Source organism: Oncorhynchus keta, chromosome 30 (assembly GCF_023373465.1).
Source record: "Oncorhynchus keta strain PuntledgeMale-10-30-2019 chromosome 30, Oket_V2, whole genome shotgun sequence".
Classification (NCBI taxonomy): domain Eukaryota; kingdom Metazoa; phylum Chordata; class Actinopteri; order Salmoniformes; family Salmonidae; genus Oncorhynchus; species Oncorhynchus keta.
In genome coordinates, this window is record NC_068450.1 from 6,384,959 (window position 1) to 6,450,145 (window position 65,187).

The 65,187-nt window shown below is 41.2% G+C and overlaps 1 protein-coding gene and 1 long non-coding RNA gene across 23 annotated transcripts; both read left to right on the forward strand.

The window, feature by feature from the left end:
• Positions 1–22,907: 22,907 nt before the first annotated feature.
• LOC118375802 (melanin-concentrating hormone receptor 2-like) lies at positions 22,908–37,167 on the forward strand. Its single transcript, XM_035762407.2, has 2 exons — positions 22,908–23,820; positions 36,134–37,167. Exons 1-2 carry the CDS (start codon positions 23,408–23,410, stop codon positions 36,774–36,776), a joined length of 1,056 nt encoding a protein of 351 aa, XP_035618300.1. The 5' UTR covers positions 22,908–23,407; the 3' UTR covers positions 36,777–37,167.
• A 119-nt stretch (positions 37,168–37,286) lies between these two features.
• Positions 37,287–41,007, forward strand: LOC127913845 (uncharacterized). Of its 22 annotated transcripts, none has more exons than XR_008086961.1 (7): positions 37,287–39,268; positions 39,299–39,328; positions 39,409–39,528; positions 39,559–39,598; positions 39,659–39,858; positions 39,939–40,128; positions 40,207–41,007. It is a non-coding gene; the product is annotated as an uncharacterized LOC127913845 (long non-coding RNA). The 22 variants fall into 22 exon arrangements; XR_008086950.1 differs by having other exon boundaries at positions 39,939–39,978; positions 40,129–41,007; XR_008086944.1 differs by having other exon boundaries at positions 39,659–39,778; positions 39,819–39,978; positions 40,129–41,007.
• Positions 41,008–65,187: the final 24,180 nt, after the last annotated feature.

Genomic DNA, 65,187 nt, shown 5'->3' on the forward strand with positions numbered 1-65,187 from the left:
CACAGTCTCCTCTGAACAGTTGATGTTGAGATGTGGCTGTTACTCATTTCTGATACTGGTAACTCTAATGACTTATCCTCTGCAGCAGAGGTACAGTTGAAGTCAGAAGTTTACATACACCTTAGCCATATACATTTAAACTCAGTTTTTCACAATTCCTGACATTTAATACTTCTAAAAATTCCCTGTCTTAGGTCAGTTAGGATCACCACTTTATTTTAAGAATGTGAAATGTAAGAATAATAGTAGAGAGAATTATTTATTTCAGCTATTATTTATTTCATCACATTTCCAGTGGGTCAGACGTTTACCGACACTCAATTAGTATTTGTTAGCATTGCCTTTAAAATTGTTTAACTTGGTCAAATGTTTTGGATAGCCTTACACATGCTTCCCACAATAAGATTTTTGGTCCATTCCTCCTGACAGAGCTGGTGTAACTGAGTCAGGTTTGTAGACCTCCTTGCTCACACACTCTGTTTCAGTTCTGCCCACAAATGTTATATAGGATTGAGGTCAGGGCTTTGAAATGGCCACTCCAATACCTTGACTTTGCTGTCCTTAAGCCATTTTGCCACATCTTTGGAAGAATGCTTGGGGTCATTGTCCATTTGGAAGACCCATTTGTGACCAAGCTTTATCTTCTTGACTGATGTCTTGAGATTTTGCATCAATATATCCACATCATTTTCCTACCTAATGATGCCATCTATTTTGTGAAGTGCACCAGTCCCTCCTGCAGCAAAGCAACCCCACATCATGATGTTGCCACCCCCGTGCTTCACGTTTGGGATGGTGGTCTTCAGCTTGCAAGCCTCCCCCTTTTTACTTCAAACATAACGATGGTCATTATGGCCAAACAGTTGTATTTTTGTTTCATCAGACCAGAGGTCATGTCTCCAAAAAAGTACGATCTTTGTCCCCATGTGCAGTTGCAAACCGTAGTCGGGCTTTTTTTATGGCAGTTTTGGAGCAGTGACTTCTTCCTTGCCGAGTGGCCTTTCAGGTTATGTCGATATAGAACCCGTTTTAGTGTGGATATAGATACTTTTGTACGTGCTTCCTCCAGCATCTCCAGCACCACTAGAGGGATATCTTCAACCACCATCTTACCATCCTGAGACAAGGCCGAGTAAAGCCCACAAAGATCTCCGCCACGGCACAACCCAAGGTGGGGCGCCAACCCAGACAGGAAGATCACGTCAGTGACTCAACCCACTCAAATGACGCACCCCTCCTAGGGACGGTATGAAAGAGCACCAGTAAGCCAATGACTCAGCCCCTGTAATAGGGTTAGAGGCAGAGAATCCCAGTGGAGCGAGGGGAACGGGCCAGGCAGAGACAGTAAGGGTGGTTCGTCACTCCAGAGCCTTTCCGTTCACCTTCACAGTCCTGGGCCAGACTACACTCAAGGTTGAGACCGAGTCTGCGTCTCTCACATGGGTAGGCAGACCATTCCATAAAAATGGAGTTCTATAGGAGAAAGCCCTGCCTCCATCTGTTTGCTTAGAAATTCTAGGGACAATTAGGATGCCTGCGTCTTGTGACAGTGTAGACATTGTTAATGTTGTAAATGACTATTGTAGCTGGAAACAACAGATTTTTTATGGAATATCTACATAGGTGTATAGCTGTCCATTGTCAGAAACCATCACTCCTGCGTTCCAATGGCATGTTCTGTTAGCTAATCCAAGTTGATCATAGTGTTTGTCTTTGTGTTTTAGTGTTTGTCTTTGTGTTTGTCTTTGTGTTTTAGTGTTTGTCTTTGTGTTTTAGTGTTTGTCTTTGTGTTTTAGTGTTTGTCTTTGTGTTTTAGTGTTTGTCTTTGTGTTTTAGCGTTTGTCTTTGTGTTTTAGTGTTTGTCTTTGTGTTTTAGTGTTTGTCTTTGTGTTTTAGTGTTTGTCTTTGTGTTTTAGTGTTTGTCTTTGTGTTTTAGTGTTTGTCTTTGTGTTTTAGTGTTTGTCTTTGTGTTTTAGTGTTTGTCTTTGTGTTTTAGTGTTTTGTCTTTGTGTTTTAGTGTTTTGTCTTTGTGTTTTAGTGTTTTCTTTGTGTTTTGTTTGTCTTTGTGTTTTAGTGTTTTTCTTTGTGTTTTAGTGTTTTGTCTTTGTGTTTTAGTGTTTTGTCTTTGTGTTTTGTCTTTGTGTTTTAGTGTTTGTCTTTGTGTTTTAGTGTTTTGTCTTTGTGTTTTAGTGTTTTTCTTTGTGTTTTAGTGTTTGTCTTTGTGTTTTAGCGTTTGTCTTTGTGTTTTAGTCTTTGTGTTTTAGCGTTTGTCTTTGTGTTTTAGTGTTTGTCTTTATGTTTGTCTTTGTGTTTTAGTGTTTTGTCTTTGTGTTTTAGTGTTTGTCTTTGTGTTTTAGCGTTTGTCTTTGTGTTTTAGTGTTTTGTCTTTGTGTTTGTCTTTGTGTTTTAGTGTTTGTCTTTGTGTTTTAGCGTTTGTCTTTGTGTTTGTCTTTGTGTTTGTCTTTATGTTTGTCTTTGTGTTTTAGTGTTTTGTCTTTGTGTTTTAGTGTTTGTCTTTGTGTTTTCTTTGTGTTTGTCTTTGTGTTTTAGTGTTTGTCTTTGTGTTTTAGTGTTTGTCTTTGTGTTTTAGTGTTTTGTCTTTATGTTTGTCTTTGTGTTTTAGTGTTTTGTCTTTGTGTTTGTCTTTATGTTTGTCTTTATGTTTTAGTGTTTGTCTTTGTTTGTTTTGTGTTTTAGTGTTTGTCTTTGTGTTTTAGTGTTTGTCTTTGTGTTTTAGTGTTTGTCTTTGTGTTTGTCTTTGTGTTTTAGTGTTTGTCTTTGTGTTTTAGCGTTTGTCTTTGTGTTTGTCTTTGTGTTTGTCTTTATGTATGTCTTTGTGTTTTAGTGTTTTGTCTTTATGTTTGTCTTTGTGTTTTAGTGTTTGTCTATGTGTTTGTCTTTGTGTTTTAGTGTTTGTCTTTGTGTTTTAGTGTTTGTCTTTGTGTTTGTCTTTGTGTTTTAGTGTTTGTCTTTATGTTTTAGTGTTTGTCTTTGTGTTTTAGTGTTTGTCTTTATGTTTTAGTGTTTGTCTTTGTGTTTTAGCGTTTGTCTTTGTGTTTTAGCTTTGTCTTTGTTTTTAGTGTTTGTCTTTGTGTTTTAGTGTTTGTCTTTGTGTTTTAGCGTTTGTCTTTGTGTTTTAGTGTTTGTCTTTGTGTTTTAGTGTTTGTCTTTGTGTTTTAGTTTGTCTTTGTGTTTTAGTGTTTGTCTTTGTGTTTTAGTGTTTGTCTTTGTGTTTTAGTGTTTGTCTTTATGTTTTAGTGTTTGTCTTTGTGTTTTAGCGTTTGTCTTTGTGTTTTAGTGTTTGTCTTTGTGTTTTAGTGTTTGTCTTTGTGTTTTAGTGTTTTGTCTTTGTGTTTTAGTGTTTTGTTTTAGTGTTTTGTCTTTGTGTTTTAGTGTTTGTCTTTGTGTTTTAGTGTTTGTCTTTGTGTTTTAGTGTTTGTCTTTGTGTTTTAGTGTTTGTCTTTGTGTTTTAGTGTTTGTCTTTGTGTTTTAGTGTTTGTCTTTGTGTTTTAGTGTTTTGTCTTTGTGTTTTAGTGTTTGTCTTTGTGTTTTAGTGTTTGTCTTTGTGTTTTAGTGTTTTGTCTTTGTGTTTTAGTGTTTTTCTTTGTGTTTTAGTGTTTTGTCTTTGTTTTAGTGTTTTGTCTTTGTGTTTTAGTGTTTGTCTTTATGTTTTAGTGTTTGTCTTTGTGTTTTAGCGTTTGTCTTTGTGTTTTAGTGTTTGTCTTTGTGTTTTAGCATTTGTCTTTGTGTTTTAGCGTTTGTCTTTGTGTTTTAGTGTTTGTCTTTGTGTTTTAGTGTTTTTCTTTTAGTGTTTTAGTGTTTGTCTTTGTGTTTTAGTGTTTGACTTTGTGTTTTAGCGTTTTAGTCTTTGTGTTTTAGCGTTTGTCTTTGTGTTTTAGTGTTTGTCTTTATGTTTGTCTTTGTGTTTTAGTGTTTTGTCTTTGTGTTTTAGTGTTTGTCTTTGTGTTTTAGCGTTTGTCTTTGTGTTTTAGTGTTTTGTCTTTGTCTTCGTCTTTGTGTTTTAGTGTTTGTCTTTGTGTTTTAGCGTTTGTCTTTGTGTTTGTCTTTGTGTTTGTCTTTATGTTTGTCTTTGTGTTTTAGTGTTTTGTCTTTGTGTTTTAGTGTTTGTCTTTGTGTTTGTCTTTGTGTTTTAGTTTGTCTTTGTGTTTTAGTGTTTGTCTTTGTGTTTTAGTGTTTGTCTTTGTGTTTTAGTGTTTTGTCTTTGTTTGTTTTATGTTTTAGTGTTTTGTCTTTGTGTTTGTCTTTATGTTTGTCTTTATGTTTTAGTGTTTGTCTTTATGTTTGTCTTTGTGTTTTAGTGTTTGTCTTTGTGTTTTAGTGTTTGTCTTTGTGTTTGTCTTTGTGTTTTAGTGTTTGTCTTTGTGTTTTAGCGTTTGTCTTTGTGTTTGTCTTTGTGTTTGTCTTTATGTATGTCTTTGTGTTTTAGTGTTTTGTCTTTGTTTGTTTTGTGTTTTAGTGTTTGTCTTTGTGTTTGTCTTTGTGTTTTAGTGTTTGTCTTTGTGTTTTAGTGTTTGTCTTTGTGTTTGTCTTTGTGTTTTAGTGTTTGTCTTTGTGTTTGTCTTTGTGTTTTAGTGTTTTAGTGTTTGTCTTTGTGTTTGTCTTTGTGTTTTAGTGTTTGTCTTTATGTTTTAGTGTTTGTCTTTATGTTTGTCTTTGTGTTTTAGTGTTTGTCTTTGTGTTTTAGTGTTTGTCTTTATGTTTGTCTTTGTGTTTTAGCGTTTGTCTTTGTGTTTTAGTGTTTGTCTTTGTGTTTTAGTGTTTGTCTTTGTGTTTTAGTGTTTGTCTTTGTGTTTTAGCGTTTGTCTTTGTGTTTTAGTGTTTGTCTTTGTGTTTGTCTTTGTGTTTTAGCGTTTGTCTTTGTGTTTTAGCGTTTGTCTTTATGTTTTAGCGTTTGTCTTTGTGTTTTAGCGTTTGTCAGACAAACACTGCTAAAAAAAAAGAACAGGACAAACTCAACAACCTTCATCTGATTTTCAAACGTTATGCCTGACCCAATTGAACTATCCTCCTCTAAATTAGGCCATCTTCATGTATACCACTGATTAATTGCATTGCAATATAAATACGCAGCACATGGGCATAATTTATGAAATATAATGTTGTTAAAAGTCACATAACGGGTCATTCCGAAAACCCTATTGACTGTATAGTACACTACTATGAAGTAGTGGTTTAAATAGGTAAAAAAAAATATGACATTTAGTACACAGATAAAGACTTTGATTAACGTGTAAACATCCACATAATTGATCTCCGCCATAAACCTCTATAGCATTATATCAGAGCTAACTTTGTCCAGTGAGCAAGCTGTGTTTTCTACTTGGACAACCCATAAATCACATTTTACCGTACAGTATATTTAGTATGTCATATGATATCATTTACATCTGATTGAGTTGTCTGGATGGACTTCAGTCTAATACAGACAAGATTGATGTGATTTAGCGTGCCTTTAGTTGTTTTCCAGACTGCTGACTTTAAACCGCCTAGAGTCTGTTGATGGCGCTTCAGTACTATATACAGTAAGTAACACAATAAATAAATCCCCATCCGTCAGTTTCAGCTAGACATATCTGTGTTTTTGCATGGGCTGTGTCTCAATCCAGTCCACTGCTGTGTCCAGAATCTACATTGCACCAGGGCTGGAATAATACATTGTGGCCGTTCTCTTGCATTTAAAAGATGATGGTACAAAACAAATACAAGCGAACGTTTGGTTCTCTCTTTATATTATATTTTACCATATCTATTGTGTTATATTCTCCTTAAATTCCTTTCACATTCCTTTCACATAAGAGGACTGGCCACCCCTCATAGCCTGGTTCCTCTCTAGGTTTCTTCCTAGGTTTTGGCCTTTCTCTGGAGTTTTTCCTAGCCAACGTGCTTCAACGCCTGCATTGCTTGCTGTTTTGGGTTTTAGGCTGGGTTTCTGTACAGCACTTTGAGATATCAGCTGATTTACGAAGGGCTATATAAATAAATTTGATTTGATCTCATTAACAGTCTGATGACCTTGAGATAGAAGCTGTTTTTCAGTCTCTCGGTCCCAGCTTTGATGCACCTGTACTGACCTCACCTTCTGGATGGTAGCGGGGTGAACAGGTAGTTGCTCGGATGGTTGTTGCCCTTGATGATCTTTTTGGCCTTTCTGTGATATTGTTTGCTGTTGGTGTCCTGGAGGGCAGGTAGTTTGCCCCCGGTAATGTGTTGGGTAGACCACACCACCCTCTGGAGAGCCTTGTGGTTGCGGGCGGTGCAATTGCCGTAGCAGCCCGACAGGATGCTTTCAATTGTGCATCTGTAAACGTTTGTGAGGGTTTTAGGTGACAAGCGAAATTTCTTTAGCCTCCTGAGGTTGAAGAGGATCTGTTGCACCTTCTTCACCACACTGTCTGTGTGGTCCATTTCAGTTTGTCAGTGATGGAGCGTTCCACCAATAGATCCTAAATAAACTCCAGGAAGAGTAGAGTAGCTGCTGCCTTTCCTTAATTGTACCTTTATTTAACTAGGCAAGTCAGTTAAGAACAAATTCTTATTTTCAATGACGGCCTAGGAATAGTGGGTTAACTGCCTTGTTCACAGGTAGAATGACAGATTTTTACCTTTTCAGCTCTGGGATTCGATCTTGCAACCTTTCGGTTACAAGTCAAACGCTCTAACCACTAGGCTACCTGCCATCCCAGTGAGGATCCTTACTAAACCCCAGGAAGAGTAGCTGCCGTCTTGCCTTAATGAGGATCCTTAATAAACCCCAGGAAGAGTAGCTGCCGTCTTGCCTTAATGAGGATCCTTAATAAACCCCAGGAAGAGTAGCTGCTGCCTTGCCTTAATGAGGATCCTTACTAAACCCCAGGAAGAGTAGCTGCCGTCTTGCCTTAATGAGGATCCTTAATAAACCCCAGGAAGAGTAGCTGCCGCCTTGCCTTAATGAGGATCCTTACTAAACCCCAGGAAGAGTAGCTGCTGCCTTGCCTTAATGAGGATCCTTAATAAACCCCAGGAAGAGTAGCTGCCGTCTTGCCTTAATGAGGATCCTTAATAAACCCCAGGAAGAGTAGCTGCCGTCTTGCCTTAATGAGGATCCTTACTAAACCCCAGGAAGAGTAGCTGCCGTCTTGCCTTAATGAGGATCCTTACTAAACCCCAGGAAGAGTAGCTGCCGTCTTGCCTTAATGAGGATCCTTAATAAACCCCAGGAAGAGTAGCTGCTGCCTTGCCTTAATGAGGATCCTTACTAAACCCCAGGAAGAGTAGCTGCTGCCTTGCCTTAATGAGGATCCTTAATAAACCCCAGGAAGAGTAGCTGCCATCTTGCCTTAATGAGGATCCTTAATAAACCCCAGGAAGAGTAGCTGCCGTCTTGCCTTAATGAGGATCCTTACTAAACCCCAGGAAGAGTAGCTGCTGCCTTGCCTTAATGAGGATCCTTAATAAACCCCAGGAAGAGTAGCTGCCGTCTTGCCTTAATGAGGATCCTTAATAAACCCCAGGAAGAGTAGCTGCCGTCTTGCCTTAATGAGGATCCTTACTAAACCCCAGGAAGAGTAGCTGCTGCCTTGCCTTAATGAGGATCCTTACTAAACCCCAGGAAGAGTAGCTGCCGTCTTGCCTTAATGAGGATCCTTAATAAACCCCAGGAAGAGTAGCTGCTGCCTTGCCTTAATGAGGATCCTTACTAAACCCCAGGAAGAGTAGCTGCCGTCTTGCCTTAATGAGGATCCTTACTAAACCCCAGGAAGAGTAGCTGCTGCCTTGCCTTAATGAGGATCCTTAATAAACCCCAGGAAGAGTAGCTGCCGTCTTGCCTTAATGAGGATCCTTACTAAACCCCAGGAAGAGTAGCTGCTGCCTTGCCTTAATGAGGATCCTTACTAAACCCCAGGAAGAGTAGCTGCCGTCTTGCCTTAATGAGGATCCTTAATAAACCCCAGGAAGAGTAGCTGCCGTCTTGCCTTAATGAGGATCCTTACTAAACCCCAGGAAGAGTAGCTGCTGCCTTGCCTTAATGAGGATCCTTAATAAACCCCAGGAAGAGTAGCTGCCATCTTGCCTTAATGAGGATCCTTAATAAACCCCAGGAAGAGTAGCTGCCGTCTTGCCTTAATGAGGATCCTTACTAAACCCCAGGAAGAGTAGCTGCCGTCTTGCCTTAATGAGGATCCTTAATAAACCCCAGGAAGAGTAGCTGCCGCCTTGCCTTAATGAGGATCCTTAATAAACCCCAGGAAGAGTAGCTGCCGTCTTGCCTTAATGAGGATCCTTAATAAACCCCAGGAAGAGTAGCTGCTGCCTTGCCTTAATGAGGATCCTTACTAAACCCCAGGAAGAGTAGCTGCCATCTTGCCTTAATGAGGATCCTTACTAAACCCCAGGAAGAGTAGCTGCCGTCTTGCCTTAATGAGGATCCTTAATAAACCCCAGGAAGAGTAGCTGCCATCTTGCCTTAATGAGGATCCTTAATAAACCCCAGGAAGAGTAGCTGCTGTCTTGCCTTAATGAGGATCCTTACTAAACCCCAGAAAGAGTAGCTGCCGTCTTGCCTTAATGAGGATCCTTACTAAACCCCAGGAAGAGTAGCTGCCGTCTTACCTTAATGAGGATCCTTACTAAACCCCAGGAAGAGTAGCTGCCGTCTTGCCTTAATGAGGATCCTTAATAAACCCCAGGAAGAGTAGCTGCTGCCTTGCCTTAATGAGGATCCTTAATAAACCCCAGGAAGAGTAGCTGCCGTCTTGCCTTAATGAGGATCCTTACTAAACCCCAGGAAGAGTAGCTGCTGCCTTGCCTTAATGAGGATCCTTAATAAACCCCAGGAAGAGTAGCTGCTGCCTTGCCTTAATGAGGATCCTTAATAAACCCCAGGAAGAGTAGCTGCCGTCTTGCCTTAATGAGGATCCTTACTAAACCCCAGGAAGAGTAGCTGCCGTCTTGCCTTAATGAGGATCCTTACTAAACCACTACTCTTAACATAACAAATTAATCTGGCTTCTGTGAACCTCTGTTTAGCAATTGTTCCCTGTTGCTTTTAACCTCCGTAACCTGCTCTCTCTCTCCACCTTCGCTCTGCTCTCTCTTTCTCTCTTTCTGTCTCTCTCTCTCGCTCTCTCTCCAATTTCAATTTACGGTCTTTAATTGGCATGGGAAACTCTCTCAATTCAATTTCAATTTAAGGGCTTTTATTGGCATGGGAAACTGTCTCTCAAGACTTTTGATCTCTCTCTCTCTTCTCTCTCACTTCTAAGAATCTCCTCTCTCTCCCTAACATTCTGATTCCTCTCCCTCTCCCATCTCCAAAGGAACCCTGAGTTCTCTCTCCCTCTCCCTCTCCCTCTCTCTCTCTCTCTCTATTTAAATGTAATGGCGTTATTGACATGGGAAACATATGTTTACATTGCCAAAGCAACTGAAATAGATAATAATCAAAGGTGAAATAAAAAAATAACACATTAAGACATTAACAGTGAACATTACACTCCCAAAAGATCCAAAAGAATAAAGACACTTAAACAACACAATGTAACTCCAAGTCAATCACACTTCTGTGAAATCAAAAACTGTCCACTTAGGAAGCAACACTGATTGACAATAAATTTCACATGCTGTTGTGCAAATGGAATAGACAACAGGTGGAAATTATAGGCAATTAGCAAGACACCCTCAATAAAGGAGTGGTTCTGCAGGTGGGGACCACAGACCACTTCTCAGTTCCTATGCTTCCTGGCTGATGTTTTGGTCACTTTTGAATGCTGGCGGTGCTTTCACTCTAGTGGTAGCATGAGACGGAATCTACAACCCACACAAGTGGCTCAGATAGTGCAGCTCATCCAGGATGGAACATCAATGCGAGCTGTGGCAAGAAGGTTTGCTGTGTCTGTCAGCGTAGTGTCCAGAGCATGGAGACGCTACCAGGAGACAGGCCAGTACATCAGGAGATGTGGAGGAGGCCGTAGGAGGGCAACAACCCAGCAGCAGGACCGCTACCTCCGCCTTTGTGCAAGGAGGAGCAGGAGGAGCACTGCCAGAGCCCTGCAAAATGACCTCCAGCAGGCCACAAATGTGCATGTGTCTGCTCAAACGGTCAGAAACAGACTCCATGAGGGTGGTATGAGGGCCCGACGTCCACAGGTGGGGGCTTAGCTTACAGCCCAACACAGTGCAGGATGTTTGGCATTTGCCAGAGAACACCAAGATTGGCAAATTCGCCACTGGCGCCCTGTGCTCTTCACAGATGCAAGCAGGTTCACACTGAGCACGTGACAGACGTGACAGAGTCTGGAGACGCCATGGACAACGTTCTGCTGCCTGCAACATCCTCCAGCATGACCGGTTTGGCGGTGGGTCAGTCATGGTGTGGGGTGGCATTTATTTGGGGGGCTGCACAGCCCTCCATGTGCTCGCCAGAGGTAGCCTGACTGCCATTAGGTACCGAGATGAGATCCTCAGACCCCTTGTGAGACCATATGCTGGTGCGGTTGGCCATGGGTTCCTCCTAATGCAAGACAATGCTAGACCTCATGTGGCTGGAATGTGTCAGCAGTTCCTGCAAGGGGGAGGCATTGATGCTATGGACTGACCCGCCCGTTCCCCAGACCTGAATCCAATTGAGCACATCTGGCACATCATGTCTCGCTCCATCCACCAACGCCACGTTGCACCACAGACTGTCCTGGAGTTGGCGGATGCTTTAGTCCAGGTCTGAGAGGAGATCCCTCAGGAGACCATCCGCCACCTCATCAGGAGCATGCCCAGGCGTTGTAAGGAGGTCATACGGGCACGTGGAGGCCACACACACTACTGAGCCTAATTTTTACTTGTTTTAAGGACATTACATCAAAGTTGGATCAGCCTGTAGTGTGGTTTTCCACTTTAATTTTGAGTGGAATTCCAAATCCAGACCTCCATGGGTTGATAAATTTGATTTCCAATGATCATTTTTGTGTGATTTTGTTGTCAGCACATTAAACTATGTAAAGAAAAAAAGTATTTAATAAGAATATTTCATTCATTCAGATCTAGGATGTGTTATTTTAGTGTTCCCTATATTTTTTTGAGCAGTGTATTTCCGACATCACACACCCTGACCAGACAGGTTTTATCCCGGGCCGACATATATGCTACAATTTGAGACGCCCTTTCAACATAATGTATCACGATCATAAGGTTGAGGCAGTGATAATAGGTCTTGATGCAGAGAAGGTTGAGGCAGTGGTAATAGGTCTTGATGCAGAGAAGGCGTTTGATCAGATTGAGTGGAAGTATATGATGTCGGTCCTGGAGCACTTCGGGTTTGGAAAGGAATTCATTAATTGGATAAGAATTATTTATGCACACCCAATGGCGTCCGTGGTAACCAATCAGGAAATGTTGCAGTCATTCCGCTTGTTCAAGGGGTGCCGACAGGGGTGCGCCATTTCGCCTGCTCTCTTCACTATAGCCATGGAACCCCTTGCTACTCGCATTCGGGCATGTGCCGATATAGCTTCTGTTAAAATAAAGGACACACAGCACAAAATGTCCCTATATGCAGACAATGTTGTTTTGTTTTTGTCCAAGCCTAAAACTTATATTCCACCCTTAACTTGATAAACACATTTGGCTCCTTCTCTAGCTACAAGACAAACTGGCAAAAAAGTGAGTTGATGCCAATATCACGGCCTGTGGATATGCAATTTCTGCAATCTACCCCGTTTAGAACAGTGATGGACAAGTTCACAAGCCTTGGCATTGTAGTGACAAGAGACCTTGATCAGCCATTGAAAGCGAATTGGGACATGAAAATATATCAGCTTAAACAAAATAAAGATTTTTGGATAACTCTGCCTATCTCCTTGGTCGGTCGTAAAAACGCTATTAAAATGGTTGTCCTACCCAGGCTTCTTAACCTCTTCCAATGTCTACCCAATTTCATACCACAAAGCTATTTTAAGAAACTGGATTCAATAGTAACTCCATTTTTATGGGATAACAAGGCAGACAGAATGTCAAAGAAGCACTTCTGCAAGTACAAGATAGAGGGGGGCTTTGGCCTTCCTCACTTTAAACTGTATGATTGGGCTGCTAATCTGAACATTGTGTCTTCCTGGAGGGAAGGTTTACCTGCGATGAGACAGAAGGATATGCCTGCATGGCTTTTGACTGAGCAGGCCTCCTGTCAACGTTCCTCACTCCCTGCACTTGTTAATAGCCCATCATATGTGAAAAAAATCCACTTACAACTCTAACCCAGTCATTAGTCATACGCTTAGGATCTGGAAACAGATGAGGTATTTTCTTAACATACCCACTGTATACATAGACAGCCCAATTTGCCTGAATCATGCTTTCCACCCCGCATTGGATGATGTGGTGTTTTCACAGTGGAGGGAGAAGGGGCTCACAACAATCGGTAATCTATACATAGATGGTCAGTTAGCTTCATTTCAACAATTACAGGGAAAGTTCAACATGCCAACAACACATTATTTCAGATACCTCCAAATCAGGAATTTCATAAGGACACATATCCCACAGTATGGCATGAAGCCAAATAGTCCTACATTAGATAGCTTGATCCTTGTCAAACCCCATTCAAAAGGGTCGGTCTCTAGACGGAATGATGTGCTACAGGCCCACATAGAGGTATCCACAGACACCATTAGAAGGGCTTGGGAACAAGAACTTGGTTCAGAAATCTCAGATGAGTACTGGGTAGAAGCTCTCAGGAATATAAATCACAGTTCAATGATTGCCAGACACAACCTTGTACAGTTTAAGGTGATACACAGGTTACATTACTCAAAAGTAAAACTGCATAAAATATTCCCGGACACCTCATCACTGTGTGAGAGGTTCAAGCACGATGAGGGGACGTTGACCCACTTATTCTGGACATGTCCTTAGTTACATGCTTACTGGGCTCTCATTTTTGATGACTTATCTAAAGCCTTTGATAGAGTTCTAGCCCCAGACCCATTGATCACTCTGTTTGGTACAGTTGATGGGAATAACCAGGAAGGGAAAGCTGTCTCTCTTTGTACTATATTAGCCAAAAGGCTCATATTGTAATTTGAAATGTGGTTACGGGATTTAGGGAATGTAATATATATGCAAAATATTCGATACAATACCTCCAATAGAAGTCCAATGTTTTACAAAATATGGCAGCCGATAATGGATAAATGGTCTAGTCCCGCTTCATAACTGGGTTGACGATCTGCTGCTACTCTGTGCTGTACTCCACTCAATATTTATTTTTGGCTTAACTACACTGCTTGTAATGACTACATGCTGTCTTCTTATACATGTACCACCTAATAGGATTTTTTAAATTTTGTGTATGTGTGAGTTTAGTTTAGTTTTGTCCTCTAAATTGGCCGTCCCATTCAACAGTACAATGAATGTCATTGTTTGTCATTGTTTGTATTGCTGTGTTTTTATTGTAATTTTTTATTGGAAAATAATAAACATATTATAAAAAATGTAAAAATTAATAAAGATGAATTGATTACTCTCCCGCATGCGGGATGGGGAGTCACTTTAACATGAAACAAACACAACAGGAGGGTTAAGATAGAGATGTTTTTTTTGCATGGGCTGGGTCTCATCCACCCAATCCACTGATGTCGGCCTTTTGGATCTGTGGTGGAAGGTGAGATCCCGAGCCGTAAAGGAACATTATGTTAGGAGACTCACGAGTAGCCAAGGCTGTGTGTGTGTGCGTGCACATTTGTGTATGTGCTCAAGTGCTGTGTTTCTTATTTTTAAGAGCTTTGCATCATCTGGCTTAATTATTTTAGATAGTTGTTAGTACATAATCCCGTCCATTGCTCTTACATTTACATTTAAGTCATTTAGCAGACGCTCTTATCCAGAGCGACTTACAAATTGCTCTTCCTGGTATTGCACAGTCAAGCCAGTTATTGAGCTAGTGTTTTGCAGAAGCAGCCCATGTGTATCTATGGGAGAGGATGACCCTAGAAAGGTGATTCAACAGAGTGTTTACATCTACAAATATATAATTTTAATTTGATCACCACGTTGTTGCAGAAATGTCAAACTTGTACTCTATTCAATGTTTAAAACAAATGCTTTGAAAGTTATTAATTTCCACTTAAAATTCCAGACTTGATTTGACCTAAACATTGTCCATGAATTATAATCAACACAGCCTAGTAACACCCTAGTTACATCCTAGTCAGACCCTAGTGACACCCTAGTGACACGCTAGTGACACTCTGACAACCTAGTGATCCTAGTGACACCCTAGTGACATCCTAGTGACACCCTAGTGACATCCTAGTGACACCCTAGTGACCCCCTAGTGACCCTAGTTACATCCTAGTCAGACCCTAGTGACACCCTAGTGACCCTAGTGACATCCTAGTGACACCCTAGTGACCCTAGTGACATCCTAGTGACACCCTAGTGACCCCCTAGTGACACCCTAGTGACCCTAGTTACATCCTAGTCAGACCCTAGTGACACCCTAGTGACCCTAGTGACATCCTAGTGACACCCTAGTGACAACCTAGTGACACACTATTGACACCCTAGTGACAACCTAGTGACACACTTGACAGCCTAGTGACGCCCTAGTGACACGCTATTGACAGCCTAGTGACATCCTAGTCACACGCTATTGACAGCCTATTGTTAAACAAGTGACATCCTAGTGACATGCTAGAGACACGCTAGTGACATCCTAGTGATCCTAGTGACACCCTAGTGACACCCTAGTGACACCCTAGTGTTGTATCTTTGGCTGAACTGACATCATATTCATTAAGTACCACCGCATATGTTCAATTGGTCGGATTACCAGAATATAGTTCATTTCCCTCCACCTACTGATGTTCCCAGAATCTCTACGTTAACCAAGGGGTTTTGCAAATGTAACCTCAGTAGGGTAGAGAGAGGAAAAGGGGGGGGGAGAGGTATTTATGACTGTCATAAACCTATCCCCCAGGCCAACGTCATGACACTAGTGACAACCTAGTGAAAAATGGCGCCTGATAAGGCAGACGTTTTAAGTGTCCCCAACCAATTGTGTTTGTTTATTTGCGTTGTTTGTAACTTATTTTTTCAAACGTATTTTGTACATAACGTTGCCGCTACCGTCTCTTATGACTGAAAAATAACTTCTGGACGTCAGAACTGAACTCACCACGGACCCGCAGATTTATTATTTTTTTCCTTTAACGAGTCTGACGAGTCCAGCTTTCTCAGGAACAGGCCCAGATCCCTGTGAGTTGCATGAATAGGAGGCAGAGAAATAATAATAATAATAATATATGCCATTTAGCTGACGCTTTTATCCAAAGCGACTTACAGTCATGTGCATACATTCTACGTATGGGTGGTCCCGGGATCGAACCCACTACCCTGGCGTTACAAGCGCCATGCTCTACCAACTGAGCTACAGAAGGACCACTACCACAGAAGGACCAGAAAAAGAGTCCAGAGGGCAGGCAGACTTCTGAGTATTTGTAGGTAATCGAATAATCCCCCACTTCCTTCCATTCTGCAAGTAAACATGCAATATTCGGAGAATAAAATCGATGACCTATGAGCAAGATTAAACCACCAACGGGACATTCAAAACTGTAATATCTTATGCTTCACGGAGTCGTGGCTGAATGACGACACTAACAACATACAGCCGGTTGTATAGAACAGCGGCGTCTGCTAAGACAAGGGCTATGCATTTTTGTAAATAACAGTTGGGGAGTGATATCAAAGGAAGTCTCAAGTTATTGCTCGCCTGAGGTAGAGTATCTCATGATAGGCTGTAGACCACGCTATCTACATAGAGAGTTTTCATCTGTATTTTTCGTAGTTGTTTACATACCACCTCAGTCAGAGTTTGGCACTAAGACAGCATTGAATGAACTGTATTCCGCCATAAGCAAACAAGAAAACGCTCACCCAGAGGCGGCACTCCTAGTAGCCGGGGACTTTAATGCAGGGAAACTTAAATCCGTTTCACCAAATTTCTATCAGCATGTTAAAAGTGCAACCAGAGGGGAAAAAACTCTAGACTACCTTAACTCCACACACAGGGACACACATAAAACTCTCCCTCCATTTGGCAAATCTGTCCATAATACTATCCTCCTGATTCCTGCTTACAAGCAAAAATTAAAGCAGGAAGTCATATATAGAAATTATAATAAATTACATGTAACAATTTCAATTTAAGGGCTTCATTGGCTTGGGCAACATATGTTAACATTGACAGAGCAAGGGAAGCAGATAATAAACAAAAGTGAAATAAACAATAAAAATGTATATTAAACATTACAGTCAAGGATGTTCCAAAACAATAATGACATTTCAAGTGCCGTATTATGTATATATGCAGTGTTATAACAATGTGCAAATAGTGGGGCAAAAATGTAGTCAGCCACCAATTGTGCAAGTTCTCCCACTTAAAAAGATGAGAGGCCTATATATTTCATCATACATTTCATCACTTCAACTATGACAGACAAATTAGATTTATTTTTCTCCAGAAAATCACATTGTAGGATTTTTAATTAATTTATTTGCAAATTATGGTGGAAAATAAGTATTTGGTCTGTCCTCCACTCGTCTGTTTTCCACTCGTTACCTGTATTAATGGCACTTGTTTGAACTTGTTATCAGTATAAAAGACACCTGTCCACAACCTCAAACAGTCACACTCCAGACTGATGGATCCTCCACCTCCAAATCGATCCCGCTCCAGAGTACAGGCCTCGGTGTAACGATCATTCCTTCAATGATGGGTCCTGTCTGACACTAATTACCATAACGCAACGGACATATTTATCCCTAGAAAATATTCCTATTCATGAAAATCACAAATTAAATATATTGAGACACAGATTAGCCTTTTGTTAATCACCCTGTTATCTCAGATTTTCAAAATATGCTTTACAGCCAAAGCTAGACAAGCATTTGTGTAAGTTTATCGATAGCTTAGCATAGCATTTTGTCCAGCTAGCAGCAGGTAACTTGGTCATGGAAATCAGAAAAGCAATCAACTTAAATCGTTTACCTTTGATGAGCTTCGGATGTTTTCACTCACGAGACTCCCAGTTAGATAGCAAATGTTCCTTTTTTCCAAAAATATTATTGTTGGAGGCGAAATAGCTCCGCTTGTTCTTCATGTTTGGCTGAGAAATCGCCCGGAAATTGCAGTCACGAAAACGGCAAAAAATATTCCAAATTAGCTCCATAATATCGACAGAAAACGTTGTTTAGAATCAATGCTCAAGGTGTTTTTCAAATATCTATTCGATAATATATCCATCGGGACAATTAGTTTTTCAGTAGGACCGTTTGGAGTAATGGCTACATCTGTATTTTACATCTGGGAGCATCAGGTGACCACTTGCGCAATGTAGCCGCTTACGGGTATTCTTCAACATAAATGCGTAAAACTACGTCACAATGCTGTATGACACCTTGGGGAATACGGAGACAAAGTAATCTGGTTGATAGCCCATTCACTGCTCAATAGGGACTCATTGGAACGCAGCGCTTTCAAAACATGGGGCACTTCCAGATTGGATTTTTCTCAGGCTTTCGCCTGCAACATCAGTTCTGTTATACTCACAGACAATATTTTTTACAGTTTTGGAAAATTTAGAGTGTTTTCTATCCCGAGCTGTCAATTATATGCATATTCTAGCATCTTGTCCTGACAAGATATGCCGGGAACGTTTTTTTTCCAAAAATGAAAATACTGCCCCCTAGTCACAATTAAATAATTAGGTTTTCCTAGGTCCAAAATGGCCGCCCCCATTATAGCGGATTATAAATCCATAATAATACATATATTATCACCTAATGTTTTTTATCAACTTACATTCTGGTGAATATTACAAGCTTTGAACTTCTATTTGCTATTTATGGCCTGTAGGCCTCATTGACCTGAGCTCATACAACTCGTTTTTGAGTTTTAAAAAAGCATAATGTATGAATTATTTTGACTATAACAAATACTCAGATGAAACATATTGGCTATTTATCACAGACTACTTTGTCAAAGTTTAACAAGGACTCTCTCCTCCTCACCAGTATCATGATCAAAGATATTATCAGGGGCCTCACATACAGTATATCGCTTGGTCATTGTGCTGCCACAGAATGAATAGTGAGCAAGTCCTCAAAAAAGCTTTATATACCAGAGCTGAAAGAAAACTTCTATATATTATTGAAACAATGTTGCGATTGTTTGTGAGAATGCCAACAGCTGTGGGGAAATATTCTATTGGGGAAAGGTTCCCTTGGGGTGAGGTGTGTGTTTAATTTAGTTGATTAAATTGAGCATTTTAAAAAACAAGCACACATTAAACTTACAAGCCATACATGGACGTGAGTAAAATCATCGAGGATGACACGGCAGATTTCCTCCTCTGAAGAGGTGAAACAAGGATCGGACCAATATGCGACGTGGTAAGTGTCCATGGTATTTAATAAGAAAACTCCACATAAATACAAAACAACAAAGTGAACTGGCCAACGAAACAGTCCCGTGTGGCACAAACACTGACACGGGAAACAATCACCCACAAAACACCCAAAGAACATGGCTGCCTAAATATGGTTCCCAATCAGAGACAATGATAAGCACCTGCCTCTAATTGAGAACCAATCTAGGCAATCATAAACTTACATAAACACCTAGAAAGGATACAGTCCCATAAACATACAAAACCCTTAGACAAGACAAACACATACATCACCCATGTCACACCCTGACCTAACCAAAATAACAGGGAAAACAAAGAGCACTAAGGTCAGGGTGTGACAGAGGATAACACACAATAAAGTCTGGGACTTGATGATTACTAGACGAGTTCCAACACAGTTAAACACAGTATGGCAGTGAAATAATAAAACAAAAACATGGAAGAAGAACATGTATGTCATCAAAAACATGGAAGAATAACATGTATGTCATCAAAAACATGGAAGAATAACATGTATGTCATCAAAAACATGGAAGAATAACATGTATGTCATCAAAAACAGAGAAGAAGAACATGATCTGGTGCTGTGATTGTGTGCATCCCTAACACGAGGAAAGTAATCACTAATCACTAGTCTAATCTGGGACAACCTAGCCTCAACAGGCAGCCAGTTTAGTTCCTGAAAGCAGCTCCTGCCTATGTGAGTATGTGGACTCACCTTCAATACTACCCTGATCAGCTTATTCTGGGCTATCTGGAGCTTCCCCTTCATACGTTTAGATAAGCCCCCAAACCAGGAAGTACTAGTGTAATTAAAATGACATTGAATGAGGGCAGTAGCTAGCACTTTCATGGAGTCCTTATCAACCAGCTTGGACATTCTAGCCAGAATTTTAGTCCTGGCACTAACCTTCCCTAGCACCATATTGGCCATGCTCACACCTCCCAAGCTTCCATCGAGGATACATCCCAGGTAACTAACAGAGGTTTTAGTAGTCACGGCCTCATCATATTAGTACTACTCCACTCTGATTTCAGAGGTCCTACACAATTTAGATCTGGATCCAAAAATAATTGCTTCAGTTTTCCCTAAGGGCAGAGATAGCTTATTATCTCCAAGCCATTTGCTAATGTTAGTAAGCTCTGTGCTAAGTATGCTCTCCAACATAGTTTTACTTTGGTGAGACACCAGAAGTGTAGAGTCATCCGCATAAAAGGAAAAGACGGCAAGAACAAGCATCTTTCATGTTGTTAATATACAATAAAACAGTAGAGGCCCAAGCACTCTCCCCTGCGGAACGCCACAACTCATTGGTTTTGCCTGAGACAGTGAACCATTAACATCTACTACTTGCTCCCTAACCCAGCCTAGAGGGATACCGCTTAACCCCAGTGCCTCCAGTTTGGAGATTAGGAGACAGTGGTTGACTGTATCAAAGACCTTCTGTAGGTCAAGCAGTACCATTCCCCACAGATTTCCCTCATCAATCTCTTTCCTGATGAAGTCAGTCAAGTAAAGTAGACATGAATCAGTGGAGCATACCTATATCTCCCAGGGCCAGACTTTATCCCCTTCTTATACAGAGGATACATACAGGCCTATAACTCCCAGTAATGCGAGGGCCAATTTGCTCAGTAGAATCTTTAAGAAACCTTTCAGGAATATTATCCAGGCCTGTGGCTTTGGAGCATTTAAACTCTGCCAGCATACTGACTATTTTGGCTGTTGCTTCCTTTGCAAAAGATAAAGAGTTTGACTGAACCCCTAACTCTACATAATACTTCTTGACTTGGTTGCTTCCATACAAACCAGAACTGGTGGGCAGCTTGCTAACCAGCTTGCTGGCAACAGAAGTAAAAAAAATAAAAAATAAATGTTTAATGTTCAATTATTTTCGCAAAACCTCTGTTTTTACATATACCATCTCCCCCTGATGTTCAGACCAATACTGTTTAGTTTGTTTTGGTAGTACTACTACAGCCTAGTTCCTTAAATTCTGGATCGGTGTCCCTTCCACAGGACGGATGAGCTAACATAGGCCAATGTGATTAGCATGTGGTTGTAAGTAACAAGAACATTTCCCAGGACATAGACATATCTGATATGGGCAGAAAGCTTAAATTCTTGTTAATCTTACTGCAATGTCCAATTTACAATAGCTATTATAGTGAAAGAATAACATGCTATTGTTTGAGGAGAGTGTATTAGTTATTAGTAAACAAATTAAGCACATTTGGGCAGTCTTGATACAACATTTTGAACAGAAATACAATGCTTCTTTGGATCAGTCTAAAACTTTGCACATACACTGCTGCCATCTAGTAGCCAAAACTCTAAATTGCACCAGGGCTGTAAAAATACTTTATGGCCTTTCTCTTGCATTTCAAAGCTTGGATAGATTCTAGAATCTCATGATTAAACCAAGGGCTAGATCTCTGCTTTACCCTGACCGGTCTAATGGGAGCCATCACATTCACCCAGGCACTATCTACCCCTACACTATCTAGCGCAGGTGACCAGTCTAATGGGAGCCATCACATTCACCACATCAAGGAATCTACATTTAAAGACTTCCCAGGCACTGTCTACCCCTACACTATCTAACACAGGTGACCAGTCTAATGGGAGCCATCACATTCACCACATCAAGGAATCTACATTTAAAGACTTCCCAGGCACTGTCTACCCCTACGCTATCTAACACAGGTGACCAGTCTAATGGGAGCCATCACATTCACCACATCAAGGAATCTATATTTAAAGACTTCCCAGGCACCGTCTACCCCTACGCTATCTAACACAGGTGACCAGTCTAATGGGAGCCATCACATTCACCACATCAAGGAATCTACATTTAAAGACTTCCCAGGCACTGTCTACCCCTACACTATCTAGCACAGGTGACCAGTCTAATGGGAGCCATCACATTCACCACATCAAGGAATCTACATTTAAAGACTTCCCAGGCACCGTCTACCCCTACGCTATCTAACACAGGTGACCAGTCTAATGGGAGCCATCACATTCACCACATCAAGGAATCTACATTTAAAGACTTCCCAGGCACTGTCTACCCCTACACTATCTAGCACAGGTGACCAGTCTAATGGGAGCCATCACATTCACCACATCAAGGAATCTACATTTAAAGACTTCCCAGGCACTGTCTACCCCTACACTATCTAGCACAGGTGACCAGTCTAATGGGAGCCATCACATTCACCACATCAAGGAATCTACATTTAAAGACTTCCCAGGCACTATCTAGCACAGGTGACCAGTCTAATGGGAATTTATAACATACTAAAGAATATGTTTCATTTATAACATACTAAAGAATATGTTTCATTTATAACATACTAAAGAATGTGTTTCATTTATAACATACTTAAGAATATGTTTCATTTATAACATACTAAAGAATGTTTCATTTATAACATACTTAAGAATATGTTTCATTTATAACATACTAAAGAATATGTTTCATTTACAACATACTAAAGAATATGTTTCATTTATAACATACTAAAGAATATGTTTCATTTATAACATACTAAAGAATATGTTTCATTTATAACATACTAAAGAATATGTTTCATTTATAACATACTTAAGAATATGTTTAATTTATAACACAGTAAAGTTTTTTTTAATGTAACATACTAAAGAATATGTTTCATTTACAACATACTAAAGAATATGTTTCATTTATAACATACTTAAGAATATGTTTAATTTATAACACAGTAAAGTTTTTTTTTAATGTAACATACTAAAGAATATGTTTCATTTATAACATACTAAAGAATATGTTTCATGTATAACATACTAAAGAATATGTTTCATTTACAACATACTAAAGAATATGTTTCATTTATAACATACTTAAGAATATGTTTAACTTATAACACAGTAAAGTTTTTTTTTATGTAACATGCTAAAGGATATGTTTCATTTATAACATACTTAAGAATATGTTTAATTTAACACAGTAACGTTTTTTTTTAGCTGTTGACTAAAATAATGTCTAATTGTTTAATGATTCTTCGTTGAATCATTGACTGTATACGAACCAATCTGTAATTCTGTGATTGACGCATAAAAGGCCTAAATAATATTAGGCAACAACAGCGTGTCATTGATACTGTCGTTTTGAAAAAAGCAACTTGTAATCAAAACATCGTGACACAAGTCAATTTACTCATGACGTGCGCAACGGGATGCATGGACGAGTTGTTTTTCAGAGCAAGAAACAGATCAACATTTTTATTTTTTTTTGTGGGAGGATTTACTCACTGACCTTCCAATCCGTTTTCTCTCAAATGTATTTACGTTTTATCAAGTGTTAAATAAATCGGGATATTTTGAAGGGAGGAGACTACTATCGGATTGTTTTATCCTTCACCGAGTCAGTGACAATCTGGTGCGCTATTGGGTAGGGAGAGAGCGCAGCGGAGACGCACAGGGTAGGGAGAGAGCGCAGCGGAGACGCACAGGGAGGTCCAGTCCAGTGACAATCTGGTGCGCTATTGGGTAGGGAGAGAGCGCAGCGGAGACGCACAGGGTAGGGAGAGAGCGCAGCGGAGACGCACAGGGAGGTCCAGTCCAGGAAGGTAGCGGCTTCCTGTGTGAATAATTTGTTGTTCTAGAGGCATCAGCTTGTTCCCAGGTTTGGTGCGAATGATCCATCAGCAGAATCTCATTGAAACACATTCTTTACTTGTACTGTAGTTTCTTACAAGATCATCTAAAGAATTGCGTCAACCAAAGGATACGCGCGCTGCAGTTTATCCAGAAACGTTGTCCAAGTTGAGCCTCTAGAAATTTGGATAGAAGCTGGTACAGTATGACTTGTCGGCTTGGCAGTGTTAGTGCTTGTCTATAGCCTAATACTGACCCGCGCGTTATCAATTACGACCAAGGTCGGCAAATATCTGAAGGTCTAAATATGATTATAAATAGCTCGGACATATTTTGTAACTATGAAGAAATAGGTAACTTCACCAACAACTCGTCATGTGTGAACACGACTCAGTCCTCACCCAGCTTCATCGACCTGGCGACGTTTATGCACATATTCCCGTCCATATACGGCATCCTGTGTACTATAGGAGTGATCGCCAACGGTTTGGTGATTTACGCAGTGGCGACATGCAAGAAAAAGATTGTATCGGACATCTACGTGCTGAACCTGGCCGTTGCAGATATGCTCTTCTTGCTGGTGATGCCTTTCAACATTCACCAGCTGGTCCGGGACAGACAGTGGGTGTTCGGGAACTTCATGTGCAAGGCTGTCGTGGTGGTGGATGTTAGCAACCAGTTCACTACGGTGGGGATTGTAACGGTGCTGTGTATTGACAGGTAAGTCCCCACCTCTCCAAATTCAACAGGTGTCAGTTTGATCATGACAAAGAGAGGTGTCTTTGTGATTTTTTTTTTCTTGAGAGGAATGGTCGGTAGCCGGAACATAATTAGACATTAATGTGTAGACTCCAAATTGACCACAAGAATACCCAAACAGATATCACATTTGACTAAAACATAATCATTCCAAATCCTTGCAGCGTTTGTATAAGATCACGTGTCTCTCGGTTATGCGCGGCAGTACTTGGGAACACATTTCTGAAATTAAAATCAGATGGAGCTGCTTTCCTGGTGTTTTTACATAATGTTTTTCCAACAATGAAAATAATAATAATACAATGCTGCTCAGAAAACTTGGGGGGGGTCAAAAAACAACAACAACTCAGGCCTCCAGTTGGGGACCATGGTCAGAGGGTTCAGTGATAAAACACAGCCAAAGCAGATCAGTATCTGAGGATTTAGGCCTACACAGTAACAGAAAACTGAAAATTATACTTCAATCCTGGCTTTTATGAACAGTAAAATACTCTAAAACATTTTACTGTAGCATAGTGTAAAATATGGTGCATTGTGGGAAAATGTTGTGGTCTGGGGCAAATAATTGCTATATTTCGAATGGTATCGTAATTCAACTTTACTGTATCTCTGGAGTGCCAAAAACCTTTTGACCACTACTGGGTGCAAGGTATTGTTGTTTCTGTCTCATTAACATAAACTCGGCAAAAAAATATACGTTATTTTTTCAGGACCCGGTCTTCAAAGATAATTAGTAAAAACCCAAATAACTTCACAGATATTCAATGATTTAAACACTGTTTCCCATGCTTGTTCAATGAACCATGAACAATTAATGAACATGCACCTGTGGAACGGTCATTAAGACACTAACAGCTTACAGACGGTAGGCAATTAAGGTCACAGTTATGAAAACTAAGGACACTATAAAGAGGCCTTTCTACTGACTCTGAAAAACACCAAAAGAAAGATGCCCAGGGTCACTGCTCATCTGCGTGAATGTGCCTTAGGCATGCTGCAATGAGACATGAGGACTGCAGATGTGGCCAGGGCAATAAATTGCATTGTCCGTACTGTGAGACGCCCAACACAGCACTACAGGGAGACAGGACGGACAGCTGATCGTCCTCGCAGTGGCAGACTACGTGTAACAACACCTGCACAGGATTGGTACATCCAAGCATCACACCTGCTGGACAGGTACAGGATGGCAACAACAACTGCCCGAGTTACACCAGGAACGCACAATCCCTCCATCAGTGTTCAGACTGTCCGCAATAGGCTGAGAGAGGCTGGACTGATGGCTTGTAGGCCTGTTGTAAAGCAGGTCTTCACCAGACATCAATGGCAACAACGTTGCCTATGGGCACAAACCCACCGTCGCTGGAACAGACAGGACTGGCAAAAGAGCTCTTCACTGATGAGTCACGTTTTTTTCTCACCAGGGGTGATGGTCTGATTCACGTTTATCGTCAAAGGAGTGACCGTTACACCGAGGCCTGTACTCTGGAGCGGGAACGATTTGGAGGTGGAGGGTCAGTCACTGTCTGGGGCGGTCACAGCATCATCATTTCCTGCAAGACAGGAGTGTCAGTGTTCTGCCATGACCAGCGAAGAGTCCGGATCTCAATCCCATTTAGCACGTCTGGGACCTGTTGGATCGGAGGATGAGGGTTAGGGTCATTCCCCCCAGAAATGCCTGGGAACTTGCAGGTGCCTTGGTGGAAGAGTAGGGTAACATCTCACAGCAAGAACTGGCAAATCTGGTGCAGTCCATGAGGAGGAGATGCACTGCAGTACTTAATGCAGCTGGTGGCCACAACAGATACTGACTGTTACTTTTGATTTTGACCCCCCCACACCTTTGTTCAGGGATACATTATGTCATGTGTCTGTGGAACTTGTTCACTTTATGTCTCAGTTGTTGAATCTTGTTATGTTCATACAAATATTTACACATGTTAAGTTTGCTGAAAATAAACGCAGTTGACAGTGAGAAGACGTTTCTTTTTTTTGCTGAGTTTATGTTGATGGATGCCTTGTAAGAGGCTATATTTGTTGCACCCCTGATTGAGAATGCTGTAACCAATGTAACTCCTTTGTGGTTATAGTGCCACGTCAATTTGTATAAGAGACAGATTGGAGTTTAATGCAGTCTATTTTACTGCATTTATATCTTACTGCATTGTATCTTACTGCATTGTATCTTACTGCATTGTATCTCACTGCATTGTATCTCACTGCATTGTATCTTACTGCATTGTATCTTACTGCATTGTATCTCACTGCATTGTATCTCACTGCATTGTATCTTACTGCATTGTGTCTTACTGCATTGTATCTTACTGCATTGTGTCTTACTGCATTGTGTCTTACTGCATTGTGTCTTACTGCATTGTATCTCACTGCATTGTATCTCACTGCATTGTATCTTACTGCATTGTATCTCACTGCATTGTATCTTACTGCATTGTATCTTACTGCATTGTTTCTTACTGCATTGTATCTCACTGCATTGTATCTCACTGCATTGTATCTTACTGCATTGTATCTTACTGCATTGTTTCTTACTGCATTGTATCTCACTGCATTGTATCTCACTGCATTGTATCTTACTGCATTGTGTCTTACTGCATTGTATCTTACTGCATTGTATCTCACTGCATTGTATCTCACTGCATTGTGTCTCACAGCATTGTATCTTACTGCATTGTGTCTTACTGCATTGTGTCTTACTGCATTGTGTCTTACTGCATTGTGTCTTACTGCATTGTATCTTACTGCATTGTATCTCACTGCATTATATCTCACTGCATTGTATCTCACTGCATTGTATCTCACTGCATTGTGTCTTACTGCATTGTATCTCACTGCATTGTACTGAGTGTCATTACACAGTACTTGCTTTGATATCATAATTATATTACAGTAGGTGTACTGTAATATGAAATACCAGATTTTGACTTGCCACAAGCTGCCTGTAAAACTACTGTCAAATTCACAGTAACCCCTTTACAGTTTACTTTACATGCTGGAGGAGTCTGTCATACAATAAATGCATGTTATTGCTTTCGGTGTGTTTATTAGAACAACATTTAAAAAAATGTGATTTTCTGATCTAATATGGATCCGCCAGCATACAGCCTATCAATTAGTATAATAGCCTGCAAATATCATGTACACCCTGCCATGTCAATAACCCAGAGGGTAGACGTTGATGAGTTAATAATGAAATGGATGGTCACAGATTGAATGCTCATAGCCGTACATAAAACATATATTCAAGGTTAACTGGTTTATCGTCTTCATTCGGGACCGAAGTAATACATCCATTTCAGACACGGCCAACGTGTTGTATGGAGCGACGATCCATATTCTGTCTCACACAATTCACCCGCCAGTTAACATTACTCGCAGTTGAATATTTCTTCTTCAAGAGCGCAAATGGATAAATGTAACCACTATCAAATTAATAGACAGAGCTAATGGATGAGAGGACTGACCCGTATCTACAAGATCAATATTCTAGTTTTATCCATGGGTTGTATTCAATCCGTATCGTGAAAGTTCAAGGTTAATGCGTGATTGAAATGTATGCTCTTGCGTTAACGGTGAAGACTGCATTCGCAGTAAATGCTGCGTATTTCGGCTCAATAGGAAATTACTTTTCAATTTCTATCGAGGAATCTTTAACGCTTCAGCGACACAGATTGAAGAGAACCCAATGTTTTGAGACTTTACGGTGGGTTTTTTTTCCATTGTTTTACAAACATTGGAGAAAAATAATCTTATATTTTGTGCTCTGATGGAGTATGAGATTTGAACTAAGCTCCTGAGGCATTTTGGAAGTTGTATTTTTCAAGAATCAATTGGTACATTGATAGTCCAAAATGTATGTAGCAACAGCAGATTTTGGGTCAACAACAACCTGGCCTGGAGTGGACTGTGGGATACTTCTATCTGTGTTTATAGAGGAAAGAGATATAGAGAGGAGCCTACCTAGCAGACATGCTCTTGGTAGCCTAGTGGTTAGAGCGTTGGACTAGGACCCGGAAGGTTGCAAGTTCAAACCCCCCAGCTGAGAAGGTACAAATCTGTCTTTCTGCCACCAAACAGGCAGTTAACCCACTGTTCCTAGGCCGTTATGTCTCTGTCTTGCTCTTTCACACACACACATTCTGTTTCTCTCTTTCTGTCTGTATCTCTTTCACACACACACACTAAAGTCTCTCTTTCTGTCTGTATCTCTCTTTCACGCACGCACACACACCTCGACATCTCATTAGCCTTAGAGACTCACGGCTCCAACAGATGGAGGGGACTAGTTTAACACACAGATTAGTTAAACCACCCTCCAGCAGGACTAGTTTAACACACAGATTAGTTAAACCACCCTCCAGCAGGACTAGTTTAACACACAGATGAGTTAAACCACCCTCCAGCAGGACTAGTTTAACACACAGATGAGTTAAACCACCCTCCAACAGGACTAGTTTAACACACAGATTAGTTAAACCACCCTCCAACAGGACTAGTTTAACACACAGATGAGTTAAACCACCCTCCAGCAGGACTAGTTTAACACACAGATTAGTTAAACCACCCTCCAACAGGATTAGTTTAACACACAGATGAGTTAAACCACCCTCCAGCAGGACTAGTTTAACACACAGATTAGTTAAACCAACCTCCAACAGGACTAGTTTAACACACAGATTAGTTCAACCACCCTCCAGCAGGATTAGTTTAACACACAGATTAGTTAAACCACCCTCCAGCAGGACTAGTTTAACACACAGATGAGTTAAACCACCCTCCAGCAGGACTAGTTTAACACACAGATGAGTTAAACCACCCTCCAGCAGGACTAGTTTAACACACAGATTAGTTAAACCACCCTCCAGCAGGATTAGTTTAACACACAGATGAGTTAAACCACCCTCCAGCAGGATTAGTTTAACACACAGATGAGTTAAACCACCCTCCAGCAGGATTAGTAACACACAGATGAGTTCAACCACCCTCCAGCAGGACTAGTTTAACACACAGATGAGTTAAACCAACCTCCAGCAGGATTAGTTTAAACACACAGATGAGTTAAACCACCCTCCAACAGGACTAGTTTAACACACAAATGAGTTAAACCACCCTCCAGCAGGACTAGTTTAACACACAGATTAGTTAAACCACCCTCCAGCAGGATTAGTTTAACACACAGATTAGTTAAACCAACCTCCAGCAGGATTAGTAACACACAGATGAGTTAAACCACCCTCCAGCAGGATTAGTAACACACAGATGAGTTCAACCACCCTCCAACAGGACTAGTTTAACACACAGATGAGTTAAACCAACCTCCAGCAGGACTAGTTTAAACACAGATGAGTTAAACCAACCTCCAGCAGGATTAGTTTAAACACCATTCAAGAGGACTCCCAGATAGTCTCCAAACACAGTTTGACATACTAGCACGTTTCCAAAGAATGTGCAAATCTAAATGTATTCAGCTGCACCATATATGTACCTTACGTATGTACAGTATGTCGGCCTTTTGAAGTACAATATGTGTTTGTATTGAAAATATGATCCAAAGGCCATGACAGGGTCTTACCGGAACATGGATATGGCAGTCAGATTCCCCTAGTCAGATTCCCCTAGTCAGATTCCCATAATCAGATTCCCCTAGTCAGATTCCCCTAGTCAGATTCCCATAATCAGATTCCCCTAGTCAGATTCCCCTAGTCAGATTCCCCTGGTCAGATTCCCCTAGTCAGATTCCCCTAGTCAGATTCCCCTAGTCAGATTCCCCTAGTCAGATTCCCCTAGTCAGATTCCCCTAGTCAGATTCCCCTGGTCAGATTCCCCTAGTCAGATTCCCCTAGTCAGATTCCCCTAGTCAGATTCCCCTAGTCAGATTCCCCTAGTCAGATTCCCCTAGTCAGATTCCCCTGGTCAGATTCCCCTAGTCAGATTCCCCTAGTCAGATTCCCCTAGTCAGATTCCCCTAGTCAGATTCCCCTAGTCAGATTCCCCTGGTCAGATTCCCCTAGTCAGATTCCCCTAGTCAGATTCCCCTGGTCAGATTCCCCTAGTCAGATTCCCATAATCAGATTCCCCTAGTCAGATTCCCCTAGTCAGATTCCCCTAGTCAGATTCCCATAATCAGATTCCCCTAGTCAGATTCCCCTAGTCAGATTCCCCTAGTCAGATTCCCCTAGTCAGATTCCCCTAGTCAGATTCCCATAATCAGATTCCCCTAGTCAGATTCCCCTAGTCAGATTCCCCTAGTCAGATTCCCCTAGTCAGATTCCCCTAGTCAGATTCCCCTAGTCAGATTCCCCTAGTCAGATTCCCCTAGTCAGATTCCCCTAGTCAGAATCACCTAGTCAGATTCCTTAGTCAGATTCCCCTAGTCAGATTCCTCAGTCATATTCACCTAGTCAGATTCCCCTAGTCAGATTCCCCTGTTCAGAATTTCTAGTCAGATTCCCCTAGTCAGATTCCCCTGGTCAGATTCCTTAGTCAGATTTCCCTAGTCAGATTCACCTAGTCAGACTCCCCTAGTCAGATTCCCCTAGTCAGATTCCCCTGGTCAGATTCACCTAGTCAGATTCCCCTAGTCAGATTCCCCTGTTCAGAATTTCTAGTCAGATTCCCCTACTCAGATTCCCCTGGTCAGATTCCCTAGTCATTGGGAAACACAGACATTTCAATTCACCGGCTTTAACATCTGCTAATCTGTGTATGTAACAATCTTTGATTGAGTTGATAGGAGTTGATAGGAAGGTCATACATGTCCGTCAATACATCTATACAATACATGACCATGCCAGGTTCATGTGGCTTTTTTAATTAAAAGTCAGTTATGAACAAATTTGTATTTACAATGATGGCCTACCCCGGCGACGCTGGGCCTGTTGTGCGCAGCCCTATGGGACTCCCAATCACTGCCGGATATGAAACAGCCTGGATGCGAACCAGGTACTTACTGTAGTGACTCCTCTTGCACTGAGATGCAGTGCCTTAGACCACTACGCCACTCGGAAGCCTGTACAGAAGACATTGCTACAGTAATATCTCCATGGTAATGAAGACATCTCTAATGTAATATCTCCTTGGTAATGAAGACATCTCTACAGTAATATCTCTATGGTAATGAAGACATCTCTACAGTAATATATCTATTGTCATATGTAGACATCTCTACAGTAATATCTCTGTGGTAATGAAGTCATCTCTACAGTAATATATCTATTGTCATGTGTAGACATCTCTACAGTAATATCTCCATGGTAATGAAGATATCTCTACAGTAATATCTCTATGGTAATGAAGTCATCTCTACAGTAATATATCTATTGTCATATGTAGACATCTCTACAGTAATATCTCCATGGTAATGAAGGTATCTCTACAGTAATATCTCTGTGGTAATGAAGTCATCTCTACAGTAATATATCTATTGTCATATGTAGACATCTCTACAGTAATATCTCCATGGTAATGAAGACATCTCTACAGTAATATATCTATTGTCATATGTAGACATCTCTACAATAATATCTCCATGGTAATGAAGTCATCTCTACAGTAATATATCTATTGTCATATGTAGACATCTCTACAGTAATATCTCTGTGGTAATGAAGACATCTCTACAGTAATCTCTCAATGGTTATAAGTAGACATCTCTTCAGTAATATCTATATGGTAATGAAGACATCTCTAATGTAATATCTCGTTGGTAATGAAGACATCTCTACAGTAATATCTATATGGTAATGAAGACATCTCTACAGTAATATCTATATGGTAATGAAGACATCTCTACAGTAATATCTCCATGGTAATGAAGACATCTCTACAGTAATATCTCCTTGGTCCATATGAAGACATCTCTACAGTAATATCTCCTTGGTAATGAAGACATCTCTACAGTAATATCTCCTTGGTCCATATGTAGACATCTCTACAGTAATATCTCCTTGGTAATGAAGACATCTCTACAGTAATATCTCCTTGGTAATGAAGACATCTCTACAGTAATATCTCCTTGGTCATGAAAACATCTCTACAGTAATATCTCCATGGTAATAAAGACATCTCTACAGTAATATCTCCTTGGTCATGAAAACATCTCTACAGTAATATCTCCTTGGTAATAAAGACATCTCTACAGTAATATCTCCATGGTAATGAAAACATCTCTACAGTAATATCTCCTTGGTAATAAAGACATCTCTACAGTAATATCCCCATGGTAATTAAGACATCTCTACAGTAATATCTCTGTGGTAATGAAGACATCTCTACAGTAATATCCCCACGGAAATGAAGACATCTCTACAGTAATATCCCCATGGTAATTAAGACATCTCTACAGTAATATCTCTGTGGTAATGAAGACATCTCTACAGTAATATCCCCACGGTAATGAAGACATCTCTACAGTAATATCTCTGTGGTAATGAAGACATCTCTACAGTAATATCTCCACGGTCCATATGAAGACATCTCTACAGTAATATCTCCATGGTAATGAAGACATCTCTACAGTAATATCTCCTTGGTCCATATGAAGACATCTCTACAGTAATATCTCCTTGGTAATGAAGACATCTCTACAGTAATATCCCCATGGTAATTAAGACATCTCTACAGTAATATCTCTGTGGTAATGAAGACATCTCTACAGTAATATCCCCACGGTAATGAAGACATCTCTACAGTAATATCTCTGTGGTAATGAAGACATCTCTACAGTAATATCTCCACGGTCCATATGAAGACATCTCTACAGTAATATCTCCATGGTAATGAAGACATCTCTACAGTAATATCTCCTTGGTCCATATGAAGACATCTCTACAGTAATATCTCCTTGGTAATGAAGACATCTCTACAGTAATATCCCCATGGTAATTAAGACATCTCTACAGTAATATCTCCTTGGTAATTAAGACATCTCTACAGTAATATCTCCATGGTAATGAAGACATCTCTACAGTAATATCTCTGTGGTAATGAAGACATCTCTACAGTAATATCTCCATGGTAATGAAGACATCTCTACAGTAATATCTCCATGGTAATGAAGACATCTCTACAGTAATATCTCCATGGTAATTAAGACATCTCTACAGTAATATCTCTGTGGTAATGAAGACATCTCTACAGTAATATCTCCATGGTAATTAAGACATCTCTACAGTAATATCTCCATGGTAATTAAGACATCTCTACAGTAATATCTCCATCCCTTGGCCTGCCTTGGATGTATTCAGTCGTATCATGAAAGACATAACCAGCGCAGAGTAAATTATTCCTTTTTAATTATCCGATGTGACATGGCTGTAGGATTATTTTCATTATTTAATTGACATATGTGACACGGTCGTTAAGTACAGCATAGTACAGCAGATGGCTATAGACTTTACTTTGATTAACATCAGCAGTAAACAGCATCTCTGATCGTTTATTTTAGGATTTATTGCATCCCAAATACATTACTTTTTCCTACGTAGTGCACTACTTTTGACAAGGGCTCATAGGGCTCTGGTGAAAAGTAGTGCACTACACAGGGAATAGGTTGCTATTTGGTACGTACGAGTGATTCATTTCATGTTGAACATCAAGCAGTACGCCAGTCATCAGTCTAACTTTATTTACTTATTCATTACACTGTATACATGACTTTTTTCAGCTCCCAGCTCAATTCATCCCAAAAAGACAGAAAGTCATTGGAAAACATGAAAACTATACAGTACATGAATACTATACACTACAGTACATGAATACTATACAGTACATGAATACATTCATAATATAGAGTACATGAATACTATACAGTACATGAAAACTATACAGTACATGAATACTATACAGTACATGAAAACTATACAGTACATGAATACATTAATAATATAGAGTACATGAATACTATACAGTACATGAAAACTATACAGTACATGAATACTATACAGTACATGAAAACTATACAGTACATGAAAACTATACAGTACATGAATACTATACAGTACATGAATACATTAATAATATAGAGTACATGAATACTATACAGTACATGAAAACTATACAGTACATGAATACTATACAGTACATGAATACTATACAGTACATGAATACATTAATAATATAGAGTACATGAATACATGAAAACTATACATTACATAAATACTATACAGTACATGAATGCTATACAGGACATGAATACATGCATACTATACATTACATAAATACTATACAGTACATGAATACATGAATACTATACAGTACATGAATACTATACAGTACATAAATACATGAATACTATACAGTACATGAATACATGAATACTATACAATACATGAATACTATACAGTACATGAATACATGAATACTATACAGTACATGCATACATGAATACTATACAGTACATGAATATTATACAATACATGAATACTATACAGTACATGAATACTATACCGTACATGAATACTATACAGTACATGCATACATGAATACTATACAGTACATGAATATTATACAGTACATGCATACATGAATACTATACAGTACATGAATATTATACAGTACATGCATACATGAATATTATACAGTACATGAATATTATACAGTACATGAATACTATACAGTACATGCATACATGAATACTATACAGTACATTAATATTATACAGTACATGAATACTATACAGTACATGAATATTATACAATACATGAAAACTATACATTACATAAATACTATACAGTACATGAATGCTATACAGGACATGAATAAATGAATAATATACAGTACATGAATACATTAATACTATACATTACATAAATACTATACAGTACATGCATACATGAATACTATACAGTACATGAATACTATACCGTACATGAATAGTGTACAGCAGATGTTTTTATCCATAGCGACGTACAGTACAGTGAAGGAATTCATTTCTTAGTATGTGTATGTGATCCTTGAAGGAATTGAACCCATGACTTTGGGCATATGCCAGTGTTCCATATGGCACCCTATTCCCTTTGCAGTGCACTACTTTTGACCGGAGCCTTATGATCTCTTGTCCAAAGTAGTGAACTACTGTATATAGGGAATAAGCATGTTTTTATGACGCATCCATGATCTTACCAACTGATCCACACATGACATTATTAGATTTATTTAATGTCACATCATGATTAGAGTCTGACTGCTCTCACAAATGTTACAATAGACCATATGAATAGGCGACATTCAAACAGAGTATTTTTTTTCTCCCAGGTCAATAAATTACTGTTTGCTTTACTGACAAATACCAGTAGACAAATACGACTTAGTTATGTTTTTTGGGGGGGAGGGGGTATGTCTGTGCATTCACATGCTTTTGTCTGGACTAGACTGGCCTGGGGTAAAGTAATGGGTGTTATTGAAACAACACAACAGCTTCACAATGGAGTCTGCTGAATAATCCCTGTAGAGATATCGTTATGTTTCCAGCAAATGCCACCCTATGCCCTATATAGTGCCCTACGTTTGACCTGGTATGGGCCCTGGTGAACAGTAGTGCAGTAGTGGTGAACAGTAGTGCACTGTACTACTAAGTATTCAGACCCCTTCCCTTTTTCCACATTTTGTTACGTTACAGGCTTATTCTAAAAAAAAAAAATTATCTAAAAAAAAGTCCTCATCAATCTACACACAATAGCCCATTATGACAAAGTGAAAATACATTGTTTTTTATTTTATTTTTGCAAATGTATAACAAACAAAAAAACATAAATACCTTATTTAAATACCTATTCAGACCCTTTGCTATGAGACTCGAAATTGCACTCAGTTGCATCCTGTTTCCATTGATCATCTTTGAGATGTTTCTACAACTTGATTTACCTGTGATAAATTCAATAGTTTGGACATGATTTGGAAAGGCACACACCTGTCTATTTAAGGTACCAGAGTTCACAGTGAATACCATAGCAAAAATCAAGCCACGAGGTCAAAGGAATTGAGCTCCGAGAACAGGATTCTGTCGAGGCACAGACATAGGAATGGTACAAAAACAAAATGTCTGCAGCATTGAAGGTCCTGAAGAAAACAGAGGCCTCCATCATTCTTAATAAATGGAAGACGTTTGGAACCACTGTGTAAGGAATGGGCTGTGGTCAAAAGTAGTGCACTATATAGGGAATGAGGTGGAATTAGGGCACAGCCCAGGTACATAACCTAACCCCTGACCTCTAACCCCTTGTCTCTAACTGATGTTTCTCTTTGTTTCTAACCCCAGATACGTTGCCATCGTCCACCCCACCTCAGAGAAGCGGACCATCCAGTGGACCATCATCATCAACATCCTGGTGTGGGTCGGCAGCTTCCTGCTCACCGTGCCCGTCATGATCTACGCCATGGTGGTTAGGAAGCGCGACTTGGAGATATGCATGATGTTCCTGGACGGGCCTGAGGACATGTACTGGTACACTCTCTACCAGTCCATCCTGGGCTTCATCTTCCCTCTCATCATCATCTCCACCTTCTACTCCCTCACCCTCTACCACGTCTTCAGATCCATCCGCCGAGTCAAGCGTAAACAGACTGTCTGGGCGAAGCGCGCCACCAAGACCGTGGTGATGGTCATTGCTCTCTTCCTGGTGTGCTGGAGCCCGTATCACGTGATCCAGGTGATTAACTTGAGCAACAACAGGCCAACCAACACCTTTGTCTATGTCTACAACATCAGTATTTGTCTGAGTTACTCCCACAGCTGCATCAACCCTCTGATGCTGCTTATCTTCGCTCAGAACTATCGCGAGCGTCTCTGTCACAGGAAGGAGTTGAGGAGGTCGCAGCAGAACTCCTCCAAGACCACTGTGGTCAAGACAGACGGCTCCAGCGTGGTCACCGACCCCAACTACCGCAGCACAGCCATGTAATAATAGAGGCATTGCCACTCGCATACTGTATGTGTGAATGGGTAGGACATTTGTTCGTCCCAATAAGACTACCGAAAAGTCAACTGTTTTCGTTCTGCTATCTTTGACGAACTTGAGCATTTTATGAATTACTGAAGTTAAAGTAGCTGAACTACACTGCTATCTTTCCAGGGAACAGAAGTGGTACTGTGTGTTAGTGGATGGATTACCCGACTGACTGTACCTGCTTCATCATCACTAAGAATCATTGATGGTAGCCAAGTGTTTACTGAATCGTTGTGTAAGCCGAGCTACTCTGAGAATGGACTGAGATTGTTCATAATGGAAGTATCAAAAGGACTGTGTATCTCTTTCTCTCTCATACATGCTTTAACCGCATTCAAATAATCTCTCTCTCTCTCTCTCTCTCTCTCTCTCACTCACTCACTCACTCACTCTCGCTCTTGCTCTCTCTTTCTCTCTCGCCCCCCTCTCTCTCTCTCTCTCTGCTTACTTCACTGTAGTAAATCTGCAAAAGAACGACAGTGAATACTGTAGTATAGCAATATGGGGGAGGGGAATGGGCAGGTCATATGCAATCAAATATTGAAAAAAAAAGTTATGCTTTTGAGCTGTGTGTTTGAAAATACTTAAATACACAGATATAAAGTATTTAAATAAGAAATACACATGCATTTGGAGACATGACGGCATATATATGTTTTATTGTTTTAAATGTAACTAGGCAAGTCAGTTAAGAACAAATTATTTACAATGACGGCCTACTTCGGCCAAACCCTAACCTGGGCGAAGCTGGGCAAATTGTGCGCCGCCCTATGGGACTCCCAGTCACGGCCGGTTGACACACAGTTTCACGTTCGTCGTAAGAATTATCGGAACCGAGGTGCAGCGTGATTGATGGTTAATACATGAAACGCACAAAAAAAAACAATAAAGAATGAACGAAACGTGAAGACAATGGAGTGCTCACAGGCAACTAGACATAAACAAGATCCCACAAACACAGGTGGGAAAAATAACTACTTAAATATAGTCCCCAATTAGAGACATCTGTAGCCAGCCGCCTGTAATTGGGAATCATACAAAACACCAACATAGAAAAAGAAATTAGAACACAACATAGACATAGATATACTAGAACAGCCCCTAGTGATGCCCTGAGCCACTACACCATAGAGAATCAATGGATCTTTATGGTCAGGGCATGACACACAGCCTGGAATTGAACAGGGCTTTAGACCGCTGCGACCCCTCGGGAGACTTTTACCAAGGGGGATACTCAGATACGTTCAGATACTTATACTATTGTTATAAGATACTTCTTGGAAAATCAACAGTAATACTATTGATGTTGAAGTAAATCTTCAGGTTGTCGTTGAGGAAGGGAGGCAGGAAGGGAGGGAAATAATGTTTCAGGGGGGTGGTTGACAGCTTCAGACTGGGGAGATTGTCGGAAAAGACACAGGGTGTTCTTTTTACTCACCGATACGGATCAAAATAAGTCAGTGTGATTTTGCAGTAGTGTATTTAAAAATATATATTATTATTGTAGTTGGATGTTCTCACATTTATAAAAAATGTGTTATTTTATTTTTTAAGGTATTTGCTAAGCACCATCGGGACTCTTGTTGAGTGAGGAGATGGGAAGATGAATTGACGAGAACTGAAGTATAATTCTGTATTGATTTGAGACAAGGAGTATTTTTGAAGAGGAGATGGCTGTGGCCAATTAGACCATCCAAACGAAAGGGGCTTGGCGGGTTATGTTTTATTAATGTCAAGTAAAGTAAGAAAATAATGAAGTATATTGAATAAATATAACACCTGTAGCATGACATATGATGAAGAATTGTCCTTTACACACTACTACTACTTAAAACACACGTTAACTTGTTCATATTCACAGCTTATATTTGTTGTCTCACTCTACCTTGTGTAGAGTACGTCTGCAGTGTTAGCCTGTGCTATCTGTTATCAGGTGAGTTATATATTAATTATAATTATTATATTGTATTAAAACCTTCTTATTATGGTCATTTCCTAGCCGTTCGATATATTCTCTATATCAGCATACAGCATGATGTTTCAATATGAACGTCTATAGCACTGTTCAACACTTCCTATTTTGTCTTGTTGTTGACTCCAAATTAAATTGAGTACTTTTTATTTTTTTATTTACATAACGAAGTACATTTATTTTGGATGACAAAATGACAGTATCATTTATGTTACGAATGACACATGTTCAGTTATTGATGTAATAACGTAAGTTACAAAAATTGTGGTTATAGTTAAAACAAACCTTAACAACCTATAGTTGTTAAGTGTCCCCTGTTCTCATGTGTTACGTGTTTTCACATCCTGTTGTTCTTGTGTGTTAAGGTTAAGTGTTTTCACATCTTGTGTGTTAAGGTTAAGTGTTTTCACATCTTGTTTGTTCTTGTGTGTTAAGGTTAAGTGTTTTCACATCTTGTTTGTTATTGTGTGTTAAGGTTAAGTGTTTTCACATCTTGTGTGTTAAGGTTAAGTGTTTTCACATCTTGTTTGTTAAGGTTAAGTGTTTTCACATCTTGTTTGTTATTGTGTGTTAAGGTTAAGTGTTTTCATATCTTGTTTGTTATTGTGTGTTAAGGTTAAGTGTTTTCACATCTTGTTTGTTCTTGTGTGTTAAGGTTAAGTGTTTTCACATCTTGTTTGTTATTGTGTGTTAAGGTTAAGTGTTTTCACATCTTGTTTGTTCTTGTGTGTTAAGGTTAAGTGTTTTCACATCTTGTGTGTTAAGGTTAAGTGTTTTCACATCTTGTTTGTTCTTGTGTGTTAAGGTTAAGTGTTTTCACATCTTGTGTGTTAAGGTTAAGTGTTTTCACATCTTGTGTGTTAAGGTTAAGTGTTTTCACATCTTGTTTGTTCTTGTGTGTTAAGGTTAAGTGTTTTCACATCTTGTTTGTTATTGTGTGTTAAGGTTAAGTGTTTTCACATCTTGTTTGTTCTTGTGTGTTAAGGTTAAGTGTTTTCACATCTTGTTTGTTATTGTGTGTTAAGGTTAAGTGTTTTCACATCTTGTTTGTTCTTGTGTGTTAAGGTTAAGTGTTTTCACATCTTGTTTGTTATTGTGTGTTAAGGTTAAGTGTTTTCACATCTTGTTTGTTATTGTGTGTTAAGGTTAAGTGTTTTCACATCTTGTTTGTTCTTGTGTGTTAAGGTTAAGTGTTTTCACATCTTGTTTGTTATTGTGTGTTAAGGTTAAGTGTTTTCACATCTTGTGTGTTAAGGTTAAGTGTTTTCACATCTTGTTTGTTATTGTGTGTTAAGGTTAAGTGTTTTCATATCTTGTTTGTTATTGTGTGTTAAGGTTAAGTGTTTTCACATCTTGTTTGTTCTTGTGTTAAGGTTAAGTGTTTTCACATCTTGTTTGTTCTTGTTTGTTAAGGTTAAGTGTTTTCACATCTTGTTTGTTCTTGTGTGTTAAGGTTAAGTGTTTTCACATCTTGTTTGTTATTGTGTGTTAAGGTTAAGTGTTTTCACATCTTGTTTGTTCTTGTGTGTTAAGGTTTAAGGTTAAGTGTTTTCACATCTTGTTTGTTATTGTGTGTTAAGGTTAAGTGTTTTCACATCTTGTGTGTTAAGGTTAAGTGTTTTCACATCTTGTTTGTTATTGTGTGTTAAGGTTAAGTGTTTTCATATCTTGTTTGTTATTGTGTGTTACGGTTAAGTGTTTTCACATCTTGTGTGTTCTTGTGTGTTAAGGTTAAGTGTTTTCACATCTTGTTTGTTATTGTGTGTTAAGGTTTAAGGTTAAGTGTTTTCACATCTTTTCACAAACAACTATGTAAGCACCACTGTGTTTGTAATCGTTATTTTTTTTAAATGCTCCAAAAAATAAAATGCTGAGTTGTATTTTTTTTTCCTACTGACAGCACTTCACCAGCCTCTGGAATCAAGATCCTTCAGATGACAATGTCATTTATGTGAAGAATATTGTCTTAGTGATTTTATTACATTAATTACAAAGTTGTGGTCACAATTGAAACAAATCTGATACAGAACATAAATCTTCTATATATAAATACTGCAGTAATTACCTCAGTTTTGCAGTTAGAGTTAAAAGGTGGTTTCATGCCTGGTTGTGTGGTGTTGTACTGATGTCCCCCTCAGGGGCTAAACACAAACGGTTATTTCCAGAGAAGCTGTGTGACACATTACTAATGCATGACTATCACACCCTTGTCTTGTCGGGCCACTATGAATCAACACATTGTAGCCGATTAGTCATAAGCACATCAACATCATTTGAAAAATAAAGTTTAAAAAATATATATTAAATATTCGAGTAATAAAACGCCATTTAGTAATGTTTTTTGGGGGGGGTTGGTGTGATCAAAATGCAACAGGAGAAATGCAGTGAAGACACAGGGCTTATTGAGCAAGAGACAGGGCTGATTGAGCAAGAGACAGGGCTGATTGAGCAAGAGACAGGGCTGATTGAGCAAGAGACAGGGCTGATTGAGCAAGAGACAGGGCTGATTGAGCAAGAGACAGGGCTGATTGAGCAAGAGACAGGGCTGATTGAGCAAGAGACAGGGCTGATTGAGCAAGAGACAGGGCTTATTGAGCAAGAGACAGGGCTTATTGAGCAAGAGACAGGGCTGATTGAGCAAGAGACAGGGCTGATTGAGCAAGAGACAGGGCTGATTGAGCAAGAGACAGGGCTGATTGAGCAAGAGACAGGGCTGATTGAGCAAGAGACAGGGCTTATTGAGCAAGAGACAGGGCTTATTGAGCAAGAGACAGGGCTTATTGAGCAAGAGACAGGGCTGATTGAGCAAGAGACAGGGCTGATTGAACAAGAGACAGGGCTGATTGAGCAAGAGACAGGGCTGATTGAGCAAGAGACAGGGCTGATTGAGCAAGAGACAGGGCTGATTGAGCAAGAGACAGGGCTGATTGAGCAAGAGACAGGGCTGATTGAGCAAGAGACAGGGCTGATTGAGCAAGAGACAGGGCTGATTGAGCAAGAGACAGGGCTTATTGAGCAAGAGACAGGGCTGATTGAGCAAGACACAGGGCTGATTGAACAAGAGACAGGGCTGATTGAGCAAGAGACAGGGCTGATTGAGCAAGAGACAGGGATGATTGAGCAAGAGACAGGGCTTATTGAATTTTAAAAAACAAGTAAACAACTAAATACCATTGTAATATTGTAAGAAAATGCCCATTAGCATGTCATTATTTGTTTGTGTGGCAAAGAGCGAGATGTACGCTATCTAAAAATTAAAGACTGGCCATACCTAGGGCCTTAAATTATAAGGTTCCTTGATTCTAAGATTCCTTAATTCTAAGATTCCTTAATTCTAAGATTCCTTGATTCCAAGCAATATTGTGCTGCTATTTTTATTGACTTGGCCAAAGCTTTTGATACGGTAGACCATTCCATTATTGTGGGCCGGCTAAAGAGTATTGGTGTCTCTGAGGGGTCTTTGGCCTGGTTTGCTAACTACCTCTTTCAAAGAGTGCAGTGTATAAAGTCAGAAAATCTGCTGTCTCAGCAATTGCCTGTCACCAAGGGAGTACCCCAAGACTTAAACCTAGGCCCCACACTCTTCTCAATTTACATCAACAACATAGCTCAGGTAGTAGGAAGCTCTCTCATCCATTTATATACAGATGATACAGTCTTATACTCAGCTGGCCCCTCCCCGGATTTTGTGTTAAATGCTCTACAACAAAGCTTTCTTAGTGCCCAACAAGTTTTCTCTACCCTTAACCTTGTTCTGAACAACTCCAAAACAAAGGTCATGTGGTTTGGTAAGAAGAATGCCCCTCTTCCCACAGGTGTTATTACTACCTCTGAGGGTTCAGAGCCTGAGGTAGTCACCTCATACAAGTACTTGGGAGTATGGCTAGCCGGTGCACTGTCCTTCTCTCAGCACATATCAAAGATGCAGGCTAAAGTTAAATCTAGACTTGGTTTCCTCTCGTAATCACTTCTTTTAGACCCCAGCTGCCTATAACTAACCCTGATTCAGATGACCATCCTACCCATGCTAGATTACGGAGACATCATTTATAGATCGGCAGGTAAGGGTGCTCTCGAGCTCTAGATGTTCTTTACCATTTGGCCATCAGATTTGCCACCAAGGCTCCTTGTAGGACACATCACTGCACTCTATACTCTTCTGTAAACTGGTCATCTCTGTATACCCGTCACAAGACCCACTGGTTGATGCTTATTCATAAAACCATATTAGGCCTCACTCGCCCCTATCTGAGATACCTATTGCAGCCCTCATCCTCCACATACAACACCTGTTCTGCCAGTCACATTCTGTTAAAGGTCCCTCAAGCATAAACATCCCTGGGTCTCTCCTCTTTTCAGTTCGCTGCAGCTAGTGACTGGAACGAGTTGCAACAAACACTTAAACTTGACAGTTTTATCTCAATCTCTTCATTCAAAGACTCAATCATGGACACTCTTACTGACAGTTGTGGCTGCTTTGTGTGATGTATTGTTGTCTCTACCTTCTTGACCTTTGTGCTGTTGACTTTGCCCAATAATGTTTGTACCATGTTTTTGTCCTGCTACCATGTTGTGTTGCTACCACGTTGTTGTCATGTTGTGTTGCTACCACGTGGTTGTCATGTTGTGTTGCTACCATGTTGTGTTGCTACCATGTTGTGTTGCTACCATGTTGTTGTCATGTTGTGTTGCTACCATGTTGTTGTCATGTTGTGTTGCTACCATGTTGTTGTCATGTTGTGTTGCTACCATGTTGTTGTCATGTTGTGTTGCTACCATGTTGTTGTCATGTTGTGTTGCTACCATGTTGTTGTCATGTTGTGTTGCTACCACGTTGTTGTCATGTTGTGTTGCTACCACGTTGTTGTCATGTTGTGTTGCTACCATGTTGTGTTGCTACCATGTTGTTGTCATGTTGTGTTGCTACCATGTTGTGTTGCTACCACGTTGTTGTCATGTTGTGTTGCTACCATGTTGTGTTGCTACCATGTTGTTGTCATGTTGTGTTGCTACCATGTTGTGTTGCTACCATGTTGTTGTCATGTTGTGTTGCTACCATGTTGTTGTCATGTTGTGTTGCTACCATGTTGTGTTGCTACCATGTTGTTGTCATGTTGTGTTGCTACCATGTTGTGTTGCTACCATGTTGTTGTCATGTTGTGTTGCTACCATGTTGTGTTGCTACCATGTTGTTGTCATGTTGTGTTGCTACCATGTTGTTGTCATGTTGTGTTGCTACCATGTTGTGTTGCTACCATGTTGTTGTCATGTTGTGTTGCTACCATGTTGTGTTGCTACCACGTTGTTGTCATGTTGTGTTGCTACCACGTTGTTGTCATGTTGTGTTGCTACCATGTTGTGTTGCTACCATGTTGTTGTCATGTTGTGTTGCTACCACGTTGTTGTCATGTTGTGTTGTTATGTTGTCGTCTTAGGTCTCTCTTTATGTAGTGTTATGTTGCCTCTCTTGTTGTGATGTGTGTTTTGTCCGGTATGTATATTGTATTTATTTATTCATACATTTCTTATCCCAGGCCCCCATCCCCGCAGGTGGCTTTTTACCTTTTGGTAGGCCGTCACTGTAAATAAGTTTGTTCTTAATTAACTGACTTGCCAAGTTAAAGAAACAAATTAAAAAGTATGCTAAATACAACCACCATCAACATAAAAACACATTGTCCTTCTGTGGTCCCATTACATTTTTAGTCAGAGAGACTCTCTTTCCATGGCTTTGAACACACTTGTTGATGCGGAATAAGCGCTAGGAAAACATCTGTGCATAGTTACAGAACAAGGGCGAGAGCGAGGTGTGATGTATCTTGCAGAGGCCCAGCCAAGTCAAGGCTGAACAGATTGTAGAGACAATATTGTGCTTAACGAGCTGCCAAAGTTACACTGCTGTTACAATGCTGTTACACAGTACGGAACAGATAAGACCAGGACACTGGATCAACTTCACATGAGCTAGATTATAAAATATCAAAAGCAAATCTGATTAGAAAATGACTACTATATTAATGGAGTGGAATGTATCGTGAGAGAGAGAGAGAGAGAGAGAATCCATTATAACTTTAAGCTTTTAAGCTTCCCTCTCGTCGGTTGTTGTGTTTTAAAACCTCCTTTAAGTGTGAAGCTTTATATAGACAGTAGGGAATAAGATGGGTGGGGACGGTCTGGACGAGAGAAAGTTCAAAGAAGGGATTGAACCCACGATCGTTGAGCTGTAACGTACCGCTCCGGACTAGAAGTGTCATCACTGGACCTTCCAGACACTCCTAAAGACAAATCAACAGCGTCGTCAATTATACTATGTACGAGTATATCTAAATAATCAAAATAATATACATATTGTGATTGAGATATTTTATAAGAATGAATTGTATTGACGATACACCAAGCACCAAGAAGGTACACCAAATACAACCTCTTCATCCCACAGTATGGACAAAAAAATGTAATTAAAATAAAACACGAACCTACACATGAACATTGGTCAAGTTGATTCTGTCCATGACATACAAGCTTCAAGATGATTCTAAAAATGTGTTGTTTTTTTTCATAGTGAAAAATGACTCCCCCGAGATCCAATTCAAACTAAAGAGGTTTAACCCTGATAAGAATTCAATAGAATACCTTTACTAGAGTGAGTGGGTGGAAAAATACTGCCCTTTGAAGACTTTCTACGTTCGAATCTGACCTGTTTATCTTGTTCTGAAGACATTTTGTCCCTTGTTAGATATATATAGCTGTAGACAACATAAATGTAAACTGAATTGAAGCTCTCTACAGCATTAAGCACCACTTCAACACCATTAGAATGTGTCATAGGTGACAGCATGTTGACACTAGGCAGTTAGCAGGAAATTAATTGGGTTCAGGTAAAGCCTCGTAAACCTTGTAACTTGCTCCTAGTACTACACCCACCTCAGATTTCCACCGGTATTCTCAGCCAATCAGAAGTCTGTTTTCACATTCCAAACGGAATCCAATAACCTGGGTTACAACTGATTTTGTTTGATCCAAGGCATCGGGTTATCATTAGCCAGAATTTCGTAATTGGACAGTTAAAACAAAACAGAAGCTGTGCTGTCATCATGTACTGATTAGCCGTTGCTGTGTGAAAATTATTAGAGTTATTAGATCATGGCATAGTAATTACATAGCCATTACATGGTATGAGGCTAATTTAATGCACCTATTCTGTGAAGTTTTTTGTTCAAGAATCTTTTATCAATGTTGAATCACAAGTGGCGACGGGAAGCCCGGACCGGACACAGACTTCAAACAGCTTCGGCACCCTGGATCCAGAGGTTCCGGCGTCTTCATCCCTGGTGGCTTCCGCTTCAAAATCAGATCCGGGGGACCTGCACCTTCGTCCTCTGTTCTATCTCCCTCTCTGGTGCCTTCTAACTGGGTTTCAGATCTCCAGAGCTCCCCCTCATCGGACCGTGAGGATGTTTGAGATTCCCGGCCCCTCCACCAGCCACGATGGATTCTACAGCTGGCTTTGGTCCATCGGGCCTCGGAGATGGCGGATCACAAAACCCACTGATATTTCCAACTGCTTTAATGATTTTTTAATTGGAAAAACTAGCAAATTTAGGCATGACATCCCCGCAACAAAGCCGTACTTACACATCCAAGAATAACTGACCAAATTATGATAGATGAGCATTGTAATTTTTAATTATGTAAAGTGAACTGTATTGTTGTCTATCAAAGCGACCTTTACTGGCTCAAATAGCACACCAATCAGCCCCCAACCAACCCTCAATAAACTTTGGTAAAAAATTGTGTTTGACCAGATACAATGCTATTTTAGAGTAAAGAAATTAACTACAGACTCTCAGCACACTTTTAGGGAAGGGCATTCAACATGCACAGCACTTACACAAATGAAGAATGATTGGCTGAGAGAAATTGATAATAAAAATATTGTGGGAGCTGTTTTGTTAAGACATCAGTACAGCATTTGACCATTTGATCGATCATAGTATGTTCCTGGAAAAACATATATTATAGCTCTATTTATTTTTACTTTATTTAACTAGGCAAGTCAGTTAAGAACAAATTCTTATTTTCGATGTCGGCCGAGGAACAGCAGGTTAACTGCTTTGTACAGGGGCAGAACAACAGATTTTTACCTTGTCCGCTCAGGGATTCGATCTGGCAGCCTTTCGGTTAATAGTCCAACGCTCAAACCACTAGGCTACCTGCCCCTCCTGCTATATTGTGGATTGAGAGTTACCTGTCTAACAGAACACAGAGGGTGTTCTTTAATGGTGTCCTCTCGAACATAATCCACGTAGAATCAGGCATTCCCCAGGGCAGCTGTCTGGGGCACTAACTTTTTTCAATCTTTACTAATGAGCTGCCTGCTGGCTCTGAGTAAAGCCTGTATGTCGACATATGTGGAGGACTCAACACTATACACATCAGCTACTACAGAGACTGAAATCACTGCAAAACTTAACAAAGGCCTGCAGTCAGTTTCAGAATAGGTGGCAAGGAATAAATTAGTCCTAAACGTTTCGGAGTAATCCTGGATTGTAAACTGTCATGGTCAAACCATATTGATAATACAGTAGCTAAGATGGGGAGAAGTCTGTCCATAATAAAGGGTTGCCCAGCTTTCTTGACAATACTATCAACAAGGCAGGTCCTACAGGCCCAAGTTTTGTCGCACCTGGACTACTGTTCGGTATTGTGGTCAGGTGAGACAAAGAGGGACTTAGGAAAATTGCAACTGGCTCAAAATAGGGCAGCACGGGTGGCCCTTAAAAGTGCACGAGGAGCTAACATTAATCATGTGCATGTCAATCTCTCATGGCTCAAAGTGAAGGAGAGATTGACTTCATCACTACTTGCTTTTTGTAAGAAGTGATGACAAGCTGAATGCACCGAGCTGTCTGTTTAAACTACTAGCACACGGGCTCGGAAACCCATTCACACCCCACAAGTCATGCCGCATGTCCAGAATATGGGAGGCACACAGTCCTACATAGAGCCATGACCACATGGAACTCTAATTCCACATCAGGTAACTGATGCAAGCGATGGAATACGATTCTAAAAAACAGGTACAAATACACCTTATGAAACAGCCAGGACTGTGAAGAGACACACACACACAAAGGTACATGCACATGCATACGCACACAAACGCTAGCACACGTACCCTACACACGTTCATTGTAATACTGTTATATGGTGGTATTATACATTTTGTATTGTAGATATGTAGTGGTATGATAATGTTACATGATGTACTGTTTTATCTTATGATTGTTATGTAAGTGCCTTAATTGTTTGTACCCCAGGAAGAGTGGCTGCTGACTCGGCAGGAACTAATGGGGATCCATAATAAACCCCAGGAAGAGTGGCTGCTGACTCGGCAGGAACTAATGGGGATCCATAATAAACCCCAGGAAGAGTGGCTGCTGACTCGGCAGGAACTAATGGGGATCCATAATAAACCCCAGGAAGAGTGGCTGCTGACTCGGCAGGAACTAATGGGGATCCATAATAAACCCCAGGAAGAGTGGCTGCTGACTCGGCAGGAACTAATGGGGATCCATAATAAACCCCAGGAAGAGTGGCTGCAGACTTGACAGGAACTGATGGGTATCCATAATAAACCCCAGGAAGAGTGGCTGCTGACTTGACAGGAACTAATGGGGATCCATAATAAACCCCAGGAAGAGTAGCTGCTGACTTGACAGGAACTAATGGGGATCCATAATAAACCCCAGGAAGAGTAGCTGCTGACTTGACAGGAACGAATGGGGATCCATAATAAACCCCAGGAAGAGTAGCTGCTGACTTGACAGGAACTAATGGGGATCCATAATAAACCCCAGGAAGAGAAGCCGCTGCCTTGGCAGGAACTAACGGGGATCAATAATAAACTCCAGGAAGAGTAGCTGCTGACTTGACAGGAACTAATGGGGATCCATAATAAACCTCAGGAAGAGAAGCCGCTGCCTTGACAGGAACTAACGGGGATCAATAATAAACTCCAGGAAGAGTAGTTGCTGCCTTGGCAGGAACTAACGGGGATCAATAATAAACCCCAGGAAGAGTAGCTGCTGACTTGACAGGAACTAATGGGGATCCATAATAAACCCCAGGAAGAGTAGCTGCTGACTTGACAGGAACTAATGGGGATCCATAATAAACTCCAGGAAGAGTAGCTGCTGACTTGACAGGAACTAATGGGGATCCATAATAAACCTCAGGAAGAGAAGCCGCTGCCTTGACAGGAACTAACGGGGATCAATAATAAACTCCAGGAAGAGTAGCTGCTGCCTTGGCAGAGATCCTTAATAAATACCAATACAAACCTTAATAAATACCAATACAAACCTTAATAAATACCAATACAAACCTTAATAAATACCAATACAAACCTTAATAAATACCAATACAAACCTTAATAAATACCAATACAAACCTTAATAAATACCAATACAAACCTTAATAAATACCAATACAAACCTTAATAAATACCAATACAAATATGGTGGCATCGGTACCGAGAAGCGAGAAGCCCCAAAGGCAATGAGAGCAGCAGTGTCTTGAGTACAAAAACACACAATGACTCACTTTGTATGGATAAACAGTAACCCCTGACCCCAGGCATCACTACTAGAGATGAACATGGAGATACAAAAGAGTCCCCTGTAAAATGTCATCCCTCGTGCCAGCCAGACTCACCAATCATCGAAAACAGGCCAAAACAAGGAAATATCAATGTTTTGAGGAATTTTCGCATGATATTGAGGAATCCTTTTTTTTAAAGTGGTTAAGTTGAATGAATGTAATATATGCTACTTCAAAGTTGTTTTTATCTCCAACGAGTACAGTGAGAACATACGTTTTCAGTGTGTGTGTGTGTGTGTGTGTGTGTGTGTGTGTGTGTGTGTGTGTGTGTGTGTGTGTGTGTGTGTGTGTGTGTGTGTGTGTGTGTGTGTGTGTGTGTGTGTGTGTGTAATCTAGTGTAATAACAATATGTACAGAGAGGACCAGCAGGATGCAACATTCATGCCCCTAAGCATCACTTTCCATCCCAGTTAGTTGTAGGACCTGTGGGTATTGAACATCAGCTGAACAGAATCATCAATACAAACATCCTCACTACACTAACATATATACTACACTAACATCTATACTACACTAACATCTATACTACACTAACATCTATACTACACTAATGTCCTCACTACAATAACATCTATACTACACTAATGTCCTCACTACACTAATGTCCTCACTACACTAATGTCCTCACTACACTAATGTCCACTCAACGGAACGATTTGATTAGTATAGTGTCAACAACGCAGCCACTGCCAGCTAGCCTACTTTAGCAGTACTGTATCATTTTAATCATTTTAGTCAATAAGATTCTTGCTACGTAAGCTTAACTTTCTGAACATTCGTGACGTGTAGTCCACTTGTCATTCCAATCTCCTTGCATTAGCGTAGCCTTTTCTGTAGCCTGTCAACTATGTGTCTGTCTATCCCTGTTCTCTCCTCTCTGCACAGACCATACAAACGCTCCACACCGCGTGGCCGCGACCACCCTAATCTGGTGGTCCCAGCGCGTACGACCCACGTGGAGTTCCAGGTCTCCGGTAGCCTCTGGAACTGCCGATCTGCGGCCAACAAGGCAGAGTTCATCTCAGCCTATGCCTCCCTCCAGTCCCTTGACTTCTTGGCACTGACGGAAACATGGATCACCACAGATAACACTGCTACTCCTACTGCTCTCTCCTCGTCCGCCCACGTGTTCTCGCACACCCGAGAGCTTCTGGTCAGCGGGGTGGTGGCACCGGGATCCTCATCTCTCCCAAGTGGTCTTTCTCTCTTTCTCCCCTTACCCATCTGTCTATCGCCTCCTTTGAATTCCATGCTGTCACAGTTACCAGCCCTTTCAAGCTTAACATCCTTATCATTTATCGCCCTCCAGGTTCCCTCGGAGAGTTCATCAATGAGCTTGATGCCTTGATAAGCTCCTTTCCTGAGGACGGCTCACCTCTCACAGTTCTGGGCGACTTTAACCTCCCCACGTCTACCTTTGACTCATTCCTCTCTGCCTCCTTCTTTCCACTCCTCTCCTCTTTTGACCTCACCCTCTCACCTTCCCCCCCTACTCACAAGGCAGGCAATACGCTTGACCTCATCTTTACTAGATGCTGTTCTTCCACTAACCTCACTGCAACTCCCCTCCAAGTCTCCGACCACTACCTTGTATCCTTTTCCCTCTCGCTCTCATCCAACACTTCCCACACTGCCCCTACTCGGATGGTATCGCGCCGTCCCAACCTTCGCTCTCTCTCCCCCGCTACTCTCTCCTCTTCCATCCTATCATCTCTTCCCTCTGCTCAAACTTTCTCCAACCTATCTCCTGATTCTGCCTCCTCAACCCTCCTCTCCTCCCTTACTGCATCATTTGACTCCCTATGTCCCCTATCCTCCAGGCCGGCTCGGTCCTCCCCTCCCGCTCCGTGGCTTGACGACTCCTTGCGAGCTCACAGAACAGGGCTCCGGGCAGCCGAGCGGAAATGGAGGAAAACTCGCCTCCCTGCGGACCTGGCATCCTTTCACTCCCTCCTCTCTACATTTTCCTCCTCTGTCTCTGCTGCTAAAGCCACTTTCTACCATTCTAAATTCCAAGCATCTGCCTCTAACCCTAGGAAGCTCTTTGCCACCTTCTCCTCCCTCCTGAATCCTCCCCCCTCCTCCTCTCTGCAGATGACTTCGTCAACCATTTTGAAAAGAAGGTCGACGACATCCGATCCTCGTTTGCTAAGTCAAACGACACCGCTGGTTCTGCTCACACTGCCCTACCCTATGCTCTGACCTCTTTCTCCCTCTCTCTCCAGATGAAATCTCGCGTCTTGTGACGGCCGGCCGCCCAACAACCTGCCCGCTTGACCCTATCCCCTCCTCTCTTCTCCAGACCATTTCCGGAGACCTTCTCCCTTACCTCACCTCGCTCATCAACTCATCCCTGACCGCTGGCTACGTCCCTCCCGTCTTCAAGAGAGCGAGAGTTGCACCCCTTCTGAAAAAACCTACACTCGATCCCTCCGATGTCAACAACTACAGACCAGTATCCCTTCTCTCCTTTCTCTCCAAAACTCTTGAGCGTGCCGTCCTTGGCCAGCTCTACCGCTATCTCTCTCAGAATGACCTTCTTGATCCAAATCAGTCAGGTTTCAAGACTAGTCATTCAACTGAGACTGCTCTTCTCTGTATCACGGAGGCGCTCCGCACTGCTAAAGCTAACTCTCTCTCTCTGCTCTCATCCTTCTAGACCTATCGGCTGCCTTCGACACTTAGAACCATCAGATCCTCCTCTCCACCCTCTCCGAGATGGGCATCTCCGGCGCGGCCCACGCTTGGATTGCGTCCTACCTGACAGGTCGCTCCTACCAGGTGGCGTGGCGAGAATCTGTCTCCTCACTACGCGCTCTCACCACTGGTGTCCCCCAGGGCTCTGTTCTAGGCCCTCTCTTATTCTCGCTATACACCAAGTCACTTGGCTCTGTCATAACCTCACATGGTCTCTCCTATCATTGCTATGCAGACGACACACAATTAATCTTCTCCTTTCCCCCTTCTGATGACCAGGTGGCGAATCGCATCTCTGCATGTCTGGCAGACATATCAGTGTGGATGACGGATCACCACCTCAAGCTGAACCTCAGCAAGACGGAGCTCCTCTTCCTCCCGGGGAAGGACTGCCCGTTCCATGATCTCGCCATCACGGTTGACAACTCCATTGTGTCCTCCTCCCAGAGCGCTAAGAACCTTGGCGTGATCCTGGACAACACCCTGACGTTCTCAACTAACATCAAGGCGGTGTCCCGTTCCTGTAGGTTCATGCTCTACAACATCCGCAGAGTACGACCCTGCCTCACACAGGAAGCGGCGCAGGTCCTAATCCAGGCACTTGTCATCTCCCGTCTTGATTACTGCAACTCGCTGTTGGCTGGGCTCCCTGCCTGTGCCATTAAACCCTACAACTCATCCAGAACGCCGCAGCCCGTCTGGTGTTCAACCTTCCCAAGTTCTCTCACGTCACCCCGCTCCTCCGCTCTCTCCACTGGCTTCCAGTTGAAGCTCGCATCCGCTACAAGACCATGGTGCTTGCCTACGGAGCTGTGAGGGGAACGGCACCTCAGTACCTCCAGGCTCTGATCAGGCCCTACACCCAAACAAGGGCACTGCGTTCATCCACCTCTGGCCTGCTCGCCTCCCTACCACTGAGGAAGTACAGTTCCCGCTCAGCCCAGTCAAAACTGTTCGCTGCTCTGGCCCCCAATGGTGGAACAAACTCCCTCACGACGCCAGGACAGCGGAGTCAATCACCACCTTCCGGAGACACCTGAAACCCCACCTCTTCAAGGAATACCTAGGATAGGGTAAGTAAGGGTAAGTAATCCTTCTCCCCCAAAAAAAAATATTTAGATGCAAGTGGCTGTTCCACTGGATGTCATAAGGTGTATGCACCAATTTGTAAGTCGCTCTGGATAAGAGCGTCTGCTAAATGACTTAAATGTAAATGTAATATATGTCCTCACTACACTAATGTCCTCACTACACTAATGTCCTCACTACACTAACATCTATACTACACTAATGTCCTCACTACAATAACATCTATACTACACTAATGTCCTCACTACACTAATGTCCTCACTACACTAATGTCCTCACTACACTAATGTCCTCACTACACTAATGTCCTCACGACACTAATGTCCTCACTACACTAACATCTATACTACACTAATGTCCTCACTACAATAACATCTATACTACACGAATGTCCTCACCACACTAATGTCCTCACTACACTAATGTCCTCACTACACTAATGTCCTCACTACAACACTAGTGTCCTCACCACACTAATGTCCTCACCACACTAATGTCCTCACTACACTAATGTCCTCACTACACTAATGTCCTCACCACACTAATGTCCTCACTACACTAATGTCCTCACTACACTAATGTCCTCACTACACTAATGTCCTCACTACACTAATGTCCTCACCACATTATTGTCCTCACAAGAGCAGTCTTCACAACAGCAGAGGGAATACTGTCCTCCTTTCATCCTGTCCTCCGTCCACACCGCATTTCACTCTCTAACCAGAGGCTGTTTTTCCTTCTGTCCTGTTCTGTCCTGTACTAGTGATATGTGGGGACGTGGGAATGTATGATGGGAAAATGTGAGATGAGAGGATACCTCACCTCAAAGGGAAACAGGTATTTAGAAATGTTTGCAAATTTAATAAAATCAAAAAACAGACATACCTTATTTACGTAAGTGTTCAGACCCTTTGCTATGAGACTCAACATGTTTTATTTATATTTTACCTTTATTTAAGTCAGTTAAAGAACAAATTCTTATTTTCATTTCTTGCTGTTCTTTGTGTGACATTTGAATATTTGATAATTAACCAATGATATTAGGCCACTCTTGGCCATGATTACAGACGCCTGTGTCTTTTGACACTATATAAACGAGTCATCCCGCAGTGTTTGTGATTATACCCTGATGAAGACAGCTTGGCTGTCGATACATTGGTAATAAAAAAAATTGCATCTTGAGCTCCTCTCTTTTATTTTCAAATGACCTTTTAATGGCATCAGACCGAGGCTCTGCATCTGTCCTCGTGCTCCTAGACCTTAGTACCGCTTTGATACCATCGATCACCACATTCTTTTGGAGAGATTGGAAACCCAAATTGGTCTACACGAACAAGTTCTGGCCTGGTTTAGATCTTATCTGTCGGACAGATATCAGTTTATCTCTGTAGATGGTTTGTCCTCTGACAAATCAACTGTAAATTTCGGTGTTACTCAAGGTTCCGTTTTAGGACCACTTCAATGAAACATGGTGAAGCCCCAATAATGCCCTACCTGGAAGCCTGTGTTTCAGACATAAGGAAGTCGATGGATGCAAATGTTCTAATTTTAAACTCGGACAAAATAGAGATGCTAGTTCTAGGTCCCAAGAAACAAAGAGATCTTCTGTTGAATCTGACAATTAATCTTGATGGTTGTACAGTTGTCTCAAGTAAACTGTGAAGAACATTGGCGTTACTCTGGACCCTGATCTCTCTTTTGACGAACATATCAAGACTGTTTCAAGGACAGCTATTTTCCACCTCCTTAACATTGCAAAAATCTGAAACTTTCCATCCAAAAATGATGCAGAAAAATGTATCCATGCATTTGTCACTTGTAGGTTAGACTACTGCAATGCTCTACTTTCCGGCTACCCAGATAAAACACTAAATAAACTTCAGTTAGTGCTAAACACAGCTGCCAGAATCCTGACTAGAAAATGTGAAAATATTTGTCCAGTGCTAGCCTCTCTCCACTGGCTTCCTGTTAGGACTAGGGCTGATTTTCAAGGTTTTACTGATAACCTACAAAGCATTACATGGGTTTGCTCCAACCTATCTTTCCGATTTGGACCTGCCGGACACACAATTGAAGTCCGAAGTTTACATAAACTTATGTTGGAACTAAAAACTTGTATTTCAACAACTCGTTTAGGACATCTACTTTGTGCATGACACAAGTCATTTTTCCAACAATTGTAAATTAACCGACAGATTATTTCACTTCATCACAATTCCAGTGGGTCAGAAGTTTACATACACTAAGTTGACTGTGCCATTTAAACAGCAAAATTCCCAAAAATTATGTCATGGCTTTAGAAGCTTCTGATAGGCTACTTTACATTATTTGAGCCAATTGAAGGTGTTGGTGGTTGTAGATATCCCTCTAGTGGTGTGGGGGCTGTGCTTTGGCAAAGTGGGTGGGGTTATATCCTTCCTGTTTGGCCCTGTCTGGGGGTGTCCTCGGATGGGGCCACAGTGTCTCCTGACTCCTCCTGTCTCAGCCTCCAGTATTTATGCTGCAGTAGTTTGTGTCGGGGGGCTAGGGTCAGTTTGTTATATCTGGAGTACTTCTCCTGTCCTATTCGGTGTCCTGTGTGAATCTAAGTGTGCGTTCTCTAATTCTCTCCTTCTTTCTTTCTCTCTCTCGGAGGACCTGAGCCCTAGAACCATGCCCCAGGACTACCTGACATGATGACTCCTTGCTGTCCCCAGTCCACGCTGCTGCTCCAGTTTCAACTGACCTGAGCCCTAGGACCATGCCCCAGGACTACCTGACATGATGACTCCTTGCTGTCCCCAGTCCACCTGGCCATGCTGCTGCTCCAGTTTCAACTGTTCTGCCTTACTATTATTTCACCATGCTGGTCATTTATGAACATTTGAACATCTTGGCCATGTTCTGTTATAATCTCCACCCGGCACAACCAGAAGAGGACTGGCCACCCCACATAGCCTGGTTCCTCTCTTGGTTTCTTCCTAGGTTTTGGACTTTCTAGGGAGTTTTTCCTAGCCACCGTGCTTCTACACCTGCATTGCTTGCTGTTTGGGGTTTTAGGCTGGGTTTCTGTACAGCACTTAGAGATATCAGCTGATGTACGAAGGGCTATATAAATAAAATTTGATTTGATTGTATTTGAATTTGACCTGTGGATGTATTTCAAGGCCTACCTTCAAACTCAGTGCCTCTTTGCTTGAAATGATGGGAATATCAAAAGAAATCAGCCAAGACCTCAGAAAAATAATTGTAGACCTCCACAAGTAAGGTTCATTGTTGGGAGCAATTTCCAAATGCCTGAATGTACCATGTTCATCTGTACAAACAATAGTACGCAAGTATAAACACCATGGGATAAACACCAATGCAGCTATCACACCACTCAGGAACGAGACGCGTTCTGTCTCCTAGAGATAAACATACGTTTGTGCGAAAAGTGCAAATCAATCCCAGAACAACAGCAAAGGACCTGGTGAAGATACTGGAGGAAACAGGTACAAAAGTATCTACATCCACAATAAAACGAGTCCTATATCGACATAACCTGAAAGGCCGCTCAGCAAGGAAGAAGCCACTGCTCCAAAACCGCCATAAAAAATAGCGACTAGAGTTTGCAACTGCACATGGGTACAAAGATCATACTTTTTGGAGAATTGTCCTCTGGTGTGATGAAACAAAAATAGAACTGTTCGGCAATAATGACCATCATTATGTTTGGAGGAAAAATTGGAGTCCTGCAAGCTGAATAACACCATCCCAACCGTGAAGCATGGGGGTGGCAGCATCATGTTGTGGGGATGCTTTGCTGCAGGAGGGACTGGTGCACTTCACAAAATAGATGGGGTCATGAGGAATGAAAATTATGTGGATATATTGAAGCAATATCTCAAGACATCAGTCAGGAAGTTAAAGCTTGGTCGCAAATGGTTCTTCCAAATGGAAAATGAACCCAAGCAGACTTCCAAAATTGTGGCAAAATGGCTTAAGGACAACAAAGTCAAGGTATTGGAGTGGCCATCACAAAGCCCTGACGTCAACAAAGTTAGAAACAACACCATAAATATTACATTTGATGATCTTCATCAGAAGGCACTCCCAGGAATCCCAGTTCGACAATAAATTACTATAAATCAACTTTGTTGATTCCAAAATGGCGGATATTCCTCTGGCTGTTTTGGGTTCTGAGCGCCGTTCTCAGATGATGCTTTTTCCGTAAAGTCTTTTTGAAATCTGACACAGCGGTTGCATTAAGGAGAAGTCTATCTTTAATTCTGTGAATAACACTTGTATCTTTTATCAATGTTTATTATGAGTATTTCTGCAAAATCACCGGATGTTTTGGAATCAAAACATTACTGCACGTAAGGCGCCAATGTAAACTGAGATTTCTGGATATAAATATGCACATTCTCGAACAAAACAACATGTATTGTGTAACATGATGTCCTATGAGTGTCATCTGATGAAGATCGTCAAAGGTTAGTGATTAATTTGATGTATATTTCTGCTTTTTGAGACTCCTATCTTTGGCTGGAAAAATGTCTGTTTTTTCGACTTGGCGGTGAACATAATCATTTGTTGCTGCCAAGGTCAGGGCAGTGACAGAGTGGCCTGTGCCCTCGAATCTGAAGCAGCTCGAGCGTTTCCTGGGGTTTACCAATTTTTACAGACGTTTCATCGTAGCTACAGCCGTTTGTCAGGCCCTCTCCCCACTCTCACCTCAAACCTCTCCATTCTACTGGACCCCTGAGGCAGAGGCAGCGTTCCGCGTCAGGCCCTCTCCCCACTCTCACCTCCAACCTCTCCATTCTGCTGGACCCCTGAGGCAGAGGCAGCGTTCCGCGTCAGGCCCTCTCCCCACTCTCACCTCCAACCTCTCCATTCTACTGGACCCCTGAGGCAGAGGCAGCGTTCCGCGTCAGGCCCTCTCCCCACTCTCACCTCCAACCTCTCCATTCTACTGGACCCCTGAGGCAGAGGCAGCGTTCCGCGTCAGGCCCTCTCCCACTCTCACCTCCAACCTCTCCATTCTACTGGACCCCTGAGGCAGAGGCAGCGTTCCGCGTCAGGCCCTCTCCCCACTCTCACCTCCAACCTCTCCATTCTACTGGACCCCTGAGGCAGAGGCAGCGTTCCGCATCAGGCCCTCTCCCCACTCTCACCTCCAACCTCTCCATTCTACTGGACCCCTGAGGCAGAGGCAGCGTTCCGGGAACACAAGCGTCACTTCACTTCCGCTCCGACCCTCACCCAGACTCAGAACTCCAGTCGTCATCGAGGTGGAGGCCTCCGACACAAGGGGTAGGTGCTGTTCTGTCTCAACGTTCCCCCGCTGATCACCTGCGGAAAGAAATTTCAACATAGGTAACCGGGATCTTCTGGCTGTGAAGCTGGCTCTTAAAGAGTGGCGTCACTGGTTGGAGGGATCGGTTCTCCCCATTGTGTGGACTGATCATAAAAACCTGTCCTTCATCCAGACCGCCAAAAGTCTGAACTCCAGACAGACCAGGTGGGCATTGTTCTTTGGAAGATTCAACGTCACACTCACTTATCACCCCGGGTCTTAGAATACCGAGCCTGACGCCCTCTCCCATCAATTCACCGACCACAACACAGGTTCAGAGCCAGAGACCATTATGCCATCCACCTGCATCCATCCTCCAGGGAGACTGCGAACCTGCTGGTATCCCATGTGTTTCAGCTGCATGACATTCCAACAACACCCTCATCAACGCCTCGTCAGGTATGTCACTCTTCGAGTGTGCTCTGTGCTATCAACCCCCCTTGTTCCCCGCCCAAGAGGTTGAGGAAGCGGTGCCCTCATTCCATGACCACATGCACCATTGTCATCGCACCTGGAGGAGGGCCCGGTCTGCCCTTCACCGTGCCTCCACCAGGACTCAATCCCAAGCAAACCGTCACCGTGCCTCAGCTCCGGTCCACACTCCAGGCCAAAAGGAATGGTTCTCATTGAAGGACTTGCCTTTGAAAGTGGCTTCCAGGAAACTTGCCCCCCGATTCATTTGATTGATCATGTCATTAACCCCTCTGCTGAGCACCTGAAGCTCCCAGACTCTCGTAAGATCCACCCAACCTTCCATGTGTCCTTGATTAAACCTGTCTGCTCCAGTCCCTTGTCTCCTCCTGCAGCAGCTCCTACACCCCCCTCGGCTCATCGATGACCATTCTGCCTATACCGTCCGGTGGCTTTGGATGTGCACCGTCGGGGTCGTGGCTGGCAGTGCCTGGTGGACTGGGAGGGATACGGTCCTGAGGAGCGCTGCTGGGTGCCCCGCCGTCACATTTGGAGGGAGGGGGAGGGGAGTACTGTCACATCTGCTCCTACCTCGCCCCCTAGTGCTCATCCTGTGTGTCCTTGACCTGCCGGCACTCCCCCAGTGCTCTCTCCCTCTCTCTGTGTGTGTTGGTGTGGGCAGAGACAGTTGTGATGGAGTCAGAGCAGATCCCCACCAGCTGCAACCTGTTCCATAATCAAGACCTCTACAAATACTCCGTCCTGCCACTTCCACACTGCCAGATCCTAATCTCTGCTCAGTCAGTCCACGTTTCTAGCCGTTTGTCCCTGATGTGCTGTGCCTGTTTTCCCTGCCTGATGCTGTTTTCCTCTCCGCTACAGTTCTGCCCGCTCTGACTCTGGTCCCTGTCTCCAGTCTGACGTCTCGTCAGTCCTGCTACTCTGTCCTGGATTCCCCACTCTACACTCCCTTGGATTCCCCTCCTGACCTGCTTACTCTCTGTTTATCCATTGGGATGTGGGGTGTGAGGACACACTGTGTTGATTATGCATTGTAAATCTTGATGATAGAGTAGATATTATGAACTTCTTTGAGAGACCTTATGATTCAGGAGACTGTTTACTCAGACTATAGTTGTGAAGATTTAGATATAACCTCTCTAGAGGCTGTATTAGAAAATGTTAGAGACAGGTAGATCTAACCTCTCTAGAGGCTGTATAGGAGACGCTGTTAGAGCCATGTAGATATAACCTTGCTAGAAGCTGTGTAGGAGACACTGTTAGAGCCATGTAGATCTAACCTCTCTAGAGGCTGTATTAGAGACTCTATTAAAGCCATGTAGATAACCTCTCCAGAGGCTGTATAGGAGATGCTGTTAGAGCCATGTAGATCTAACATCTCTAGAAGCTGTATTAGAGACTCTGTTAAAGCCATGTAGATATAACCTCTCTAGAAGCTGTATTAGAGACTCTGTTAAAGCCATGTAGATATAACCTCTCTAGAAGCTGTATTAGAGTCTCTGTTAAAGCCATGTAGATATAACCTCTCTAGAAGCTGTATTAGAGACTCTGTTAAAGCCATGTAGATATAACCTCTCTAGAAGCTGTATTAGAGACTCTGTTAAAGCCATGTAGATATAACCTCTCTAGAAGCTGTATTAGAGACTCTGTTAGAGCCATGTAGATATAACCTCTCTAGAAGCTGTATTAGAGTCTCTGTTTGAGCCATGTAGATATAACCTCTCTAGAAACTGTATTAGAGACTCTGTTAAAGCCATGTAGATATAACCTCTCTAGAAGCTGTATTAGAGACTCTGTTAAAGCCATGTAGATATAACCTCTCTAGAAGCTGTATTATAGACTCTGTTAGAGCCATGTAGATATAACCTCTCTAGAAGCTGTATTAGAGTCTCTGTTAGGGCCATGTAGATATAACCTCTCTAGAAGCTGTATTAGAGACTCTGTTAAAGCCATGTAGATATAACCTCTCTAGAAGCTGTATTAGAGACTATGTTAAAGCCATGTAGATATAACCTCTCTAGAAGCTGTATTAGAGACTCTGTTAAAGCCATGTAGATATAACCTCTCTAGAAGCTGTATTAGAGACTCTGTTAAAGCCATGTAGATATAACCTCTCTAGAAGCTGTATTAGAGTCTCTGTTAGAGCCATGTAGATATAACCTCTCTAGAAGCTGTATTAGAGTCTCTGTTAGAGCCATGTAGATATAACCTCTCTAGAAGCTGTATTAGAGACTCTGTTAAAGCCATGTAGATATAACCTCTCTAGAAGCTGTATTAGAGTCTCTGTTAGAGCCATGTAGATATAACCTCTCTAGAAGCTGTATTAGAGACTCTGTTAAAGCCATGTAGATATAGCCTCTCTAGAAGCTGTATTATAGACTCTGTTAGAGCCATGTAGATATAACCTCTCTAGAAGCTGTATTAGAGTCTCTGTTAGGGCCATGTAGATATAACCTCTCTAGAAGCTGTATTAGAGTCTCTGTTAGGGCCATGTAGATATAACCTCTCTAGAAGCTGTATTAGAGACTATGTTAAAGCCATGTAGATATAACCTCTCTAGAAGCTGTATTAGAGACTATGTTAAAGCCATGTAGATATAACCTCTCTAGAAGCTGTATTAGAGACTCTGTTAAAGCCATGTAGATATAACCTCTCTAGAAGCTGTATTAGAGACTCTGTTAAAGCCATGTAGATATAACCTCTCTAGAAGCTGTATTAGAGACTCTGTTAAAGCCATGTAGATATAACCTCTCTAGAAGCTGTATTATAGACTCTGTTAGAGCCATGTAGATATAACCTCTCTAGAAGCTGTATTAGAGTCTCTGTTAGGGCCATGTAGATATAACCTCTCTAGAAGCTGTATTAGAGACTCTGTTAAAGCCATGTAGATATAACCTCTCTAGAAGCTGTATTAGAGACTCTGTTAAAGCCATGTAGATATAACCTCTCTAGAAGCTGTATTAGAGACTATGTTAAAGCCATGTAGATATAACCTCTCTAGAAGCTGTATTAGAGACTCTGTTAAAGCCATGTAGATATAACCTCTCTAGAAGCTGTATTAGAGACTCTGTTAAATCCATGTAGATATAACCTCTCTAGAAGCTGTATTAGAGACTCTGTTAGAGCCATGTAGATATAACCTCTCTAGAAGCTGTATTAGAGACTCTGTTAAAGCCATGGCCATGTAGATATAACCTCTCTAGAAGCTGTATTAGAGACTCTGTTAAAGCCATGTAGATATAACCTCTCTAGAAGCTGTATTAGAGACTCTGTTAAAGCCATGTAGATATAACCTCTCTAGAAGCTGTATTAGAGACTCTGTTAAAGCCATGTAGATATAACCTCTCTAGAAGCTGTATTAGAGACTCTGTTAAAGCCATGTAGATATAACCTCTCTAGAAGCTGTATTAGAGACTCTGTTAAAGCCATGTAGATATAACCTCTCTAGAAGCTGTATTAGAGACTCTGTTAAAGCCATGTAGATATAACCTCTCTAGAAGCTGTATTAGAGACTCTGTTAAAGCCATGTAGATATAACCTCTCTAGAAGCTGTATTATAGACTCTGTTAAAGCCATGTAGATATAACCTCTCTAGAAGCTGTATTAGATACTCTGTTAAAGCCATGTAGATATAACCTCTCTATAAGCTGTATTAGAGACTCTGTTAAAGCCATGTAGATATAACCTCTCTAGAAGCTGTATTAGAGACTCTGTTAAAGCCATGTAGATATAACATCTCTAGAAGCTGTATTAGAGACTCTGTTAAAGCCATGTAGATATAACCTCTCTAGAAGCTGTATTAGAGACTCTGTTAAAGCCATGTAGATATAACCTCTCTAGAAGCTGTATTAGAGACTCTGTTAAATCCATGTAGATATAACCTCTCTAGAAGCTGTATTAGAGACTCTGTTAGAGCCATGTAGATATAACCTCTCTAGAAGCTGTATTAGAGACTCTGTTAAAGCCATGGCCATGTAGATATAACCTCTCTAGAAGCTGTATTAGAGACTCTGTTAAAGCCATGTAGATATAACCTCTCTAGAAGCTGTATTAGAGACTCTGTTAAAGCCATGTAGATATAACCTCTCTAGAAGCTGTATTAGAGACTCTGTTAAAGCCATGTAGATATAACCTCTCTAGAAGCTGTATTAGAGACTCTGTTAAAGCCATGTAGATATAACCTCTCTAGAAGCTGTATTAGAGACTCTGTTAAAGCCATGTAGATATAACCTCTCTAGAAGCTGTATTAGAGACTCTGTTAAAGCCATGTAGATATAACCTCTCTAGAAGCTGTATTATAGACTCTGTTAAAGCCATGTAGATATAACCTCTCTAGAAGCTGTATTAGATACTCTGTTAAAGCCATGTAGATATAACCTCTCTAGAAGCTGTATTAGAGACTCTGTTAAAGCCATGTAGATATAACCTCTCTAGAAGCTGTATTAGAGACTCTGTTAAAGCCATGTAGATATAACATCTCTAGAAGCTGTATTAGAGACTCTGTTAAAGCCATGTAGATATAACCTCTCTAGAAGCTGTATTAGAGACTCTGTTAAAGCCATGTAGATATAACCTCTCTAGAAGCTGTATTAGAGACTCTGTTAAATCCATGTAGATATAACCTCTCTAGAAGCTGTATTAGAGACTCTGTTAGAGCCATGTAGATATAACCTCTCTAGAAGCTGTATTAGAGACTCTGTTAAAGCCATGGCCATGTAGATATAACCTCTCTAGAAGCTGTATTAGAGACTCTGTTAAAGCCATGTAGATATAACCTCTCTAGAAGCTGTATTAGAGACTCTGTTAAAGCCATGTAGATATAACCTCTCTAGAAGCTGTATTAGAGACTCTGTTAAAGCCATGTAGATATAACCTCTCTAGAAGCTGTATTAGAGACTCTGTTAAAGCCATGTAGATATAACCTCTCTAGAAGCTGTATTAGAGACTCTGTTAAAGCCATGTAGATATAACCTCTCTAGAAGCTGTATTAGAGACTCTGTTAAAGCCATGTAGATATAACCTCTCTAGAAGCTGTATTAGAGACTCTGTTAAAGCCATGTAGATATAACCTCTCTAGAAGCTGTATTATAGACTCTATTAGAGCCATGTAGATATAACCTCTCTAGAAGCTGTATTAGAGTCTCTGTTAGGGCCATGTAGATATAACCTCTCTAGAAGCTGTATTAGAGACTCTGTTAAAGCCATGTAGATATAACCTCTCTAGAAGCTGTATTAGAGTCTCTGTTAGAGCCATGTAGATATAACCTCTCTAGAAGCTGTATTAGAGACTCTGTTAAAGCCATGTAGATATAGCCTCTCTAGAAGCTGTATTATAGACTCTGTTAGAGCCATGTAGATATAACCTCTCTAGAAGCTGTATTAGAGTCTCTGTTAGGGCCATGTAGATATAACCTCTCTAGAAGCTGTATTAGAGACTCTGTTAAAGCCATGTAGATATAACCTCTCTAGAAGCTGTATTAGAGACTCTGTTAAAGCCATGTAGATATAACCTCTCTAGAAGCTGTATTAGAGACTCTGTTAAAGCCATGTAGATATAACCTCTCTAGAAGCTGTATTAGAGATTATGTTAAAGCCATGTAGATATAACCTCTCTAAAAGCTGTATTAGAGACTCTGTTAAAGCCATGTAGATATAACCTCTCTAGAAGCTGTATTAGAGACTCTGTTAGAGCCATGTAGATATAACCTCTCTAGAAGCTGTATTAGAGTCTCTGTTAGAGCCATGTAGATATAACCTCTCTAGAAGCTGTATTAGAGACTCTGTTAAAGCCATGTAGATATAACCTCTCTAGAAGCTGTATTAGAGACTCTGTTAAAGCCATGTAGATATAACCTCTCTAGAAGCTGTATTAGAGACTCTGTTAAAGCCATGTAGATATAACCTCTCTAGAAGCTGTATTAGAGACTCTGTTAAAGCCATGTAGATATAACCTCTCTAGAAGCTGTATTAGAGACTCTGTTAAAGCCATGTAGATATAACCTCTCTAGAAGCTGTATTAGAGACTCTGTAAAATCCATGTAGATATAACCTCTCTAGAAGCTGTATTAGAGACTCTGTTAGAGCCATGTAGATATAACCTCTCTAGAAGCTGTATTAGAGACTCTGTTAAAGCCATGGCCATGTAGATATAACCTCTCTAGAAGCTGTATTAGAGACTATGTTAAAGCCAT

Bases quoted from the DNA above. Each gene is read 5' to 3' on its own strand.
- LOC118375802 (XM_035762407.2), top strand. From the start codon at position 23,408: ATGATTATAAATAGCTCGGACATATTTTGTAACTATGAAGAAATAGGT. The intron at 23,821-36,133 runs GTAAGTCCCCAC...TTCTAACCCCAG, and splicing joins ACGGTGCTGTGTATTGACAG to ATACGTTGCCATCGTCCACC.